Source organism: Adiantum capillus-veneris, chromosome 10 (genome assembly GCF_014529385.1).
Source record: "Adiantum capillus-veneris isolate H3 chromosome 10, ASM1452938v2, whole genome shotgun sequence".
In the NCBI taxonomy this organism is placed as follows: Eukaryota; Viridiplantae; Streptophyta; class Polypodiopsida; order Polypodiales; family Pteridaceae; genus Adiantum; species Adiantum capillus-veneris.
This window is the reverse complement of record NC_140940.1, coordinates 118,597,166-118,669,254: the sequence shown is the minus strand read 5'-3', so window position 1 is coordinate 118,669,254 and position 72,089 is coordinate 118,597,166. Positions and strand designations below refer to the sequence as shown.

Here is a 72,089-nt window from a genome sequence, read left to right as displayed (position 1 = left end):
TCCCCATTTGAGATGCCAATGTTAGGGTTGGTTTTTTGTTAGACATTTGACCCATTTTAAGGCATTTTTCTTGTTTCGTGTGGGAAAAAATGTTAGCTACTCTTTTAAAAGTACATGATAATATTAAGAGAATAACAATTTCTTGGAAATTTGAAAGGCAAGGGTGTCTTTGGTGAGTAGGAGTCCCCATGAGCTCAATCGTAAAATATATATATCTCTCTCTCTCTCCCTCTCTCTCTCTCTCTCTCTCTCTCATGGCCAATGACATGTAAAACAACCTATCATTTGCATGCATGTCCCCAAAGCGATACAAAATGAAGTCGACTCACAAATAGTCAAACCTTCTCCTTTTTTTCTAGAGATAGATGTTTGACATTAGTTAGTGTGTGTGTGTGTGTCCATCATAATATAGAAATTTTATAGATTTTTTAGGGTGGCACATGTTTAACTCTAAAAGATAAAAAAGATTTAATAACTCTGACTTGATAAAAGGCCCGCCAATTGGGAAATATCTCTCCCCATTTGAGATGCCAATGTTAGGGTTGTTTTTTTTCAAACATTTTACCCATTTCAAGACATTTTTCTTGTTTTATATGAAAAAATATTAGCTACTCTTTTGAAAATACATGATAATATTAAGAAAATAACAATGTCTTAAGGGCAAGGGTGTCCCTAGTGAGTAGGAGTCCCCATGAGCTCAATCGTAAAATTTCTCTCTCTCTCTCTCTCTCTCAATAATGTAGATAACAACCCCTACCTTTGAATGCATGCCCTCAAAGCGAGACGGACCTAAATTGATTCGCGGACATGCGAACCTTCTCCTTTTTCTCAACCGCTTTTAAAAATAAAAACTTACACAAATTTATAAAAGGTATCAATATTGGTATTGAAAAAATCCCCTTGATAAAACAAAGCCAAATACATCATTAAAAATCAAATTTCTATTAAATAACAAAATCTCCACCAAAATTATGTTTACTTGCCTGGGTGGAGTGAAACTAAATTTATACATTTATTCTATGTATAGTTGAAAGTCTTTGGTCTTTACATTGTACATTTTGAAAGGCCCTATGCAAGTCAAATCTGACCCTTCACTTTTGCATTTTACATTAGATGTTTGGTCTAAACTTTTGTGAAGTGAACCAATGCATGACACGTGGATGTCTTCTTCTTGCTTAAAATTTTTAAGCTGCATAAGTATAGTACTAGTATGTGACCCGCGTGTTGCCGCGGCTACATGTGCAACTTGAAGCAACCATTGTTCTCCTTCCCTTCATAGGGAGGGCAAATGCCCATGATTCTCATGTGAGCTTTTATAGCTCTTTAATACACTTATGCATCAACCACCACTATAACTACTTTCTAGATGACAGTGTATCACAACACACAAGGTCTAAGTGCCCTCTACATTCACACCAACCAAGCACAAATCTATCTTTTGGATCAACACTATGTCTACCTTTTCGAGTGTAAGATCGAACAACCAATAAAGTGTAGTTACTCTCCACATTGTTGTGGATTTTGACCAAGGGCAAATCTCTTCTAGTTGGTCATGCCAAGCTCCAACATACTCCTCCTAATCATGGCAAGTTTGTCCCTCCCCCCCTACTTCCCCTTCTCTCTATCCGTGTGTGTGTGTGTGTGTGATGTCTTGTCTTAATATCCTATGTTTCTATCTAAGGAGGCAATGAATTTGCGATTAGGCTAGAGACGTCCCCCTCACACAATTGATATGGGACCCTGGTGAGTGGTAGTGGCCCTCTAAATAGACTAATAAAGAGCTGGTATCCTTCTTTGGATATAGTGTTTGCATTGAACAACGAATGATTTAAATGCGTTAGCATCCCCTCTCACCATCTTTACCAATCAAGGCATTGGTCATGATAGCAACTCTCCCATGCTTCTCTCGTGTAGTTTCGGTCTTGCATTTGGGGCATCAGAGTCAACTAAGTCATCAACTGCTATTTGTTGGCACTTAGGATGCATGTACCAGCCATGACCCAACATGCCAACATTACACCACATAGTAGTAGAAGAAACTTTGCCATTGGTATGCACAATTGATTTGGTGAGTAGTGTGTCGTTTGCTTCTCAAAGGCAGTATTCATGATGGGTGTGTAACCTGGGGGTGATTGCATAGCTATAGCAACTTTGTCTCTATATGTGGGTAAATTTCAAAATTTACAGGTTGGATTTCACTCAATCTAGCAAGCATGTACACACTTGCATCTACCAAGACTCGTCACATGGATGTTGAGGTCTCTTGCAATTGACCATAAGCATGTTAGTAATATAAGTCGCATATTGTTTTTTATGTACATTTGGGCACCATTGGCACCTTAAAATGTGAGTGCAATGAAAGTAAAAAAAGTTCACTCAATCATTTCTCTTTGCAAGAGTTTTGGGCATCATGCTAAAAGAAAGGGCGTGCTGCAAAATACACACACACACACACACACACACACACACACACACACACACAAACAAACATACACACATGCATGTTCTTCTTTGAGAGAGCAGACTGTATTCAACCATTCACATGGTTGCCCTTACCCATATTTTATACCATAGCAGCCAATTGGCTTAGCTCCCACTCCCTTAAATGTGAGACAGAGCATTGAGGCACTACATGGAGGAGACTATCTTTCTGTACACGAATTATATCCCTTAACAATTTGAGAGTGCAATCATCATACCCTACATGAGTGCTCAGCTTTTGATCACATCAAACTTGCTTTACCCACATTTTAGCCCATACCATGGCCTACATACCTTTCTCTCCTAGCCACCTCATGGATTCAACTTGTCAGTGGCCACCCTTATATCCATAGTCTTCAAGCATGTTCCATGTTGTACTCGGTCCCATAGGTCAATCTCACCTTTAAGGATGATCTCTCTCTCTCTCTCTCTCTCTCTCTCTCTCTCTCTCTCTCTCTCTCTCTCTCTCTCTCTCTCTCTCTCTCTCTCGCGTTACCCTTTGAGGTCACTGTGTCCCCCTCTCCTTGTGTAAGTAGGTGAGCATGCAAGCCCTTGAGTTCAAAAATCAACGTTCATCGGCTAATATTTTTAGGTCTATTGTGATCTTCTTCTTCTCCTCTCTCTCTCTCTCTCTCTCTCTTCTAACTTGCTATGCAACATACGACTTGTTGCTAACAATGTTTGGATTGGATAAGGTTTGCCTAAACTTAATAGCTGAGAGTCGAGATTAATTGGTCTCAAGATTAGCGGGTCTCAAACCAGGTTAGTAGGAAGAAAAACGTCGGTGTGTGTGTGTGTGTGTGTGTCTAGTTTGTAGTATTAAAACGAAGCATGTGAGAGGCGAAGAGCCTGGTCGTGTGTACCAACGAGCCTACTTTCTGCTCGGTTACGAGCCAGCTCTTTTCTCTCTACCTATCTAATTGTGGTGGTTAAGAGCCTCGAAACGGGCATAGACTTTCACATGGTTGACTTTTGAGGCCCTCTCGATTAGCAAGAACCTGCTCAAGATCTGTCTCATCACTCAATCAAATCAAGCATTTATCTTCGAAAAGCCACCAATTTTCTTGACTTGCAAACAAAGATGGAAGGCTATTTAGCCATTCCAAAGTGACCAGGCTCTAAATGTAAGCAAAATGACATGGAGGCAGTCCTATAATGGAGGCACCTGCACGGAGGTAGCCCTACAATAAGAGACCGGAGTCATCATTTCTAGAGGGAGGCCACATTAGGTATGTAACACCAAGGAGGATCCAAATGAGCAAACGTTTGCTAACTCCAAGACCAAGGCCAATACCCTTGACTGGCAATGATCATCCTCTAATGCAATCACGTCAGTGTTCTGGAAAAATCAATTTTTTTAAACGTACAAAATTGCTTTCCTTTAATTTTCCAAGAGAAAATTTAGAAAATTACGTTTATTTTGCAGGTTTTTACACTATTTTTCTCTATTTTGTCCTTTTCCCCTTGCCCTCAATCGGCATTTTTGAAATTGAAAACAACATGATATTAAACTGAGACACATTTTTCCCAAACATTGAATGGAAGGCCCGCCTTGCACGACCATTGCCGTGAGCACTGTTGCGGTAAGCAATGCCACTTGTCCCCTTTGCAGAACCCCTTTTTTCTGCTATGTCAGGAGTTTGAGATGTGAAAACTTGGGAAAGCTAAAAAGCCTAGATGGTCACGTTGGAGCTCTCAACATTGTAGCATCCGTTGACTGGCCGAAAAAAGACAAAGAAAGTGTGGAGACGAATGTGGGAATCTCTCTCTCTCTCTCTCTCTCTCTCTCTCTCTCTCTCTCGGTGTGGAGGGTCGCAGCTAGGCAAAAATGGAGCTCGTCGGGATCAAGGGTGGCGGACAGGCAACGTTTTTGGAGTAGGTGGCTCAGCAAGCGCTTGTGGCGAGTGGGACATGTATTGGATCCAGAGTCTTGGCGTCCCGGCCAGCAGAGGATTGAGGTTGTATAAGGGTGTGCGGCTCGTGGCAGATCAGTTGTTGGTAACTAGGGTGTTGATAGAGGAGACTATATGAGACCTATTGCAACAACATTTGAGAAGTTATACATGAAGTAAATAGCGGTTTGTGTTCATGATCAAGTTTAGGGGGGGGAGACGGGGGGGAGCATTCTCTGTCAAGCACCAAGGCCAATTAATGGCACTCTCTCTCTCTCTCTCTCTCTTTCGAACGGAAATAGATATACACACTCCTTAGCAGGACTAAATGGGATTGGCTCTCTCTCTCTCTCTCTCTCTCTCTCTCTCTCTCTCTCTCTCTCACACACACACACACACACACACACACACACACACACACAGAGCTACAACAAATAATGAAGACATCTCTCTCTCTCTCTCTCTCTCTCTCTCTCTCTCTCTCAGACCTGCGACACACACGATAGTGCCGTAAAAAATGAAACCTAATCTCTCTCTTTCAGACGTGCGATGTGCTGCATCTCTTTCTCTCTCTCTCTCTCTCTCTCTCTCTCTCTCTCTCTCTCTCTCTCTCTCTCTCTCTCTCACACACACACACACACACACACACACATGCATATTCGAAGCGAACCAACTTATCGATGTGTGACACATATCGTTGCTCGTTATTTTCCCAAGCTACGAAGTAGAGCTACCCTTTACAAAAACAAAAGTAATCACCCTTCAAAATTGAAGGCTTGAAGTGAAACTCCATGGCCTTGCTAAAGACTTTAAAAAATATAAAAATATATATGATACTAAGTACCGTGACTTTTTGACAGAAGAAATCAAAACTAAGTCTTTTCATTTTCTACCATTACTGTACTACTTACCCTTCAGTTTTACATTTCAAACCAAATGTTTCTTAAAGTAAGTTCTTGAAATGAAGGAGAGAGTGACACATGGATGCCTCTCTTTCCTTGAAAATTTTAAGCTCAATTATATATAGTATAGATAGTACTAAGTATTGTGACTTTTTGCCGGAACTAAGAAATCAAAACTAAGTCTTTTTATTTTTTACTATCACATTCTCAAAAGTATGTCTTTTGATTTTCTACCATCACATGACTTACATGATTTGCTACTTGCCCTTCACTTTTACATTTCAAACCAAAATGAATTTTGACTTGCCCATTCACTTTTACATTTCAAACCAAATGTTTCTTAAGGTTTTTGAAATAAAAGAGAGAATGACACATGGATGCCCTCTCCTTCCTTGAAAATTTTAGACTTAATTATATATAATATAGATGTATTTGAAAAGCTTTTCATTTCCCTATGTATGTCAAATCTGACCCTTCACTTTTGCATTTTACATTAGATGTTTGGTCTAAACTTTTGTGAATTGAAGCAATGCAGTGGATGTCTTCTTCTTGTTTGGAATTTTTAAGCTGCATAAGTATAGTATGTAGTTGAAAGGCTTTTCATTTCCCTATGCATGTCAAATCTGACCCTTCACTTTTGAATTTTACATTAGATGTTTGGTCTAAACTTTTGTGAAGTGAAGCAATGCATGACACGTGGATGTCTTCTTCTTGTTTGAAATTTTTAAGCTGCATAAGTATAGTATAGATAGATGATTTCTGACTTACCCTTCACTTTTACATTTCAAACCAAATGTTTCTTAACTTCTTGAAATGAAACGAAGGAGAGAGTGACACCTGGATGCCCTCTCCTTCCTTGAAAATTTTAAGTTCAATTATATATCGTATAGAAGTTATCATTTTTGTTAATTCAAATTTTACAAAAAGGATCTATCTTTTGGAGCTTTAATCTCTAGAGATTTCTTATTTTTATTCCTAATGAAAAAGCTACACAATTTTTGATTGGATGTAAGATATTCATTACATGGCCACTAAATTATTTTATATTTTATATTTACTCAATGGTCGGTAGGTAGCCTTCATTCTACGAATCTCTCTCTCTCTCTCTCTGTGCCTCCTCCAGTGGATTTCTCTTGACATTGTTATTTCTACCATGCAAAAGTTTCTCCTCTCTCTCTCTCTCTCTCTCTCTCTCTCTCTCTCTCTCTCTCTCTCTCTCTTACCATTCCTAGGTTGTCTTCAAGAGAGAGACGATAAAGGGGGCCAAAAGCCGCATGCTAAATACAGGGGGGTATTGTCGTGTTGGAATCAACCAGTTGTATGGTATTGGTTGCTCTTGCAACTAAACACAAAGCAAATATGTGCTCTTGCTTTTACTCCTACGCAGCCAAAGATGAAGTGGGCAGAGTGGGAGTAGAGACAAGCAAGCAAAGAGGGCCGAGCTGGCAAGTAGGGAACAGAGAAGAGGGAGCACACATGGTGGATCGAGCAATGACAAGGGCCGAGCCTCCGAGACGCTGAGCCCACAGAGAGAAACCCCCCGGCCTCTCTCTCTCTCTCTCTCTCTCTCTCTCTCTCTCTCTCTCTCTCTCTCTCTCTCTCTCTCTCTCTTTCTGTGTGTGTGTGTCACTCGTGCTTCTCCCTGCTTTCGTGCAGGGACAAGAGCAGAGCCTCCAAGATGCTGAGCCCACAGAGAGAACCCCCCACCCCGGCCTCTCTCTCTCTCTCTCTCTCTCTCTCTCTCTCTCTCTTTGTGTGTGTGTGTGTGTGTGTGTGTGTGTCACTTGCGCTTCTCCCCTGCTTTCCTACACGCCATAGTTCTAGCCTCCTCCGTGAGCCACCTACTCGCCCTGTTGGACTTTCCCTCGTTCAAAGCTATTCATCCATCCAATTCAAGCCTACCCAATGGTAGTCTAGGCAAGGTGCATCTAGAAGGGGATCGCGATGATGAAGCAGACTATCGGTTATTGTACCAGGTTGTTGCTTCTGCTGATTGAGCATTGCAAATTTCTTGGATGCTTTTAACTTTTAAGTCATGTGTTATGGCTAAGGTGGCTCACGCAAGCACTTTTGCATCACTTGCATATGAGTGCGCACACTCATTGTCCATGCAAGGTGCAACTTGCCTTGTGAGCTTTGTTCAATGCAAGAGCTTCTTATGTGATGCAGTGTACCTCATGGCCACCAACATCATCCCTACAAAACTGATCAAGAAGGTAAGGATCCAAATGAGTATTTGCTCTCAACAAATGCCAACAAATGATCAACATGCACTTTTTCCTGGATTATTGGCATTCTGTGTCTGTGAAATGCTCAGAGAATGCTAAAAAAGAAGATCATGTTCTTGTCAATACTATGTATGAGCTAAAGACCCATGTGATAGATTCCCTGTGTACCGCATCCACATAAACCTTGTCAGTTGTTTGCACCGATGAGTATGGCATCCAACTCGTCTGTAAGCCTCATTGAACAAGGATAACTGTTTCTCGTGGCTTGACTAGTAGCAGCAGTCCTCATTTTTTTTTTCTTGCATCGTGTTTGACAGTCTTTTATCTATAGACAAGAATGTGGTAGCAGAGCTAGCCCATGGTCTATAGGTTAGTAGAGAGAGTTTTATGTGGGTCATCGACCGTGATTCATATAAAAACAAGGCAAGATTTGAGGAGATCCTGCTAGTGGGTGTGGGTGCCTTTCTCACTCTTTGTGGTTGGAATTCTATCTTGAAGAGCTTGAGCAACGGGGTGCCTATATATGCGTTGGGCTTTCTCAAATTGTTGATCAGAACACCATCCTCAAGCTCGTTGTCCATGACTGGAAGGTGGGTTTGCCTCTTCTGCAACAAGTGAATACGCAGAGAGCTGAGTGCATGCATGTTATCACAGAGGGCTTACAAATTGAAATGCAGACACATGAATGGAAAGAGATCCCTGGACTTGGAGGACCTTCATTGGGCATGCAATGAGTTATTACCACACATTTTCTCGTCTATAAAAATGGACTGTTTCTCGAGAGTTTTCATGTAGTGCATGCATTATATGTCACAAGAAGCTTCCACCATTTTCCCATGTGGAGTAGTGTTAGACAAGGGGAACTAGAACCTAGGAGTCCACCACCCAACCACCCACTATATAGCATAGCCCCTGGCCCTTTGCCCTAGTTGGACTCCCTTTCCACACTGCTTAGCCCGGCCTTGCCCTTGTCTAGTTCGGCCTTGCCGATGTCCTGACATTACTCCCCCCTTAAGAAGAGTTTTCGTCCTCGAAAACAAAAGTGGGGAACTTCTTCTTAAGAACACTAATGTTTTCCCAAGTGGCACCTTCCTCAGGTCAGTCTTTCCACTTGATTAAAGCTTGTTGACGTACATGATGACGTGTACGCAACTCATGATAATCGAGAACACGTTCAGGTTCATGCGGTAAGGTAGGAGGTTCAATGAAATCAACCAAAATCTGTTGGTCAATGACATTGTTCTCCCCATGTAACCACTTACGTAAACGGCTTACATGAAACACCGGATGAATACGAGAATGTGCAGGTAGCAATAATTTATAGGCACAATCACCTACTCGCTTGAGTATTTTGAAAGGCCCACAATATCGGGGAGATAATTTAGGTGTTGGCCCAGTTTTCAGACTTTCTGAATGTTCTGACACACGTAAAAATAGTTCCTCCCCTTCCTGAAGGTAACTTGCCGATGTTTCTCATCAAGATACTTCTTATACCGATCCTGTGCTTGTCGACATTCTGACGAGCGAGTTTCAGCATATCCATGTGGTCTTGGAGAAAATCCGTCACCTGTTGGAGTTTTCGATTGCCAACCCCACCGTAATTGGTGACCTAGGTTGAAACCCATACATGAGCATGAAAGGACTAAATCCAGTTGCGACATGCTTAGCACTGTTGTAAGCAAACTCGAGAATAGGTAAGTATTCTTCCCAGTATGACTGTTTTTTGCTAACGTATGCTCTTAGCATATCCTCTAGCACCTGTTAACTCGTTCAGTCTGACCATCTGTTTCTGGATGATCGGTTGTACCGAGGTTCAGTTGTATACCCAATCGTCTAAACACAGCTCTCCAAAAGTGACTGTTAAACTTGGGATCACGATCGCTGAAAATGTTACTTGGCAAACCATACAATTTATATAGATTGTCCACAAATAACTTGGCTAGTTCTGGTGTTTTATTCGTTGATTTGGTTGGAATAAACTTACAGAGTTTAGTCAACCGGTCTACGACCACCCATACCGAGTCATGACCTCGTACAGTGGTTGGTAAACCCACAATAAAGTCCATAGAGATGCTTTCCCATTTTTCATTGGGAATCTCCAAAGGATGTTAGAGTCCTCCTGCTTTCAGGCGCTTTGCTTTGTTAACTTGACATTTTTGGCAATGCAAGACATAAGCTTGAACAAAGCCATGTATACCTGGCCAGTAAAACTATCGTCATATGAGAGCATAAGTTTTTCTAATACCCGGGTGCCCTGCACTTGGACTATCATGACATTCATAAAGAATTTGGCGCCGAATGCCTGTGTCCGTCGGTACACAAACTCTCCCCTTATGGAGTAGGTACCCATTGTCGATGGTGAAATGCTTCCATCATTGTAGTTCATCATTCGATAGAGGAGAACTAGGTGTGGAGGTTAACGTTACACTACCATTATTGGAGTGAGAAGGATCCCTCATTTGAACATGGCTCCACACTTTGGAATATGCTTCATCATGCTCATATTTGCCTTTGAGAGAATCCAAAAATTCACTACGAAGTTCCATGAACAAGAGAGAATTGATCTCCGACATACGACTTAGAGCGTCAGCCACCACATTGTATCGACCTTTCCGATACCTTAGCTTGGCGTCATATTTCTGAAGAATCTCGGCCCACCTGGCTTTCCGACCCTTCAAATTTGTTTTTTGTGTAAACCATTTGATGCTTTCATGGTCAAACACAATCTCAAATTGAGCACCATACAGATAATGCCTCCATGTTTTTAAGGTAAACACTATTGCATAGAGTTCCCCTCATAAGTAGAGTAGTTCTGGTGAGCTGCACCAAGCTTCTTGCTTTCAAATGCAATTGGCCGTCCGTTTTGTAACAGGCTACTCCAATAGCATGATCACTGGCATCCATTTCCAAAACGAATGGTTTCAAAGGATCTACATTAGCAAGTATGGGAGCTGTAGCTAATGCATCCTTGAGCGTATCGAAACTGCGTTGTTGAGCGGATCCCCACTGAAAAGCTTTGCCTTTGTCTTTTACTTGATCCGTCATGGGAACAACAATATTAGCATAGTTTTTAACGAACCTTCGGTAAAAACCTGCAAATTCCAAAAAAAACTGTAACTCTTCCAAATTTTTAGGAGAAGGCCATTTCCGGATGGTATCCACTTTGGATTGATCCATATATAACCCATTAGCTAAAATAACATGCCCTAAATAGTGAATTTCTTCTTTCAGAAAATCACGCTTAGATTCCTTGGCATATAATTTGTTTGTTCGTAACAACTCGAACACTTGCCTGAGATGTTGTAAGTGTTCTTCTTCAGAAGCACTGTAGACTAAAATGTCATCGAGGAAAATAATGACAAGTTTGCCCAAGTACGACTTCAAGACACTATCCATAAGTGTCATGAATGTTGCAGGCACATTGGTGAACCCAAAAGCCATCACCAAGAACTCATAGTATCCAAACCGTGTTCGGAATGCACTTTTGGGTATATCAGCAAGTCGAATACGGACTTGGTGATATCCTGACCGCACGTCTATTTTCGTAAAAATGCGAGCATGAGTGAGTTTATCAAACAACTCATCTACTCGGGGCAATGGGTATTTGTTCTTAACCATAACCGCATTTAAGCCACGGTAGTCTACGCACATGCGCATACTACCGTCCTTTTTCTTCACTAATAGGATAGGAGAGGCCCATGGTGAAGAATTGGGTTGTATATACCCTCTGCTAAGGTAGTCAGCAAGCTGATGTTCCACCTCAGCAGCTTCAGAATAACTCATACGGTAAGGCGGTTTACTGACAGGTTTACAGCCTATAGCCACATTGATGCTATGTTGCACCGATCGTGTCGGCGGTAATCCTGGTGGCAAATCATTAGGAAAAACATCTTGAAATTCCTTTAATAATTTTTGTAACTCACTAGCAACGTTTGCTTGTTTAGAATTAGCCATTGATGGAAGAGATGAGAGAGAAGCATGTGGTGTTGAGAAATGTTCAACAGATTCAATGTTAGAAAGAAAATGAGACAGTGAGTAACACAAGAAAACTTGATGTATTTCATTATCAGAAACGATTTGCATAAGCTCAGTGGTACAAATCAATGGTGATGAAGGTCTCTCCTAACAACAACACATGTGCGCCATGGGATTCAAACACCAAGCTGTTGTTATCATAGCTACACTTCAGTGATGGTCCTAGGCTATGCAACCACTCCCTACCAAGAACCACGTCTGTCCTTTCCATGTTCATAACCTGAAAATCCAAGCATGTGGAGTAACCTTGTACTTCCAACGGAACAGCTCGGCATTGAGTATCCCAGATTTCGGTATCATGTCCATTCATCATTGCTACCTTGTAGCGGTGGGTACTCGGAGTTTGAGGCAATTTGAGTTTTTTCACCAATCCATAGTTGATGAAATTGTGAGTAGCACCGTCATCTACCAAGATGCGCACCTTGTGGCCTTGCAGAGATCCGTGCATACGTACTAACTCATGTGGTCCAAAGGTTTGTTGCCACATGGAAGCTGTGAGACAGCATTCATGTATCACCTCTGTGTGTTACTTCCACTGTAGAGAAGCTTGAGGAAGACTCAAGAGGCAGCAGTTGCACCGTGTGCACTGCTTTCTCCTTGCCATGAGAAGCAAATTTCCCCTTGGGACAATCCTTTTTTCCATGAACGCTTCCTAAACATTGAAAACATAATTTTTCTTTCTTAGCTTTATCAAAGTCCTCAGGAGAGAGAGGACCCGTGGGATTTTTTAGATGCATCTGAATTGGCAACTATAAGTTTCCTTTTATTGTGCCCATATTGAGTGTGTGTATTACCATGTGTATTAGCAGTCACGTGAATATTATGTGCTTTCTTTTCATCTGGATCATCATGAATATGTGCTTTCACTATGGCTTCCTCAAGTGTTTTAGGGTCTTGGGTCTCGACGTACTTCTTAAGCTCTGGTGTCAGACCTCGTATAAACCCCCGTACTTGTTGAAAGTTATCTAAGCCTTCCAACTTGAGGATAAAATCCCGATAGTGAGAGATATATTCAAGCAATGATGGGTATTGACACATGGACATGTGTCCCAAGCCGTCCAATTCCGATCTGCCTCATTTGAGGCAAAAGTTCTTTGCTAAACATAGCTTCAAAAGCTGCCCAACTCTGTGGTATGATATTCTTCTCCTTGAGAGACATCCACCATTTGTAGGCCTTGCCTTCCAGAGTTAAGCTCGTTTGCAGAGCTCTGACTGCGTCTGGAGTACGCCGTAAGGCGTGAATTCCATCCCACTTACTGAGAAAGATATTCACTGCATCCTTCTTGCGGTCCCGGTCTTCTCCCTTAAAAATCGGTGGTTTGGTGTTTTTCAACAATTCATCCACCTCTTTTGCAGTGAGAGTATGCAACGTATCAACATTTGGGCCTTGCCCTAGATTAGAAGGGCCTTTTCCTTGTGTAGCAACGTGCTCATGCATGTGCGTGTCAATAGGACCCTTGGACTGTTGTTGCATTAATTGAATCACTAATGTGGATAGTTTAGTAACATTTGCATTTAAAGCTTTAAATTTTTTATCCATGACTGACATACATGTTTGAAGTGCACGAAATTCTTGAATATCGAGCAATTTGTAAATGTCATCACCTGTCGTAGCGTCGCGGGTACGCTCCTTGAGAGGATTCGGCTGCGGGCCATCATGGGCAGGATCATGCGTACTTTGCTCAAAATCAAATGTCTTATTGATATCTGAATCCATGCTGACACAGTGCGGTGCAAGGAATAGTAAGAAAAATACGTGATATTGAGAGCACTTGCAAAGCGTAATTAGCCTTGCTAATTTCGTCAAAATCGATAGTATCCCGATGGAAATCGATCCGAATTGTCCGCCGTATAGGGAATTCCGCAATTCCTTGGTAACCGAATCAATTATGCTTGCAATCGTTAATTGATTTTGAAAGGTAATGGTACTTTGAACTCCCGTCGGAATGCTTTTCTTAAATCTCCGAGTTTCTGTCGGCAATACTCAAAGAATTGGGTACTCGAAGTTTGTGCCGACCGTGTCGAGATGCTGCACCTTGTCGGGCCTTGCCGAATCTGCACACGAGGGAGGGGGGGTACCCCACTGTGGGTACCGCCCCTTGTTCTTGAAAAAAGGGTGTGGCCACTAACCCCCAAGGGGTTGGGCGCCCTTGCAATGTGAAATAACATGAGCTCAGCGGCTATGTCCGCTTATAGTAGCGCGCGAGCAAGGAAGGAAGTCCTAGGGATGTGGAGCTCTCTCTCCTCTCTCTCTCTCTCTCTCTCATTATGGAAAATTATTTGAGAACTTATGGACAAGCCTAGTGATTTTATCACTTCTTGGATGGTTTCACCACAACTCTCTTTCTCTCTCTCTCTCTCTCTCTCTCTCTCTCTCTCTCTCCATCCACCAACCCAAAACCCCCCAAAAAACAAAACCCTTGCCCAAAAAAAAGAATTGAGTTGGGTCTATAGCCATGGACACAAACACTAATTGTGTTAATCTCTCTATCTCTCTTTCAAGGGTTGTCAAGTATACCTTTGAGTTATGTTGGGATTCTTCCTACGATATAAAGTTTCCTTCTCTCGTGCACGTGTATGTGTGTGTGTGTGTGTGTGTGTGTGAGAGAGAGAGAGAGAGAGAGAGAGAGAGAGAGAGAGAGCTAATAATCTTTCCTTCACACATGTGGTAGATTGGTTATCCCATATAGAATAACAAGTTTAGAGTTCCAAAATTGCTAGATAGATCTTTGAATTACCTAGGAACATCTCTCTCTCTCTCTCTCTCTCTCTCTCTCTCTCTCTCTCTTAACACTAGTTTGGTACCAAAACATGAACACTCAATGTCCTTTTTTTACAAATCTAGATTAAATCCTACTTGGATAAGATGTTGCATTTTAGAAGATATCATGATCAAGAACTATACTCATCAAGTGGAACCCCATAAAACTGCGATTGATGCTTTGAATAAATCGACTTTATAAGCTCGAGAAAAAAATGAAGAGACCTTGTAGAAAATTGTACGTGAATTTTTCACAATTGTGCTATAGATAATTGCAAGTTTCATGCATATTTTTTTTTACTTGAGAGTATATAAAATAATATGAAGCTCTATGTGTTTGATATGGCCATTTCAAGCATATCATTGTATACAAAGAAAAATATGTTTTTGATGTATTTGTGCGGTTTAGAAAGTGATATATTGCTTACCCTCTCCATTGAGGACTCAAGGTGGCAAGTATAAGTGCTGTGGTAAACAAAAATTATTGGATTATTTCAAATAGTCCTAACTATGCATGAGAAAACTTTGCTATTTTAATTCTTGAGACATAAACATTCAAAACCTCAAACAACTTCAAATTTTCCACATAGATAAACTAAATGTGTGAAAGTATGTGGTATAGACACAATTGGGATACCTAAAACCTTGATTTCAATGTTATTGTGGAAGATTCAAAATTTTCAAGAGACTTTGCAGAATTAAAAATTAAAGATAGGGTTCAAGCAATGAGATTTAACTGACTTAGGGAGCCAAAAAAATATGTAGTTTTTGGTTTCAACATATAACTTCATTTGTAGTTGTCAAACTGCACTAGAAGAGCCCCAATTCGATGAGAGGGCCTTTGGAAGGCCAAAATTATGCTCTTAATCAGTACGTGCTCAAGTATGCAATTATGTCTATAACTTGCAAACTAGTCCTTGAAGGGAATCCCATTGTTTTGTAGCACTAAGTACTAACACTTGGTTTTTACAAACATTAAAAAAGTCATCTCTACAAAGAGATATAAGCATTTTATTAATTTTTTAAGCAAAATAACTTGAAATTTTTCTAAAATTTACGGCTAAAAACTTACCATAATTCTCTCCATAGGGCTTGTATTTTGACATGGAGAAAAATCCTTTCCCTCATAACCCACCTATGGAAGAAGCAATGTGTAAAAAACTTGTTTCTAACTTGACAAATAAATTGCCATAACATGGTAGGAAAATATGACACTTTAGTGTCTCAGGACACTTGAATGTCAAGAATGAGTACGTCTCAAAAGAGATGATTGCACTGCCTTTTGAAAGAGATCTTGACTTGCGATTGCCTCAGCAAGGAGTACCTGTCGACGGACCGATGAGAGAGAGAGAGAGAGAGAGAGAGAGAGAGAGAGAGAGAGTGTTATCGGATATGACCCATGGGACCGGAGACAAAACATTACAATGATTGCTTTCAGGTGAAGCATATATACATATCAGTTAAGGACTGAGGGTCCATGGAGAGGGCAATGGAAGGGAAAAGGGACAAAACTTAAGGGGGGTCGGGTGAGGGGGATGCCGGTTTGGGAGTTCGAAACTCTTGGATGACGACTTTTTCCCCTCGATAGACTGCCCATTTACCTTGTTTGTGAGCTTCGTGCATCTTTTGGAGCTCTCTTGCTTTGATCTTGAGTTGATTCGGGGTCGATTCTTCAAGGATCCAAAACTTTTTTCCCTTGAGGAGATGAGACTGGTGTAGTAGCTTCCATCGCTCTGTCTTGTCCTTGAGAGTGAGGATACAATGCTCGGGTGGTACCTTTTTATGTTTATGTATATCATTGATCCAAGTGATGGTTTCTGGCTTGATGTTTACTAGTTGAAGAATATCGTTGAGCTTGGAAATTGCCTTAAGAGAGAGAGAGAGAGACAATCCTCTTGCTATTTTGGTATTGAGTCCAGGAAACAAATTCCCTCTATTCCTGTGGTCTCTTTAAATTCTTGCATCCTGTGGTCTCTTTATTCTTCCCTCTATTCCTGTGGTCTCTTTATTCTTGCCGGATGCAATAGCACGACAGTGTGAAACCAGTTAGTCGCTTAGTGCAAAATAATAGGGTGAAAACATTACTTAGTACTAGCCTTAGTCCAAACAACAGGCTGATTATTGGACACTTTGCCTTGCTATCCGCACGCACGCAAGGGTATTTACAGATCGCCATAGCTGCTGTTTTTTCAGACGCATCTGCGCCGGTGATAAGTACGTTATTCGCCAGACGGAAATTTGTACTCTTAACTTAATTCTGTCTTTCCCTGCGCAGACATGGAATCTCTAATGGGCCTCCTCAAGGGAAAGCCAGACCAAGATTACCTCGTCGACTTTTGGGTCAACCCGGAACGCACAGGCTGGCTCATGAAGCAGGGAGCCTATATCAAGACGTGGCGCCGCCGATGGTTTGTTCTGAAGGCAGGAAAGCTCTTTTGGTTCAAGGACAGCTATGTTTCTCGAGACTCAAAACCCAGAGGGGTCATACCGGTGACCTCTTGCCTCACTGTAAAGGGGGCTGAGGATGTTTTGAACAAGCAGTATGCATTTGAGTTGACTACTAGCCAGGAGACCATGTATTTCATTGCCGATTCAGATAAGGAGAAAGAGGAGTGGATCAATTCTGTTGGGCGATCTATTGTTCAACATTCACGCTCTGTAACCGAGTCTGAAGTAGTGGACTATGATAACAATCTTCCTGGCAGGTAGGATTTCAATTACCTTCTTCTCGTGTTGTACCATGTCATGCATGCTGCAGAAATTGTTTTGTTCGACACAAAAGATAGTCAAGGGATGTCTGCATACGAAGTTTTTTCTGTGTTACAGAGGCTTGTAAATAAATATAGCTTCTGCTAGTGAGCAAGAAGCCCTCGCTACATTGTGATGGCAAAACATGTCTATTCATTTCCTTGGACTGTTAGAGTCAAATTTTCCCAGAAACTCTTTTGTTATGTATTTCTATGGGTTCTTTTATAGAAGGCTAACTCGGAGAAGCGTTATAAATGGTGTATCCGGATGGATTACAGCATGTGATAAATTTGCTTTTACTGAAGTAATTTTCAGTACTGTATCAACTATTGATAAGTTTGATTTCTCTGAAGTATTTTTCGATACTCTTTCACTTAGGTCTTATTTATCTCATCTTGTGCGATCCCTTATAAGCTGACAATGCTGCCAGTAGGATTTTTCTTCGTCTTTATTGATATGGATTGTTGGTACTGTTGCATGTTTTTGCAGCTTCAAATTCTACTATGGATCTAGATTTTCAAACGTTTTAATTGTTTTTTGGAGACAATGTTTTCATTCAGTTCGTTGGTGCGACTCTCCTCAAGCTTCAAAATGTCTCTACAACCTTTATGTGTATCAGAGGTGTGCATGCATTTCACATGCAAACACCCTCGTTTTTTGTATGGTTGTAAGTTCTCTACCATAGTTGGTTTGAAGACTTTTTTTTTCCCGGTATTTGTATTGTGAACTTGCATTGTGTCGCCCTTTGGTTTCTGTTCAAATAACGGGTTTGTTGAAGTGTGGCATTTTAACTGAGTTTTTTAGTTTGATAAATATATGAGCCATACACAAGCTTCCAATGCAAGTCGGTTGGCTACGAGCCTAAGGCGGAATGTTTGAACATACCTTGTGTTTGCTCGTCGGTGATTAAGACAGTGGACTGTACGAAGGATGACTATGGACTAAAATTTTACTTGCATCTAGTCATCGATGATTGTTTACCTTATTTGGATCATGCTCGGTGAGCAATTGCCGCTTCTTCATAAGACCCACTTACACTTTAATTGTACCGATCAAGGCGATGGCCGTGTAAACATTCTATACACATGTAAGTCAGCGCTGCTCAAGTGTGAGCAAAGAGTTCACTTTCTGAGCCTTGCTCAGTGCTGAATCCTGCATTTGATGTTTCTTAAGAACATGTGATAGAAAAAAACGGCAAAAAACGCTTGCGTATGTAGGCCAGGGGTGTGGGGGGAGGCTTTTAAGGAATTTCTTTCGGTTCTAGCCTTTTGGGGTAGAGCCTTGAGGAGAATTCTTGGAGGAGGCACTTCACAGAGAGAATCAGAGGGGCACAGTTTGGAAGCTAGAGCACTTGGACTCGGATCAACATATTTTAAATAAATACCAAACCGGTAGCGCTGATAGTAATAGTTAGGATCGTTGTGTTAGAGTTTTGGCATCTCAAGTGAATTGCCCAATGTGAGCCCATTATTTATCTTGGCTTTTGGGCATATTTTACTTATTTGCCTGGGTAGGGCAATTTACTGAGGTTGCTATATAAACAACCCCTTGCCTCCATTGTATACACATTCAGTTATTCATTGCCAAGGTTGGTTCAAGAGTCTCTCTCTCTCTCTCTCTCTCTCTCTCTCTCTCTCTCTCTCTCTCTCTCTCTCTCTCTCTCTCGTGCTCACTCTCCTTGGTCTCTACGCTTCCGCATCGTCAACTTTGACATGGTATCAGAGCCGTGTCGTCAAAGGACCTTGGTGGGGGCCGAGTTGCATCTTGAGAGGAGAGCACCCGTGAAGCTTGAGAAGAACTCCTTTGTCACCGGCGCCTAACCTCCAAACCTCTACTGATAGCATTTTAAAACACTAAGCCTTTACTCTCTCCCGACGCCGCTTGGCTCCCCCTCCCTCTACTGTTTCCGCCGTCCTTGCTACCCCTTGCCGCTAGCGTTCTAAAAGGCTAGTCGGCAACCTTGAATTGAGACGACAACCTCGCCTGTGTCTTGAGACGGCCACTCTGCAACGTCTAGCGGCTCCGTTGCTTTTTCCTACGATTGCGTCTTGAAACGTCGGTGCCGGTGCCCCTCTATCTCTAGCGCATTGAAACACTGCCCGATAGTAGTTCCCTCCTTGGGCATTTGTGTAGCGCTCATTGGCAATGGCGCCACTTGTACTCGGTGGCCAACTTTGGTGACGATAGTGGTTGTGCCCATTCTCCCCTTGTTTGAGCCAGCGTTTTAAAATACTGTGGGCACGCGTGGGCAGCAAGGTGGGATTTGTTGGTATTGTTGTAGATTGTCTTGGAGCGGATTCTTGCGAAGGGCATTCTAATTTCTATTTCGAGAGTGGCTTCGTGTCAACCCTCCGGCCATTATTAAAGAGCTTTGACGTGCAGCTTGGGAGACGAAGAGGTGGAGGTTGGAGCGCAACAGGGGGGTAGCAGAGTTTGCGGAGCTCACTTTGTGTGGAGCTCTCCGTGCTGAGGAGTGGATCGGCTTGGGAATTGGTATGGCTTGGAGATTTTGCGGCTTGGTTCGTGCGGACACCCTTGGAGTGCGAGAAGGCCTCCCAGATTACCAGACCTTGCAACTTCAACATGGCCTGTCACAAACTGTTGACGTGTCAAGTCACTAAAGAGCAGAGCCAACCTTCAGATCACGGCCGAGGGGCCTAAACCCTAAGAAGAACAAGCAATAGCAGAAGAAGAAGTCCTACCAACTTATGGGACCCTGCCCGATGAGGCCCGTGACAAAAAGGAATTAAAATAAAGCTGGACCCTCACACACACACACACGCACAAAAGACAACGTAGAAACTGAGGATGTGGCAACATGTTAGCTGTACAGACAACCCAAAAAATTGCGCTGACATGTTGACGTGGCAGCTTGCACGTATTTCCGCGATTTACGTTGCTGATGTGGTAGTTGTACGGATTTTCGTAAATCACGTTGGCAGCTTTTGGGCATTGCTTTTAGACCAGATGCTTTTGAGTTTGAAGGCTTTTGATGTAAACTGCTTTTGGGCCTGGGACCTTTAAATATGAGGCCATGGGCTCATTCTCTGGCATGCTTCCTGGAGAAGGTGTAGAGCGTGGAGTATCGGCTTGTATTGTGTTGATGCAATACAAAGAAATACCAAAAGGGGCGCCAAGGTTTGGGGCCAATACTCTCTGGGGTGGAATTCTGCCACTCCGTGCTCATGTCGTCTCTCGCTTTCAGTTCACTTGTTATTGAAGTGCTAAAATTCGTTCAGTCTGTTCTTTTCTATTGGCACGTGGTGCCCGTCTTGTGACAGTGGTATCAAAGCATCAGGCGTGTGCTTTTCTGAAAGCATACCGGTCCTACAAAAGAGCAGACAGAGCAAACGAGAGGCTATTGGAATTTTATTTGAGTTTTATTTGAAGTATCTTCGGGTTTCGACCCCGGACTCATTAGCCACTCCCACCCTTACTTCATCGTGCATCGCCGTCTTCACCACTCATGTCTTACAGGGCATAAGCCAAAAAGATCACTTGCAAGAGAAGGATCCAAGATTTGTTTCAAGTCATTGTTTTTCTCAAAAGCAGTGCCATGCAGATGTTGATTTTCTATAGCTACCAAGCCGCACACTCCAAGGACTTGGCAAGCTTTCAAGAATTTTTTTGCCCGAAGTTATATGGTTTCTGACATCTTCCTTCGGAGTGCAACTTCGGGCAGAGTGGGGTATCTTGAAATGCTTGCCATGGAAACCCTAGCAGATTATAACTTAAAATTTCTTGACATCTCTCAATAGGTGTCTCTTTTCAAGCTAAAAACCTTGGAGGTCCAGCGTGATTGCCAGGTCTTGGGACTACCATCATTGCCACGCTTGTGGAGGCTTGTTTCGACTATTCAAGAGTTTGTGGATCATGCTGCGGTCGGCTACGACCTTATGGAAGGAACCTAACCATAATTTTTGGTGCAGGTTTGAGGATGGAACAGTCAGTTGACTTTTCGAGCTCGGTTGAGGTCGAGATTGATTTCTAAGTTTGAATTTTGTTTCAGAATCTGTTTGAGAACTTGTTTGGTGATCTTTTTTGGAATTTGTTTGAAATGGATGGTAATGTGTTGAATCTGTCTTGGTACTGATTTGAATTGTTTGACTCTGCTTTTAATACTGGTTTCATTGTTTGGTGATTTTACTCCCGGGTGGAGAAGTGAGAAATACTATTTTGTATTGTTTGAACCTCGGAACGACGCAACCTTCGTCAAGAATCTCCGAGTAGGAAAATTCTTGAAACAATTTTCGACACAAAATCATAATCATACCCATTCCATGTAGAGTAACTGGAAAAATACTATTCTTCCTAAATGACTGTGCATACAATGCAGAAGAACAAGTGACGGAGTGCCAAACCGTTCACCAAACACATGCAAAAAGTAGGATCGAAACTTGACTTTTTGACCTAAACCTATCAACTGTGGAAAATCACAACGGAAATGCCGATGCTTGATGGACAATCTTGCTCGTGCTCTTTCTGAGATTGTGTCATGACAAGGAAGAAACATGTAAAAGCGATCTTTCTTTTCAAGAGTGAGTCGTTACATTAGGGCATGCCTGTGAAAAGGGAACACATAAAGACGGTGACAAAAATACAAGAAACCGTCACGAATGAGAAACTCGAACAATGCGTGCTGATCAATCATGCGAACCCACAATACTTTCTGAATGGGTTCCTTGGACCTCGGCTCGAGAGCCAAGATCGGTCCTGCGTGCCTGATCGAAGCTGCAATGAGGTTAGTTGCACTAGAAAAATCATCATTCAAACCATCATCCTTTCGAACAATCACATCTTTATCATGCAAGAAATGCGCGTCGTGCTTCAGAGAAGAAAGGACTGAGAGAGTCTCCTTCTCATGTTTCTTTTCAAGCTTCGCGTGCACATGAGAAATGAGAGGTAAAGAATGAAGATCCTCCTCACCACGAATGATTATGGGAGAGTTACTTTTGGCATTTAGAGTGAGCGTATTGTCTCTCCAATCAATGAGAAGGTTATGTTCACGAAACCATCGAATGCCTAAAATCATATCACATCCTGAGAAAGGAGACACGACAAATTTTCTACGGAAGGAAGCTTGCTGAACAGTGAATAACACGGGAGCGAAGCCTGACACCTCAAGAGTTGTCGTCTGGCTAACCTCCAAGCGGGCTCTTCCTATAAGAGGCACCAATCACATCATGTTGCCTGCCTGAATCAAACAAGATCACCATGTGTTGACCATTCACATGACCATAACACTTCATGAGAGACTCATCAGCTAGATGATCATTAGAAACTTGGGACACACTAGTGTTCTCATTTATGGCATTAACGGAGGATGTGGGTTCTCTGGGTTCTTGAGGTTCGTTGGATGCGTTCTTAGGACATGTCTTCTTTATATGACCCTTGACATGACATTGATAACATCGATCTTCCTTAGCATAAATGACCTGTTCTTTTGGCATTTTGTATCCTCCTATTATTCCTTGTGCAACTTTTTCATGTGGGGTTGGCTTAGGTTTAGCATGTGTTTTAGCTTTACCTGTAGATTCATTTTGAATCTACAACGAGGTTAGCTTCGCTAGAAAAAGCATCAACTAACACATCATCCTTGTGAACAATCACATCTTCTTCATGCAACTCATCATGCTTGTGAGAAATCACATCTTATCATGCAAATCATCATGCTTGTCATTGTCATCCAAATCATCATGCAAATCATTATCCTTCAAATCATCATGCTTCCCATAATCATGCAAATCCTGTGTGTCATGCTGTGGAGAAAAAGAGATTGAGAGAATCTCCTTATTCCGAATCCTTTCAACCTTGTCCTGCATATTAGCAATGAGAGATGGAGAAGGAGCAATGTCCACTCCATGAAAGACAATAGGAGAATCACTTTTGGCATTGAGAGTTAAAGCGTTAGCCTCAAAATCAATGAGAGCGTTAGTCTCACGAAACCATCGAATGCCCAAAATCATATCACATCCTGAGAGAGAAGAAACAACAAATCTTCTAGTGAAGGCAGTCTGTTGAATTGCAAACAACACATCAAGGCACTACTCTGCGATGAGAGCGTTCATACCAGGACGAAAGCCAGAGACCTCGATAGGAGATCTCGGACTAACTTCGAGGCGGGCTCTCTCAACAAGAGAGGAACTGATGACATCATGCATACTACCTGGGTCAAACAATATGACAACGGTGCTCCGACGTACGACCATAACATTTAATGAGAGAATCATCAATGGGAGGGTCCCGAGAAACTTTGGGCACAATCGTGTTATCATTCATTGCATTGACAGAGGAAGTGGGTGCTATGGGTTCTTTAGATTCATTCGACTCAAGCTCAGGGCATGTTCGTTTTATGTGACCCTTAATGTGACAATGAAAACAACGACCTTCCTTAGAATAAGTGCTTTGTTCTTCCGACGTGATGTATCCTCCTACAATTCCTTGTGCTACCTTTTCATATGGAGTAAGCTTAGGTTTAGCAGCTGTGTTAGCCTTACCCTTAGATTCATTGGAAGAATTCTTTGTGGAGATACTGTTGGAAGATTGGTTAGAAGAGTTATCATTCTTACCATTTTTACCGTTCTGAGGGTTCTGAGAAGTCTGCGAGGTACTTGTGGAAGTCTTGTTCTCCTTAGGCTTTCCCTTGTTGTGCTTCGTCTCCTGTGCGAGAGCAATCGCTACTGCGTTGTTGAGATCGATTGGATCGAATACCTCGACATCGTACTTGATATACTCGTCCAATCCAAAGAGAAAAGCCTCTTTGCGCTCATCATCCGACATGCGTAATTGGGTACCTAGCTGCAAAACACGATTAGAAAAAGACATAACCGGCATACCATTTTGCTTGAGAGCGCGCCAATCGTCCTTCAATCGTGCGAGGTACTGAGGTGGCATAAACCGTGCCTTGAGCTTGTCTTGGAAATCAGCCCAACTAAAAGAGAGGGACGTGAAATCGTCGGCTGACTCTAGGTGCGCGGCTAGCTGTGCCTCTTGCCATGCGTGGTACCAATTAATGACATCACCGGCAAGGTACATAGCTGCCGTCAAAACTTTGCTATTTCCTGTTTTCTTGGTTGTCGCAAAATAAGCATTAAATTGATGCAACCAAGAATGAATAACTATAGCATCCATCTTGTCGTCATACTTACTGAAAGTCAACTTTTCTGTGACTGGATGGTTGGAATCCGCGTCGTGGCTTGCGTCACTTGACGAACTCCCACGATCTTTGGGTGGTTCGGTCTTCGAAGCTAGGATGTGAAAAATAAATTCTTGATGACGAATCTCCCTTTGAGATTCTCGCTCGGCGTCCCTTTCTGCTTTGCGTTCATTTCGTTCATCGTGCTCGTGTTCGAGAGCAAGTCGATTTTCTTTTTGTTTTGCGGTAAGTTTTGCGTTTCTTTCATCGCGCTCACGTTCCTGAGCAAGGCGCTTTGCTTCTTGTCTATCCATCATGGCCATCATCTGCTTGACCATTTCCTCCATAGGGTTTGGTGCACTTGGTGGCGTAGATGGCGAAGGGGGAGGGTTGAAGAAATCATCTCCGGGTGGGGATGAGTCTTCGTCGCCTCTCTCATGCTCATCACCTGTATGCGAAGTATCCATTCCGCTTCGGGTGACGACCATGCACTATAATCTTGGGTTCTTAAGCTCGCGAGGAACTTGGGTTCTTGAGGGTCTTGAGGTTCTTGAGGTTCTTGAGGTCCTTGATTCGTGAGAATCTTGGGTTCTTGAGGTCCTTGAGGTTCTTGAGTCTTGAGAGTCTTGGGTTCTTGGGGTTCTTGAAGTTTTCTTTCGCTTGCAAATCGCGTTGGAGAAGGATCTTCTCTTTACCCGAGTTCTACCCTTTTCTGCAGGCGCACCCCTTGGCGGCCTTGCGCTCATACCAAGGTTGCTTTTTCCCACCTCACGTCGATTGGCCGGCCGCTAAGTGCACGGTCCGCTCTCAATGAGTGAAAAGAGACATAAGGGGAGGTTGGACAAGCCCTTCTTTCTTGGGATTCCTGTCACTCTTCAACAAAACACGATTAGGAATCGCCACGCCCAAGTAAACTTGGGTTTGCAACAAGCAAAAAAATTCTTGTGGTTCTTTCCTTGAGTAATGCAGAACACTTTCAAAGCTCTGATACCAATGTAAGGTGCAATGGAATGAATGCTGTATTTTCTCAAGATTAGTGATCTTTATTGCTCAAGGTTCCTTTTAGTTCTTAGGGCAGGAGAGAGCCTTCCGTCTTATGGAGAGTGCTATGATCACGAACAAAGTGAGTGGATATTGTGCGTGCAAGTGAATGAGACTGAGAGAAGGAGAGAGAAGAGATACGACACCCGAGAGGTTGTAAAACCCTCCTCCGAAGGCCCCACTCTCGCCGACGAGAGTGGTCTACTTTGATTGCACAAAGGTGTACAATGCGAATGCAATGGACTGATGCAATGGGACTATGCCGATGACGACGACGGTGGTGACGACGACGACTTGATGGCTGAAATCTCAGATCTTCTAATCGCTGAATTTCGGGAATGTTTCAGTGGCTGAAAATGACTGTTTTGGCTGCGTTTTTATGGCTGAAAATGGGGGAACATCTGCAACCATCTTGGGGCTGATCTGCTACTGTCCATAGGGCGGAAATCGCTATGTATCTGCTGCTGGTTTGGGCTGAGAATCAAAAATGCTGGCTGGATCTGTCTCTTGCCAAAAACGCTAATGGGCTGATGTCACAAAGTGATGACGTGGCGGACAGCAGAAACCCTAAATTCTGCCAAAAACCCTAAAATTCCTGCAAACCCTAATTTTTGCCAAAAACCCTAAATTCCGGAAATCACGGAGGCGGATTATTAAATTTTTTTTTTTTTTTTTTTTTTGGAAAATGATGAGCGACGCGAATTTTGCTTTTGCTTTTTTTTATAAAAAAAAAAAGAGAAAAGACTCTCTAAGAGAGAGAGAGAACTGATGCTTTTGATTTTAAAAGCTTTTGGGGCTCTGCTTTTGGGCATCCCTTGTAACCTTTAAATTAGTGGTGAGGGCCTCACTTCTCAGAGCATCTGGACGCAGAGTCTGAGAGTGAAACCCTAACCGCTCTCTTGTACTTTGATGATTGATTAATACAAAAAGAAATACCGAAAGGGGCGCCAGTCTTTGGGGCCAATATCTCTAGGCACGGAACTCCGCCGGGCCAGTGCAAATCTATTGTGATCTGTGAATTGTTTTGAAGTGGTTATTTGGTGCTGTCGCGGTTGATTCTTGACTTGGAGTGTCCAAGTTTGTTACAGTGGTATTAGAGCACGGCCGATTTCTCTTCTACGGGAAATCCGATCCCCGAATTTTTTTTCCGCGGCACCTATGGCTTCAGGCAATGATCAGTCGACTCCCTTTGCATCTGGAGATGCGGGCTGGGATCACAACGAAGATTCAGACAGAGAGTATGGCCCGCCTCGGCCTACTCAGGCGGAGCAAACAGAGATGGAGCGTCGTCAATTGATTGGCGATGCAACAAAGATGATGCTCAATTTTGCCAAGGACCCGAAGATGGTAAAATATATGAACCAGACCTCTTTGAAAGAGGTACAGATGGAGTGGCAGAGAACCACAACACCACTCCCGAAACCCGCTCTCAAGAAACCTTCTACCTCCAAGAAATATACGGAGAAGGAACTGGAGAACGTGGTTGATGCACGGATTGCTCAGCTTTTCGACGTGCAAAAGAAAGGCAAAAAGCACGGCAAAAAGCAGAACAAAGGTACTGACTTCCCGGGATATTTGGGTCGTCAGTCGACATTCGACAAAGCAAAGAAACGGAAGAAGCGTGTTCGATTTGAAGGAGTACCCAGTTCTTCTTCTTCTTCTTCTGACAGTTCTTCTAGCTCCTCGGATTAGAGCGAAGAAGACAGAAAAAAAAGCAAAAAGCGAAGCAAGACACAAAGCTTCGGAACGGGCAAGAAAAAGGCAAAGAAGGCTACATCTCGCCCAGAGACTGACAGTTCTACTGAGGACTCGTCTACAGACAGCTCAGATTCCGATGACGGAAAGTTTTATGCGAACAAGAAGAATTTTTACAAAGCCAACCAGTATGACTTTCTCGAAGATAACAGCAAGAAAGTCCGAGAGTTTAAGGAAGGTGGCCACTCGATCAAGTTTGATACTTTTCAGGATACTCAGATGCTTCGAAGGCTTTGTCTCTTATACAGCAGTTTGACATCGCTTTCGCGGGAGGACGCTATTCAGAGCACTCCAAGATTCGGAGAGCTGCCTCTTACTCTGAGGGGAATGCTCGTACTTGGTGGTCCACGCTTCTATTAAGCAAGACTGTGCCAGTTACATGGCTGAAATTCAAGAGGCTTTTTATTTCTTCTTGGTTGACTCAAGAGTTTGAGCGAGATATACGAGCTGCTTGGAACCATCTCCGGATGACCAAGAGCGATACAGTGAATTCTTATTGTGAAAGATTCTGGAGCTCTTTTCTACCCGCCTCTTCATTCAAGAAGATCTCGTTCAGAGAACAAATTGAGCGGTTTACCTTGGGTCTACCTACAGAGATCCGAGATCACTGCTTGGAACAGAAGTCAGCTTCTATTCAGGAGTTGATGAGTCATGTGAAGCGGGGCTTTGCCATTCACTCTGGCAGTGTGACCTACCCCACAGATGAGGCCATGACACAACGAGCCAAACAGACTTCTGGGAATGAAAGTAGAATGAAAAAGAGCAACCCAGAGAAAAAAAAAGGATGCACGACCCAAGCTTACTCCTGAGGAGAGAGCTCGCTTCATCAGAGAGGGGAAGTGCTTTGGATGCGGGGAACATGGACATATTTCCGCGAAGTGCCCTGATAAGGCACAGAAAGAACAGAATGATAAAGACGACGACAGGTCTGAGAGTTCGAGAGCAGCTGAGGAATGTGGCAGAAAAGGCAGATAGAAAAGTAGAACTGGTACCACATGGCGTGGGACCTGCACCGAATCTAATGAATGAAAGTACAAACTTTGCCGCTTTCGGGGCAAAGTGAAGGATCAGGAAGCTCTTTTGAAGGAGCCAAGGCCAAGTTCTTTTCACTTGGAATTGGCGGCTCGATTTGGAACTACGCCCGACAGACTGACGCCACAGGCGGAGGTAGTTCGACTGGCACCCGGATGGGATGTTGCCATTACACCGAGCATTGGCAAACTTCGTTTGCAATGACAGGGGTGTTCAGGGCACGTGAGTGACGTTCTACTCGGGATCCCTTGGTACCACAAGAACTACGCCGTGGTTGACTACCGGGCCGAGAAAGCGACTTTGATAAATGAAGGGCTTAGAGATTGTACTTGATGAACTTCAGTTTTCTTACTCATTCTTTTGGGAGAACTGAACGATGGATAAAGGTTGAATATGTTTTGACCTGAAGAAAAGAACGCCAAGATTTTTTTTTCTCCACGCTCATGCCGATTGCTTTTGAGAGGGCCTGAAGATCATACCTTTGATCTGATATCTGGAAGCACACCACCGAATCGGCCACCTTATTGTGTGAGCCGAGTACAGAATGAAAAGATTATGAACTCAGTGAAAGACCTCTTGGAAAAGGGTCTTGTCCAGCTTAGTACTTCACCGTATTGCTCTCCAGTGTTGTTGATTTTGAAGAAAGACAGATCTTGGAGAATGTGCATCGATTATAGCACTCTCAACGAAATCACCATCAAGAACAGATTTCCGATTCCTAGGATCGATGATATACTCGACAGGCTACAGGGATCCTCGTGCTTTAGCAGGATTGACTTGAAGAGTGGATATCATTAGATCAGGATAGCGCCAGGAGATGTCTACAAGACAGCTTTTCGGACGACTTTTGGCTTAACCAATGCTCCTGCGACATTTAACCGGATGATGGACAGGATTTTTCGAGAGTACAGGCTATTTGTTGGCACTTTCTTTGACGACATCATTGTTTTCTCGAAGAATGAGGCAGAACACAGAGATCATCTGCTTCAAGTCTTTTAGGCATTACGAGATCACACGCTAGTGATTAATGCAAAGAAAAGTGAATTTTTTCCTACCATGGATACACTTTTTGGGACACATTGTGTCAGCAACACAACAGGAGTGCAAATGGACCCGGCCAAGATAGAGACTATCCGTGATTGGCCCGATTTGAGGAATGTCCATGAAGTTAGAAGCTTCTTGGGACTATGTTCATACTACAGGCGGTTCATACGAAAGTTTGCAGAGGTTGCTTCCCCTTTGCATATCTTGACACAGAAAGGAGTACCTTTTTCGTGGGGACCCACAGAGGTGACTGCCTTTCAGACATTGAAAGAGAAATTGACTACGGGACCTATTTTGACTTTGCCGGACTTGCAGAAGTCATTCGAAGTATATTGTGATGCTTGTGGTCGTAGTCTGGGTGCGGTCTTGATGCAAGAAGGCCATGTCATAGCTTACGAGAGCCGTTTGTTCTCTAGGCCGGAGATGACAGCACAGATTTATGAGAAAGAGCTTTTGGCGGTTATCCATGCTCTTACTCAGTGGCGGCATTACCTACTCGAAGCGGATTTTATTGTCTTTACAGACCATCAGAGTTTGCGCTACTTCTTGTCACAGAAGCAGCTTTCGGAAAAGCAGATGCGGTGGGCGAACATCTTGTCATAGTTTCACTTCCAGATTGTCCATGTGCAGGGACAGAAGAATGTGGTGGCAGATGCTTTGTCTCGGAAACCGTTGGTTCTGGCTATTTCCGCGATACATCATAGGAGCTTCGAGGATATGGTCGATGAGTGTGCCACAGATACAGGTTTTGCAGATATTTTCACACGGATACGGGATGGGGAGACAGTAGCTGGATACTCCCTTCGGGAAGGCTACTTGATGAAAAAGTCTATGTTGTGCGTTACACAACCGTTGAGGGAAAAGGTTATGACTGATTGCCACTGTCCACCTTTTACGGGTCACCGCAGCATTGCTACCACCATGAAAGGGGTAGAGAGAGATTTCTTTTGGCGGAGACTGAAGAAGGATGTGGAAGAGTTTGTGCGCAGTTGCCTGGTATGCTAGAAGGTCAAGTTTGACAGGCATAAAGCACAGGGATTGTTACAGCCTTTACCCATACCCACCCGCCCCTGGGAAAGTATAGCGATGGATTTCATTTTTGATCTCCTGAGAACACAGAGTGGTCACGATGGTATCTGGACTGTTATTGACAGATTTAGCAAACAGGCTCATTTCATTCCAGTGAAGAAAACAGTCAAGCCGAATCACTTAGCGAGACTGTTTGTGGCCCAGATTTTCAGATTACATGGCACGTCTGAGACGATTGTCTCCGACAGAGACCCCAGATTTATGAGTTTGTTTGGAAGGCAATTTGGGAGAACATTGGGACGCGGTTGCAGTTCTCGTCATCGTTCCACTTGCAGACTGACGGGCAATTTGAGATTGCCAATTCAGTGATTTTAGATTTATTGAAGTCTTGTATCTCGCATCAGAAGACTCAATGGGAAAAGAACTTACCTTTGGTGGAATTTGCCTACAATAACACGATACACTCTTCGACGGGGAAGACGCCATGAGAGATTGTTGAAACTGCTGCGAAGGTTCCATCCTTCCTGAGCACGAAAGATTAGAAATTTGAAGCGGATGAATATTCGCGAGATTTGGATATGGCTTTTGCCAAGGTTCGTGAGACTTTACAGAAGTCTCAAGAACGACAGAAAAAGGCAGCGGATCGCCATCGTCGCGACTGGAAACTGAAGGAGGATGATTGGTTGCTCTTACTTTTGAGAAGGCACGCCTAAGAAAAAAAAAAGGGAAAGGAGAGGCTTTTTCCAAAGCTTAGTATGTGATACTACGGACCTTTCCAGATTACTGACAAGATAAATGATGTCTCCTTCCGATTGGACCTGCCAGATACTTGGAGGATTCACAATGCATTTCATGTGAATCTCTTGAAACCTTTTAAAGGTGATGTGCCTGATGATGGGGAGCCTGATGAGCAACCCTAAGTGGAAGAAAACGAGGAGATCCTTGTTCCTGAACAGATTTTGGCACATAAGGATACGAAGAATAAGGGTAAAGTTCGAAGGCGGTTCTTGGTTAAGTTCAAGAATTATCCTGCACTTGATGCGAAGTGGATGGAGGAGGAGGACCTAGCAGATACTCCTCAGATTGTGAAACTTTACCTCGATGCTTTTGGTTTAGCATAGTCTACTCCAAATGGAACCCAGAATTCAGCTTGGCCGAAGATCTGGTGCAGTGGGATGCACAAGAGGGGAGTTACTCCACTCCTTTGTCAACAGATGCCTCGATTTTGATACTAAAGTCACTGATGTCTCTTTGAGCTTCAGGGATACTGAGAGCTGACAGTATTCTGCTGGATGACTTTATGAAATGGAATTCCTGATTATGATACTGATTTGTTCTTGACTTCTTGTGAGTACAGGAACTGATAGACGAAATGACTGCAGCATTTTGGTCTGATTGATCTCGAATAGACATGGTTGCAATAGGGGTTAGTCAATCGGACATCGATGAGGTCCTGATTGGACCTAGATGTGATTGCTAGCTACATTGCCGATAAATTATGGTCTAAGATCCGAATGAATGTTGAATGTCATGTGATGTCCTGTGATGTCTGGTGATGTCCTGTGATGTCGTGTGATGTGACTGTCGATTTTGTACATGTGCTAGATGTGTGTTCCTAGTACGTAGGTACTAACAGTCAGTGTCTGCTAAGACGGTTTATGGCTTTTGTCGGTTTTGCAGGCGTAATCGCGGTCGATTACAATGCTTTCAAGAGGGGGGTATGTCACAAAGTGATGACGTGGCGGACAGCAAAAACCCTAATTTCTGCCAAAAACCCTAAAATTCCTGCAAACCCTAATTTTTGCCAAAAACCCTAAATTCCGGAAATCGCGGAGGCGGATTATTAAAAAAAAAAAATTTTTTTTTTTTTTGGAAAATGATGAGCGACGCGAATTTTACTTTTGCTTTTTTTTATAAAAAAAAAAAGAGAAAAGACTCTCTAAGAGAGAGAGAGAACTGATGCTTTTGATTTTAAAAGCTTTTGGGGCTCTGCTTTTGGGCATCCCTTGTAACCTTTAAATTAGTGGTGAGGGCCTCACTTCTCAGAGCATCTGGACGTAGAGTCTGAGAGTGAAACCCTAACCGCTCTCTTGTACTTTGATGATTGATTAATACAAAAAGAAATACCGAAAGGGGCGCCAGTCTTTGGGGCCAATATCTCTAGGCACGGAACTCCGCCGGGCCAGTGCAAATCTATTGTGATCTGTGAATTGTTTTGAAGTGGTTATTTGGTGCTGTCGCGGTTGATTCTTGACTTGGAGTGTCCAAGTTTGTTACAGCTGAAATAGCAAAACGCTAATGCCGATGAATCTCTGGCGATGGCAACAATCTGCTAACGCTATGGTCCTGAGGGTGATGGCGATGACTGCCAATGAGGAAAAACGCCAAGAAAAGGTGCTTGATGGCGAGGGACTGCTGTGGAAGGAAAACGCCAAGGAGTGGGGTGATGATGGCGAGGCTAAATGCTGAGGATGGGAACTTGCCCGGCGAGGATGGGATCCAAAAACTCTGGGGGTGCTTGGGGGTACTGCTGAGAAGTTGCTTGTTGAGCGGGAAGCTCCTGCTGCCTCTTCTGCCAGAAAGTTCTAACTTGGGTTTGCTTATATATTAACTTACCCAATTTGCCCTACTGACTACCCAACAAAAGTCACTTAATAAATAAGTGAAAAATGTCAAAAATAGGGAAAATGGGATAAAGTCACTTGAAAAATCCCCAAACTGACTCTGATGGAATCTGATGGAAATGCTTATGCTTATGTGGTGTGCAACTGGAGGATATGCATCTACACTCAGTGACTGGGCATGCAGGGTCTATGAATAGACTCACAAAAGTCCCATATCACTTCTAATCTAGACTGACTGGACTGACTGAACCCTGTTGTGGTGTAGCTTGTTCACGGACACATAGGGTTGGGATGTGTCACGTGACAAGAAAAGTGAAAGGTAAAGTGAATCGGCGGTTCTTAGGAAGAACTATCCGGCATTGGATGCGAAGTGGATGGAGGAGGAGGACCTAGCAGGTACTCCTCAGATTTTGGAACTTTACCTTGAGGCATTTGGTTTAGCTGCGTCTACTTCGAGAGATTCTGCAGATGAGCAGGGTTGAATCTGGTGCAGAGGGATTGCACAAGAGGGGAGTCACTCCGCTCCTTTGTCACAGATTACCTACTTGGATTGAATAGAATCACTGATATCCCTTTGGGTTTTATGGATACTGTTGTGTTGACAGTATTCTGCTGTATGACTTGATGAAATGGAATTCCCAAAATTGAACATCAATGATTTGTACTCTGTCATGTGACTTGTTTGAGTGCAGGAACTGAAGATGAAATGACTGTAGCATTTCTGTCTTGACAATGATTACAATAAGGATTAGTTAAAGTTGACATCAGTGAGGTTCAGGATGGATCTAGATGTGATTACTAAATATTGCTGGCAGTCATGGTCTGAGATTGAGAATGAACTTTTTTGTGATTGATTTGAGTTCATGTGACGTGACTGTTGTCTATGTGCAACCACTAGATTTGTGTGGGTCTAGTGCGTCGGTACGTAGGGTCAGTGTCTACTGAATTGGTTAATGGCCTCTGGTTGTTTTGCTGGCGTAATCGAGGGCGATTACCATTCTTTCAAGAGGGGGTATGTCACAAACTGATGATGTGTCTAAATAAGTTGTTTCAACTTATGGACCACTACCGACGGGCCTAAGTGATGGCGATTACCATTCTTTCAAGAGGGGGTATGTCACAAACTGATGATGTGGCATGCCATAATGTGAACATGGTCTAAATAAGTTATGGACCAGTGCCAATGGGGCCTAAGTGACACTAGGCCATTAAAAATTGCGTAAGGAGGTGTTGACATGGCTACTATACGGACGCCCGCGATTCACACTGCTGACGTTGTAGGTTGTACGGAATTCCATGAATTGCGTTGACTGCTGTGGACAGCAGCTTTTGGCACCGAATGCTTTTGAAACTGAAGCTTTCATGTAAACTGCTTTTCCAAGGCCAAGGGCCTTTAAATAAGTCCCTAGGGCCTCACTCTGGCTCATTCAAAGCTGACGAGCCGGTGAGCAGAGGAGAGCCCAGGGCACATGTACTTGCTCAATTATTTTAATACAAAAAAAATACCGAAAGGGGCGCCAGTCTTTGGGGCCAATCTCTCTTGGCACGGAACTATGCCGGGCCGTGTCGTTTCGAATTGAACAATAACTTTAAGGTCTTGAAGTGTTTAAAGTTTATCTATCTCTTGTGTCGCGACAGATTCTAGACTTGGGGTGTCCAAGTTTGTTACAGATGCATGACACGAGACGAGTGGCAGAATTCCACCCCAAGAGAGCATTGGCTTTAAACCTTGGCGCCCCTTTCGGTATTTCTTTATATTGCTTGAACTCAATACAATGTGGGTACTCCACCCTCTGCATCATCTTGCTGAAGCGTGCCAGAGACTGAGCCCTTTGCACATAATTAAAGGCCCTTGGCCTATGAAAAGCAGTTACATGAAAAGCATCAAACTCAAAAACATCTGGTCTTCAAAAACTGGCGTAAAAAGCTGCCAGCGCAAATTGCGGGAATCTGTACAGGTGCCACGTCAGCATAGTCAGCACAAATTACGTAATTCCATACTGTCTGCCATGTCGGGAGTCCAACGCAAATTTCGGCATGTTCGTACAGCTGCCACATCATCAACTTTTACGATATCGGTGTGTGTATGTACTTTATTTATTCTTTGTTTCTGTCGTACCTTCGAGGTTATCAGCTCGAGAAGAGACACCTATTCAGAAATGTCAAGAAATTTCAAGTTTTAATCTGCTAGGGTTTCTGTGGCAAGCCTTTTAGGATACCCCACTTTGCCAAAAGTTGCAATCCGAAGGAAGATCACTGCCTCTGAGAAAAACAACGGCTTGAAAAAAAATCCTCGATCCTTCTTTGCAAGCAATCTTTATGGCTTATGCCCTGTAATACAGAGCGATGAAGGCGGGAGCGCGCCCGATGCGCGATGAAGCAAGTGTGGGAGTGGCTAACAAGTCCAAGATCGGGACACGAAGATACTTCAAATAACATTCCAGTAGACTTTACATAACATTCCAATAGACTTTGGAAACGTCTGTCTGCTCTTTGGTGGGATTGGTATGCTTTCAGAAAAGCACACGCTTGAAGCTCTGATACCACTGTCACGGGACGAGCTCCACGTGCCAACGGAAAAGAACAGACTGAACAGACTTTAATCACTTCAATAACAACTTAACTGAAAGAGAGAGAGCACACGCGAGACGGAGTGGCGGAAATCCACCCTAGAGAGTACTGGCCCCAAACTTGGCGCCCCTTTTGGTATTTCTCTATATTACTTGAACTCGGTACAATGCCGGTACTCACACTTTGCACCTTCACCTAGAAGAGTGCTAGAGAATGAGTCCATGGCGCAAATTTAAAGGCCCTTGGCCTATGAAAAACAGTTACATGAAAAGCTCCGAACTCAAAAGCATCTGGCCCAAAAAGCTGGCATAAAAAGCTGCCAGCGCAAATCGTGGAAATCCGTACAGGTGCCACGTCAGCACAGTCAGCGCAAATTGTGGAATTCCGTACTGTCTGCCACGTCAACAGCAGCATTTCGGCCTGTCCATACAGTTTCCACATCATCAGCTTTTACGCTATCTTTGTGTGTGTGTGGGTCCAACTTTATTTATTCTTTTGTGTCACTTGGGCCCCATTGGATGGGGTCCCATAAGTTGGCGGGTTTAAAAATAGGCCAAGTTGGTAAAACTTTTTCTGCTGCTTTTGCTTCTTCACTTAGGGTTTAGCCCCCTCAGCCGGGATCCGAAGGTTGGCTCCGTTCTTTAGTGACTTGACACGTCAGTAGTTTGTGACAATCATGCTCTTTGTGAGTCCTTTGATCACCTTCCCTGTGGCTATGTCCATCCTCTCTATCATAGTCTCTTGCGTCACATGTGCAATCCCTTCCATTCGATCACGAAAGCTCGCAAGCTGCACAAAGCAGCCATGAACCATGTCACATGAAACGCTACCTCTGTAAACATTGAACAACTCAAGTTCCTGCGGTTGATGGTCCCTTTGAAGAGCTAGGGTTTCTATCATCTGGATCCCTCCTGCTTTGGACTCTGCATCCATCATTGCCGTCACTACCAACATATTCATTGTATCTATGCTTGCGATCATACTCTTTACGAGTCCTTGGATCACCGCATCCCTGTGGCTAGTTGCCTTTTATATTCATCCACTGCTTCTACGTTGTTCCTCTTCTTTCAACTCAACCTCATGCTTCAGATCTTTGATTCTCACTGTCATCAAGGACAGAAAACCCAGGCAAGGCTGAATCAATGCTACTTTTGTGTTTCTCCTTGTCTGCAGTCTTGCTTTTAGGGGCATGAATGCTTGTATGCAAACTTTTGACGAAGGACTTGGGAAGTTTAGCGTGCCATCTCTTTGAGGTTTTCCGGCATAGCATGCAATACTGTAACCTATGATACAACCTGCATGCTGCGTTTCTTTTCATAAGTAGTCAAAGATAAACTCTGCTGACACTTTGTCAGAACAGCCAAAGTTGGCTTCAAGCTCTGTGCAGACCTTCGAACCAAGGGACAAGTTGGCTATGTTAGGAGTGGGTGACTCAAGAAGTAACATCAGTCACTGAATGAAGTTTGAAGGCAGTCAATTCCGACTACCATGCCAACAGCTGTCCAGTGTACCAACACGGACTGCCCGTAGACCTGCGGAACGACGCCTGCTCTCAAAAGTGTTTTGAGCGGCAGTGAACAGCGTGCGCAGTACCACAGTCAATGTAGCCGATTGAAAAAGCCGAGTCTGCTGCTCTTGTTACTGCATCGCTCGCGATTCAAAAAGCACGGTGCAGTCTACAATGCTTGTAGGATTAGAACGTGCAGCGTGTGACGCTGATTTTTTATCCACGGCTGCTAAAATGCTACATGGAGCATCCTCTAGCCTCATTTCAGAAAAAAACTACTCAGGCCAACCAAGTAAAATGTTTTCCTTTTTTAATGTAGGAGTGAATTCTTACGATAGTCTTAATTTCTGTCAACAATTCTCATCGCCTTTTCTTGCATTTTGTTAGGATTTACTGAAATTGATGTGCTACATATTCAGAAAGGTTTGGTAAAAGGTTTAATATTATTTTTCTTAATCTGTTGCAACTTCCTTTTTTGATGTCATGATTTAAGAACCACTTTTTCTGTGGCGTCGGGGGATGGCTAAGACTAACAGATACTGTCTTGATATGTAACTGTCGAACGTAGTTACCACACATGTATGATTTCACTCTCTTATGCTGATCGCGCAACAACATACTTGCCGTCGATCTTGTACTAGAAGAGCCTATAACTATTCTGTGTTAAAATTTATGCTTGTGATGTGCATGCTGTCAATGATGCATCACAAGAAACTCATCAAGAAATTTTGTGGTCGATTTCTTACATTTTTAGATTGCAAAGCCTTTGTTTGCTTTGTGCTCCTATGAACAATTCTTCCAATGTATGTTGAAATGTTCCTATGTGACACTTGCAAGAGGGATTTTAGAGATTAATTTTGAAGCAAAATGTGAAGCGTATGAAGGAAAAGGTGATGTACATCGAGCATGTGTAAGACGGAAGGTGTTTCTAAATGCATGTTGTATTGACCCTTGCAATGCAGACTCTAGGATAGAAGCTTCATTTACATATGATGTTGAAAGATGAATCAAAGGCAAGTAGAACATCATGTCTTGTTTTTGGAACCGACACAAAGCTTGAAAACAGTGATGGCCAAGTCTCTCATGTAAAGGCTTTGACAGGTCTAAACCCACTTAGTGGGAATGTCGTGGTATTTAGTAAATACTATGCATGATGGAGCTGATGGTTATATTGTCTTGTGGGTTACTACCATGGGTCTACATATACCTTGGACTTTCTTTAAGGGTGAATCTAGGATTCATCTAGGTACACAAAGCAGATTTGAAGGGAGGCTTCATTTGCTTAACTTAGATTATGTGTAGAAGTATTGCACACATATGTTGGTTTACTGATTGATTTACTGATTGATCGATGTTTTGTCCAATTTATGAAAACAATGAAATTTCCCTTTGCTCTTTTTTGCAGCTCAACTTCTTAGATGATGACCAGCCGACTTTCACCTTATGTTAGCATCATATCTAGTATTACATTCTTGTTGTTAGATTGCCCAACGAAGGCATTGCCAGATACAGATTTGCCCTTTCATTAATGGTCGTCATTAAGCAACAGAGAAATTAAATATTGCAACTTTGGTGGAAATTTCTACCTCTAAGAAGGGATAATATTTGAGACATCTAAAATGTCAAATGCTTGGGAAGATGCAAGTCTCTTTGAACCAAAAATTTCATCAATGTTCAAGGCCTGTCTTCTAAGCATTGTATCTCAGTTCGATCGTCCTCATGTCTTTGAATCTTGTCTAGTTATTTTTTTAGAAATGAGAATTTAGTCTCATTTTCTCTTGCGCAGAAGATACTATTCACAATGTTTTTGCTTGTTCTATGTCTTGATTTAAGGTAAATGTCTCACATGTCAAATGATTCAAATTGATCCCATCATCTCTCCTTGTGTCATTAATAAAGGTTGTGTCCTAGGGGAACTTGCACTAATTGTCATTGTAATTCCAAGGTTTTTATCGTGTTGGAAGGCGAAATCCACCTCTTGAGAGACAAATGGCTAACTAGAACCTGTAGAATTTTCGCTGATAATCAGAGAGATTGTGAAGGATTCTTTTATAATACCATTGAATTTGTGCTATTTCTCTCCTCTTCATTATGCACCAAAATTCTTGGACAGCACATTAGATAGAGGTGTCCTAAAGTTGTGTCAAAGCACCTTTTTGATAGCATCATCGATTCTATCACGTAAAAATGAGCTTTAATTGTTCTTATTAAAATTTCGTTCGATGTCAAAAAGCAACATTGAAGCTAATACAAAGATTTTTGGTCTTGAAAATGCCTCTATTTGAGCTAAAAATAGCAAAATTCCTCTCTCTCTCTCTCTCTCTAGAGGAGTGGTAACCAAGGTAAGCCTCAAGAAGAATGCATGAGAAGTTTTATTTGTTCCAAGAGAAATTCCTCTAGCTGCTGTTGTGAGAGTGAGGTAAAATAGCACAACTGAGCAACCAATGTTCATTAAAATTCATGCCAATTGCTAGTTGACCCCATAAGTGAGAAGAAGAAACAAAGTTGAGGTAAAAAAGGCACACGGCCCACTTTCCTTCTTTTGTCTTTGCATGTGATACAAACCACAAAATGCATGGGGGGATTTCGTGGGCTAAGGTAATCTCTTGGAGCATGTTAGGGTCATATAGCAATTCACAACTCAATTCTTATAGTAATTATGCGTTACGTCTGTTAAAGTGTAATCACATAATTAGCATTCAACCTCAGCCTTTGACACAATGCTTATGGTTGGCAAGCAAAGGCATCGACACAATGTTTGCTAGATGTGAGCCACTTCTAATGAGAAACAACACAATTGTGCTAGGAGAGCCCTACACATGTAATAGTGAAATAATGCTATTGGAATCCTTTTTGTTGACAATATTAATTGTGTTAACACAAAAAGCTCTATGAATCAAAAGAAAAGAGGCACATTCAGTGCCTGATTTCCAATCGCACCCAACCTTATGGATGTGTCCACTAACAAAGTCTTACGCTAGTGCTTACTAGCTTGTGGTACTGCTACTAGCAAAGGATCAATGTCTAGCTCTCTATTGTAAGGGTGGCATTCATGGAGAAATGGTGTGTGTGTGTGTGTGTGTGTGTGTGTGTGTGTGTGTGTGTGTGTGGAGCACTCTTTTGTCACGTGAGTACATGAGAAACCTTTTTCTCTCTCCACAAGATTATTTTTTTTAAAGGTTTCAAAATCCTTCATAACTATAAAAAAGCCACTAAAAAAATAGAACAAATTAAAAAATTAAAGAAACACACTATTGAAGAAGAGACTTTTGCCATTACTTTCTTCTTCTAGTTCACAATCCATCCATCCGGGGATATCCTTCGGGGATATCCATGTAGATTATAATTATGAGATGAGATATTATGAAGAGAGACCATTAACTATATCACCTTAAATTCCACGTTGTATGGCCATGAAACCAACATCCTCAAGGATGCTTTGGCTACTTTCAAATGTTGTGTCACTCCCTCAATGAGGAATCCAACTAGATTGAAGATGCTAGAGAAATCAACCATCTCGTTGATAGAAGGATGACAAAGGGATTAACATGTTGTGATTCTTAGCCAACCTCCACCCAAGTCATTCTCTATCCCTCTTCTTTGCGTGGGTTTACGATTGAAGTTACATGATGTCTCCAACTAATGTTGCATATTGACGACCCCACAGTCTCCTCCTTTTTCTACTGTATGTAAATCGTAGGAGCAAAGTTTTTGCCAAATAACAAGAATAAAATAAAATGGGGAGAGACCTTGGTAGTTTAGACATCTATCTTTGATACATAAAGTAGGGGAGAATTCAATATTGAAATTTGCAGAAGGCAGTAGGAGGTGTGATTATATAGGACCCACAAGGTATGATGATGTTCTCTAAGGCCTATGACTTAAGAGGGTGTTCACACCAACAATGAAGACAAATATATGACTCTCCATTTGGGGCTAAAGCAGTGTGTGGAGTTTGGGATTTCCTGGCTTGTGATTAAGGGTGATGCACTCTTAGTCATTAAGCAACTTTTGCGTCAATGGCAGGTAAAGAGCGATTCTCTAAAAAAATTCTTATTTCTATAAAAAGTTGAAGTTTTTTGAAGTAGTGCAATTCAAGCAGGTTAGAAGGGAGCAAAATCAGAAAGAAGATCAGTTGGCTAACAGTCGTGTGCATGCTCAAGTAACAGGTTTATATGTGGCACCCAACACAGAGAGATTATTAAAGAGATTGATGATTTTTTGATCACATGTCAATGTTCGGAAGGCCTGTCCAAGTTGCGAAAGAAAAGGATTGTTCAAAAGGCTCACATGTTCATATTAGTTGGTGAGGATTTGATGACATATGGTTGAGATGGAGTGCTATAGAGAGTCCTCTACAAAGAGAAAATTGGCATGGTTTTGGAGCAGTTTCATGAGTGATGGGAATAAGATCGTGCTAGCTAGGGTGGATGAAAGATAAACATCGTGCACACTAGTGAGTGTGTGTTGGCTAGATTATCACTCAAGCAAATTAGGTTCCAAGATCCATTAACTTGGACTCATAAACACGATCTTGAGTATTTGTTAAGCCATCACAAGATTACCATAAACAAGAGAGATGCAATGCAAAATAGACTTGGTTTATTCATTATGAAATGAGCTTTAAGTAGCTCTACAACCTTGCACCAGTGCATGTGGGATAATTCCTTCTCTTCTCTCCTAACTCATATTCGAGGACACTAGGACAAAGCTCACAGTTTACAATCCTCCCTTGAAGTTTGGACTAGGAAGAATACATGGAAGATTCTTTATCCACTAAGGATGACACATGGTATCCACTAAGGATGTCAATACAAGAGGGATCCTCCCCTTGAACTTTGGGCTACAGCTTGATGAAGAAAGACAACACTATAATCCAGGAGTACATACAACATACATCCCCAATAGAGGAGATAAACAACATAACACTCCAATCCGGGAGCCACACGCCAATCCAGGAACAAAAACAATAGGAGCAAAAACAACGCTCTAATCCAAGAGAAAAATCTTAAAAAATGTCTGCTTTGCTCTAATCCAAGAGCACCTTCGTCTTCTTCAATGCTTTGTCTTCAATTGCTTCATGGTCTTTGTCTTCTACTTTGCTTGATTCTTCTTCCTATGGTGCTTTGTTTTTATGTTGATGGTCTTCATGGTCATCATATTTCATGTTTATGGGCTCAATGTATGTGCTCGAGGCAAGTGAGTGAGAGGCAGGTCTTACCATATACATAATGTATAGGCAATGTCTAAACCTGTGCATGATTCAACAAGAAAATCATATCCATAAATGTAGAACACGGTATACATTGCAAGGAGAAATTTTTTGTGCTTGGTTGCAAAATTTATGGAGTTTAATTTTTCAAAAGAGAGAGAATTTCCTTTTGTGAATCTCCTCTTCACCGACAGTGAAGCCCCTCTTCACAAATGATGGGAAGGTTTGGTCTTTGAATGTCTTTGTTGAATACTTGATTCTCGAAGCTTGTTGAGAAGCTCGGCTTTTAGTTGAAGTGCTTGAGTCTTTCATTTTTGTTGCAGAACGGTGGCAGCAAGCTCTTAAAGGGGTGTTATGGGCTGCTTGGAGAAGTTAAGGCAGTTGTGCCCTTTGGTGTGATAGCCGCGAGTGTAGGCTCGTGGGAATCGGGGCTATGAAAAATGGGGCTCTTAATAAGAGGATGAGTTGAGCTGCATAAGCTTCTAACTATCGTGTGAAGGCATGCTTGTACAATGTTGGTGAGCGACTGTGAGAGCAGAAACAGTCCGACAAGAGGAGCATGGTAAAGGGGCCACCCAAGGCCGTTTTTTTGCAGCAAGCACGAGATGCACAAGAAAATAGCTGGCTGAGACCACTTGGTTGCTCGACTGGTTGATGATAGTTTTAGGCTTTTGTTGTCCTTTGGGGGGCTGCTAAGAAGCGTCGCTGAGCAAGCAAATAGTAGAACTAAATGCAAACTTTGTGAAATTGCAAAGAGCTATTGAAATGTGTTGACACAGTTTGACGATGGGCAAGTGTTGTTAGGAAGTGACCAAGAGATGGCAGCTCTTGCATGGCTTCAATCCGAGAGGGTGGACTTTGGTTTCAATTGAGCACATAACTTATTTGATTGAGTGAGTGGAGGAGTGGGCAAGAAGATTTCGATGTTCAAATGATGGCAATAAGGATCGACCAGGTGCTACTGAAACGTGGTCGGGGCAGAGTAGTATGCGGATTGGCGTAGGAGATAGTAAGGCCTCAACCAATCGAGACTCATTGGTGAGCCTGAGATTACAGGGTATGGCCAACCAGATTCTTGTGGTTGTGCATGCAGTTGAGAAAGGGCGCCCTCCCCTTTGACCCTCTTAAATTAAGGAGGATCCCACACGGCTATTAAAGCTTGTGAGATGAGGAGAACAGACGTCAAGGCAAAGATCAGGTACTTTTTTGTGTGCTTAGAGCTGGTTTTTGGTGGCCATCTATTGTGTTAGATGTGCACTATTGGTGCAAGACGTGACACGAGTATTAGACCATGGGTGAAAGACGACTGATATCTGAGTCGCAAGGGGATTTCGTGGCTCAAAATGCATTTGAGAAGTGGGGTTTGGATGCTATTGGTCCATTACCTAGGTTGGCTACTGGCAAGAAATACGTAGTAGTGGATATCGACTATCTCACCAGGGGGGTTGAAGCAAAGGCAATCAAAGAAGTAAATGCTCACACGGTGCCTCAATTTGTTTTTGATTGCATTTGTTGCCGGTTTGGAGTACCTTGGGTGCTCATGTCTGATCGTAGTCAAGGTTTTTAGAGTAAGTTGGTGCATGCACTAGTGGAGAAGTTGAGTATCCAACATAGTTTTTCTTCTCCTTACCATCCACATTGCAACGGTTTGGTTGAGAGTGCAAACGGTCAGATGGTCAAACTGTTCACCAAATATGTGTACAAGCAGGTAGAAGAGTGGGAAGCATTTGTTGCCGGTTTGGAGTACCTTGGGTGCTCATGTCTGATCGTAGTCAAGGTTTTTAGAGTAAGTTGGTGCATGCACTAGTGGAGAAGTTGACTATCCAACATAGTTTTTCTTCTCCTTACCATCCACATTGCAACGGTTTGGTTGAGAGTGCAAACGGTCAGATGGTCAAACTGTTCACCAAATATGTGTACAAGCAGGTAGAAGAGTGGGAAGCTAATCTTGAGAAGTGTTTGTGGGCATACAAGACTTTTTACAAAGTTGCTACCAACTTTACCCCTTATGAATTGGTCTATGGAAAAAAGGCAATGTTGCTAATACATGTCAAGTTTGGGTGCATTGGAAGGTATGTGGCGGATTGATAAAGCTCACCAAGATGTTTTGCAGGATAAGATCACTAATCTTGAAGCTTTAAAGATGGATAGGGAAGCAACAATGGATTTTTATGTGAAGCAACGAGAGAAAAGAGTTGCAACATTCAATCAATGCTTGCCAGAGAAGCAGATATAGAAGAATGATTTGGTAATGAAGTATGAGAGCTACCTCGACTTTATGTTCCAGAAGAAGTTGACAAAGAAGTGGACAGGGCCATACAAGGTACATTAGGTTTTTCCTAATGGTACCTACCAGTTGATGAGGATGAACATATGATTTCTCAAACACAGGGTGAATAATGTGCATCTCAAGCTCTAGTTCGAAAGGGAGTTGGTTCCTGCTGTGCATCAATATTAATAGAAGGAGTTGGGAAACTGACCTAAACGGGAGTCATCTACATCAGGAATGATATTTTGTACATACAATAGTTTTTTTTTGCTTAGTTCACAAAATTTTCTAGTTTTGAAGTTTTCGGATTTCAATAAACATGTTTTGGGTGAACATGAATGTTCAACAAGGGGGTTGGGCAATGACGGTGGAGCCAAAGTTGGTCGATGCTATGAACAGTGCAATGCAGGGCTATGTGTGCTCACAAGGGCATGGCAAGGTGATTAGGAAGATCTGAAGGTCAAGAGCCTGCAGGCAAAGGGCAGCGGATGTGTATGCTTTATGTGTTTTTTTTGGGGCCAGAGTGCTATGCTATTGTGCCTATCAAAGATGGTTGGTCAAAGTGTGAAAAGTGAAAAAATGGAAGTGCCAGAGGTGTCCCTCAATGTGGTCTATGAGCCACTCAGACGACTCCTTAATCGGAGCTACAGGGTGAAAGATATTGAAGTTTAAAAATAGAATGCTTTGCAGATCCTTGCCGAACTATGCAGTAGGACATGGTTGGTGGGGTGGATATCACTGTTGCATGGGCTTGAAGTGCTCAACTTACCGTGTATGTCACTCTTTTTGGATCGGCAATCGTAGTTCAAATGGCCAAGTTATGAGCGGTTGAAGTTTTGCCGTGAGCTAGTTATGTGTTGGATTAATTACCTTGGTAGGCGTGCCAACATGGTTTTTTTGGGTTCACTAGGGTTCAAGAGGGAAATATACAGTGTATGAAGTCTATTGGAGTTGACGACATGTCAATCGGAGTCGTGAATGTGAAGTTATGTGCATTTGAAGCTAGCAAGCAACTGCTGCGGGGGTGTAGCAAATGGGTTTTTGCCGATCTTTGGCTTTGTCATTTGAGTGCATAGGCAATAAGAAAGAGGGAGTCAAGGATGGTGGTCGAATCCAAGAAGGTGTACTTTCAATGGATTTTTGCAGAGTGCCAATCCAATGGGTGAGCACGAAAAAGGGGTCAGTCAAAGTTGGTACCAAGTATGGTTTCCTTGAAAATTTTATAAGGTGTTTTTTTTTTTGTGCACTCAAGGGGGGGATCTCCTGTGGGATACCATGTGGCATCGCCACTAAACCCAAGTGGGGACGGGCACTGCAAGCTCATGATATATATACTAAGCGTGGTCATAGTTACATGGGGCAAGTGGCGCTTGACACTACTATGGGGTCCTTGCTAGGTTCGTAGCTATAGTGGGTGATCTCGACAATGAGCCACGGTGAGGTGATGGCGTGCAGAGAAGAGTGGGGAGAGAGAGAGAGAGAGAGAGAGAGAGAGAGAGAGAGAGAGAGAGAGAGAGAGAGAGAGAGAGAGAGAGAGAGAGAGAGAGAGAAGATCTTCTACATAGAAAACAAAAACACACGCTATTGATATTGATTAATTTGTGAAGCCTTTCATATAAAAGAGGCCTTTCCATGCAGACTTCTAAAAGAAATGGAGTTTCATCTGCATGCTCTAAGAGCTAATTCCCACGGGTAGTTGGGCTTGAAACCCAACAATCACCCCCTCAAGCCCGAGCTAGAAACATCACTCTCATGATATCTAGAGTTTTCGGTGTACTCGTCAACCGTCAACCGTCAGTTTTAGGTTCTCTGACAACCAAGGGTTTTGGTATACCCATAACTTGGTGCTAGGTCAGTAAAACCCCCCCTTAAACAAATAGGGTGTAGGTCAAAATTTTAGCTATCAACAAATGGAGTTTTTTGGTTCAGTGCCAAACCTTGGGTTTAAGGTGTACCCTAATAACCTCATGAGAAGTAGGACAAAAAATAGGACTTGAACAAAAATGGTATTTTGGGGAGGTCTTACCACTTTGTATGTGTGGCAGTGTCTAACCCGTACATGCTTATTTGACTAGGAAAAACATAAAAAGAGTTGATTTAAAGAACATCACTGTCAACATAAAGTATTTGGGATTCAATATCTCCATCAATGGTATTTTGGGGAGGTCTTACCGCTTTGTATGTGTGGCAGTGTCTAACCCGTACATGTTTATTTGACTAGGAAAAACATAAAAAGAGTTGATTTAAAGAACATCACTGTCAACATAAAGTATTTGGGATTCAATATCTCCATCAATCACATGAATCTAATTTTTACTCTTTTGAAAGCACTCATTTGAAGGATGATTTGTCTTACCGTAGTGAACACAAGGAATCTTCTTGAAACAACCCTTTGTCTAGTGTTTTTTGCGTCCACAAATGGCACAAGACCTGGTACCAAATGAATGGTCAAGATGAAGCTGAGGTAGAAGCACAATTATTGACTACATAGGCACTGGGAGTATCAGAAGAACTGGTGGGGAATACTGCAGGGGATACCGTATATGCACTAGGAATAATGAGAGAATTGGCACGGGATACCCTTTTTTCTTCTTCCTGCAATGAATTGATGATACCATCCAAGGAGGGCAACGAATATTTCTCTTTTAAAACAATGACAATCTGATGGAATCCATCAGACAAACTTTTTAACGAAACAACTGTGAGATATCCTTCTGGCACTAGGGCTTCGACATAAACAAGTTGAGTTTTAATACTTTTCAATCTGTTAGCTAAAGATGTAATGTTGTCATTGACACACATAGCAAGAGAGTACAACTCCATCTTTAGACTCATCATTGAATACTCAGCTTTAGCTTCCCTAGCTGTATCCGGGCAACACTAGAAGATTGCACGTCATCCAAATAATGAATAAAGTCATCTTCGAGAGATGTCAGAATAATACCTAATGCTTGCTCGTCCTTGCATTGTTGCTCGGTACATAGCGCTCTCGTAACTACAACGGATGTGCCAGCTTTGTCGGTTCATAGGGGCTTGATCACGCTCCAGAGATTCTTACACATCAAATATCCTTTTGCTGTAATTTGCGAGGTATGAAAGCCCCTTCCATTGAATTTATCCACCTTTGATTCCATGCTTGATATGCTTTGTACATTGAAGAGGGGTGTTTTAATTGTTGCATACAAAAGCTTCTCATAGTTTCCTTGTAGTATGCCCATAGCTCGTAGTCGCTCGTAGTCAAGCCTTGCCCGCTACAACAATTGTTGTCTCTGCTGCAACCACCCTTTTGATATGCTTGCCCTGCAAAGCGTATTGAAACACTAACTGCAAAAAGATGCTGTTGAAAAAATTGTCTGCCGCCAAGGAGGGCATTTTGAAACATCTTGTGCAGATGCGCTGTTTTCACTACCCACCACTTAGGTTTGTTGCGCCACCTGCCAACCCCTAGGGCCACCACCCACAAAATACCATAGCGTTTTGATATGCCCATTGTGTTTGGGCTCTGATACCACTTGTTAGGTGCACAACTATGTTGGGTGATATCGGCAAGGAGCCATGCCAAGGTGATCACGTGCAGAGCAGAGTAGAGAGAGGGTAGAGAGAGAGAGAGAGAGAGAGAGAGAGAGAGAGAGAGAGAGAGAGAGAGAGAGAGAGAGAGAGAGAGAGAGAGAGAGAGAGGATCTTTGACACAGTAAAACAAAAACACACGCTATTGAAATGATTAATTTGTGAAGCCTTTCATATAAAAGAGGCCTTTCCATGCAGACTTCTAAAAGAAGTGGAGTTTCATCTGCATGCTCTAAGAGCTAATTCCCACGGGTAGTTGGGCTTGAAACCCAATAGTCCTTCCCACACGGTGGTGAGCTTAAAAAGTTGGCTAAGGACTAGATTCTCATGCCAGCTAGCTAAAACGAGCGGACACTTGTTGGGTGGGGAGTAAACGTTACTAAAAAAAATGACCCCTATAAAAGGGGCACCCTTTTGCAATTTGAAGGGAGAGGGTTTTAGAGAAGGAACATAGCTCTTTTGGAGAATTGCAAGAAGCTTAGAGAAGCATTGTATTCCATTTTTTTGGAAGAATTGAGCATACACTTCCCCTCCTTGTTGTCAATCCCCGATCCCTCTTCTTCTCTATGCTATTTTCTCTTTTGTTGTCAGTGCCAACACGTGTGCATTGCCCCTAGACCTTTCTTTTGTGTGGTGTAAACAGAGAGTGAGAGAGAAGTGTTGTGAGGTGTGGGTGCTGCGTGGGTTTGGATTCTCTAAAGTGTGTGCAAATTGTTGGTAAGAAGTGTAAAGGAGATGTTGTACAAAGTGTGTTGTTTTGAAGGTGTTCTAAGAGGAGTGGGGTGCTGTGAGTACCCTGGGCTATAGAGAGGCACCCTGGTCATGTTTTTGGGTGTGTTCTCATCCCCCCTCTCGAATGCTATATCTCTCAATCCAAAATATTTATGCATATAGACGGTGAGAGAACATGCATGTACAATCAACACAACAATTGATGAAGAATAATGTGAGCAACAAATATTGAAGCCTATTATTGTGTGTGTGTGTGTGTGTGTGTGTGTGCGTGTGAGAGAGAGAGAGAGAGAGAGAGAGAGAGAGAGAGAGAGAGAGAGAGAGAGAGAGAGAGAGAGAGAGAGAGAGAGAGAGAGAGAGAGAGAGAGAGGTGGCCATGTTGCGCTCCAACTCCTACATTGATAACATTAGAAGTGCCCTTGTGTGTGTGCCCATCAATAATTCTTATAAAGAGCAATGATAGGAAAAATAATACTAAGATTTCAATAACCAAACGAGTAGAAAAACAAAAGAGGGGTTCAAAATGTGTACCATGAGCCAAGGGTGTAATACCAAATGAGAGTTTCAAATCGCGTCTCAAGTCGGACAGCTTCATTCACCATGGACATCACTTGTTGAGGCTTTGGAAGCTTGATGCAGAATGTGCCATGGCCTGCGATAGAAGGTAGTTTGTTAGAGCAACAATAATTTGTCAAAACGTGGAGCATAACTAATAAGCCCAAAACATATTGGTTACATCACCTAATGATTGAAATCACAGAAAGCTTCTTGTGCTATAGATCAACATCCATGAGGACGACACTTTTTGTGTGCAGCTTGTGCATGAGAAGACTTATCGTGAGCAACCTGGAAGAATTGAGAATATGATCAGACGAAGGAGGGGGATGGAGTGTTCTCTTTTGAAACCAAGCTTCCAAGGCGCTCTGAGTTAGTCAAAGCAAAAAAATTAGGAGAAGCTTAGCAATATATGCAACCTTTCCCTAACGCACTAGCTAAAGTGGGAAACTATCTTCATTTTGTGAAGATTCCCAAGATACACCTCAGTCTCATTTTCAAAATTCCCTAAACACCCCTAATGTTTGACAATATATTTCACGGAAAACCAAACTTCCCTTTATTATTATCAAAATCCCCAAAACACTCCTTACGGCATTACAATTGGTGGCCAAAATAATATGTAACGCTATGAAATATCAACATCGCTTGATCCCATCGATTAAATGGACATTTGTCGCTCATGAATCCAAATTGCAATTAGGATCAATGCATAATTTATCAATCTATGATGAGAACGTGGAAATCCATATCCAATTCATGGTTGGTGTATATACATAATTCCTTGTGTCGCTTCTTGGGGATACCATGCTAATACAAAATTAGAAATGGGTTTGAGACGGACATTACAATTTTGGGGTTCCTTGTAATAACATTTATTGAGATGCCAAGCTCAATATGTATGACTCTTGGATGACTATCGGTGACAATTATCATCATGAGTGCCTTGGTGGATATGCATACCTTTGCTAGTGATACTATAACTATACTACACCGAGTTGGTCTACCTATCGGAGTGATGGCACACTTATCCACTCACCTCACTCGCTAGCGGTTTACACTAGACTGTTGTACTAGTTTCTTTTTATGTTGTTATTTCTTCCTTATGTATTGTAGATCTCTTACCTTGAGTCAGTGAGCAAGAAGAAGAATAGTCTTTTGCCTCCATCTTTGTGTGTGTGCATGCTTGCAAGAGCTCTTTCTCTGTGTGTGTGTGTGTGTGTGTGTCTCCCCCCAACCCTTCTCAATCTCTTAACAGGGTATCAAAGCTTGGTTGTGTCTGCAGAGGAGCTTGGAGCAGCAAGCAGGAGCAGTAGAGAAAGCAGGAGCAGTAGAGAAAGCAGTCTCATTATTCTCGGGAAACATTGTCAAACAACCTCCAATTGGGGTGCTTCTTTTTGGAGATTGTGCATCTTAGGGTTCTATGTAGTCCTTTGGACTACGGTTGTGTATAGCTAGATTTCCATTTCAGGCGTGGAGTCAAAGTTAGTTTGCATGCAAACACGCTAAGGTTCGGGATTCTGTAGGTGTGCATATTGGTGGTGCAAAAAGCTTTGATTTGGACGTAGTGTTTATAGATAGCATTTGGCAATGTGAAACAGGTGTATGTACGCATACTATGGTTACACATGGTAACTGACTATTTTTAGCAGATTGCTCAAAGACTCGGTCAAGGGTTGAAAACATGTCATCCAACAATGATGGACTTAACCATATTATTAGTGAGAAGCTAGACAAGAACAAATTTCATGCTTGGAAGTTCTAAATGACCAATTTCCTTATGGGTAAAGGTTATTGCTTGATGGAGAGCATGAGATAGCACCACAGTTACCAGAGGAAGGTGTAGGTTCTACGCATATGAAGATGTTTAAAGATTGGAACCAGGAAGATCAAAAGGTCATGTACACACTTTTTGTGAGTGTGCATGACACTATCATTGGCACATACAAGATGCTCATATCCCTAAGGAATCTTGTGACACCTTGCTGTCATTATATGTGACCAAAGGCAAGGAAGTTGTAGTTGAAGACTGAGATGAATACTGTGTAGAAGAAAAATGTGTCCATCAATGAATATTCATTTAAGATAAAGAAAATATGTGAGTCACTTGCATCAATTGGTGTTATAGTCGATGATGAGACGACAAAGTGGAAGTGTGTGTGCAAGGTTTGGGTCTAGAGTACAAAAAATTTAAGACTGGTATCAATCTTTGAGAGCACATTTCTCCATTTACAAATTTGGTGTCCTCATTGATTGTGGAAGACGAGGAACTTGAGGAAGACTCCTCCACACAGGGTGTAAACAATTATGAACATGTCCTTTTCAACAACAGAGGAAGAGGTAGAGTATGTGGTATAGGTCATGGATGAGGCCGAGGAAGAGGCAACCACTAAGCACAACAACAAAATAACAATAAGGGTTAGAACACAGGTGGTTGAAGAGAATTTTGAGGAAGGGGGAGTCCAAGAGGTCGTGGAAATGTGCAACACAATAATATAGGTCAACACTAAAATGTAGTATATTGGGGTTGTAAAAGACATTGTCACTTTGAATGTGAATGTCCAAACAGGAGGCATCAAAATAATTATGCAACCACTAGCAAAAATTTAGATGAGATTGAGAGGCTATTTGTGGTGTGAAACATGCTAAATACTATGTCTGCAAATGTGACAAAATCTAGTGATAATGTCTGGTATGTGGACTCCAATGATTCAAATCACATGACAAATGGTTGAGCATGGCTTACAGGTCAGGTTTAACTCTGAGGGTCTCTTTGTCGAAGAGCATAAGAAGAAAATAAGACTAGTTGCGTAAGGAAAGCAAGTGGGCATACTATTTACTTTGGATGTAAATGTGCCTGAGGTGAATGCGGCCATGTTTGCACAAGGCGCATGAGTTGTTGCAGAGATTTGACACACACGTATCGGTCATGTAAATTTGCATAGGCTGAAAATGATGCAAAATAAATATATGGTTACATGTTTGCCAACATTTAAAGTTGTTGAAATGCAGAAAGTTTGTGAAGCTTGTCAGATTGGAAAGCAGGTAAAAGCATCCTTTCCTCATGATAAGCATGTAAACAGGAATGTATTGGATTTAATGCATACAAATGTATGGGATCCAACAAAGACTGCATCTATGGATGGATGTAGGTATTATGTGAGCTTCATTGTTGACCATACAAGGATGGTATGGGTCTATTTCATGAAGCTAAACAGTGAGGTGTTTATGCACTCTCAGAATTTCAAAGTTATGGTTGAAAAAGAAACTAGGAAACATGTAAAGTACCTAGGGTCAGATGGAGGGGGATAATATTTCTCCAATGAATTCAATGGCTTTCTTAAAAAGATGAAATTTAGAGGCAATTCTCATTCAGGTATACTCCGCATCAAAATGGTGTTGCTAAGCGGAAGAACATGCACATTGCAAAAGTTGCTAGAGCATTGATGAATGAAATGAACATGCCTCGTTGTTATTGGGTTGAGGCCATTTCTACAAGTGTTTACATTATGAATAGAATCCCTACTGCTGTAGTACATGATATAACACCATAAGAGAAGTTTAATGGATTTTAAAGTGTACAGATGTATTGCTTATGTGCATGTTTTGGATGAGATAAGAAGTAAGCTTGATCCAAAATAAAAAAGATGTGTGTTTATTGGCTATTGTATTGAGCAGAAAGGGTACAATTGTTACAATCCTATCACAATTAGGTGATGGTGAGCAAAGATGTTGTTTTTGACGAAATGGAAAGTTGGTATACTGATGTGAAAGATGGTTTAGGGGTTGATGCAAGAGAGAATGTGGCTTCAAAAAATGCACGTGCACAGTCACAGGTTTTGAGTGGACCACAACGGTCACCTAGTGTAGGTCATGGTGAGAATTCATGGAGTGGCATGTTTTGTGAAAGAGTGAGTCCTGCTAACTCTTCAAATGTGCCAATAAAAGAGAAAGAAAAGGTTGATGATGCCCCTAAGATGCCAAATTTGAGTGCTAGTTATGATGATGGTGCTAGCAGTTCTTTTAAGCAGAGTTTAGATGAGGAGTTTGACATACCCTCTATGAAGACTTCAGGTGCGAGAAGTATGCAAGCAAGTAACAAGGCACCTAGAAGTGATCTTGGACCATGCAAGTCTAAAAGAGTAAGAAACCCTGTGCAGAGATTGACTTATGACCGTTATATGGCTCTCCATTGTGCATATATGGGAAATATTACAAAGGAGGTAGAACCCATGTGTTTGGAGGATGCTATTAAAGGTGAAAAATGGCATCAAGCTATGGATGAAGAGACGACTTCACTTGATGCAAATGGAACATGGGATGGTGCCATTACCAAAGGGAAGGAAGGAAATTGTAAGTGGGTTTAAAAAACAAAGCATAATGTCGATGGAAATGTGAATAGGTATAAGTCCAGGCTTGTGTCCAAAGGTTATGCACAAAATTATGGAATTGATTATGAGGAGACATTCAATCTTGTAGCCAAGATGGCTACTATTCATGTGTTTATTGCAGTGGCTGCAACTTTAAAGTGGGTGTTGAAGCAAATGGATGTAAAGCATGCGTTTTTGAATGAAGACTTGGAGGAAGTCCTGTATATGGAGTAGCCACAAGGTTATGCAAATATGAGGCTACATGACCTTGTATGCAGGTTAAAGAAAGCATTTATGGGGTGAAGCAAGCACCTATTCGTATGAGAGGATTGTGGAATTCCTTATTTCATTTGACTTTCAACCTTCTGTCTTAGAGCAACAAGAACGCATAGCCTACTGTATGCAGCACACAACACGTAGACTTTTCACATTTGCGTCTACAACATCTCTTTTAGCACCTTAACCAACACCAACACTGTCACACTAGTCACGACCTCACTCATATTCTTCATCGCATCGCAATACGGTTCTCTATCTCTATCGCTGCTACAACTACATCGTCCAAAGCAAACCGGCGCTCACACACACACACACACACACACACACACACACACACACACACACACACACACACACACACACACACACACACACACACACACACACACACACACACACACACACACACACACACGTTTTTTTGCATCCTTCACTTCTAACGCCAACACACACACTTTCACACACCCTTGTAGTTGCAGCTTTAGTCAGTGCATACAACTACACACACCCTCACTACCAGAGCTTCAACTGCCTCGGACGCATTAAGTGACTCCCTATGCGGAGGAAACTCCTTATACCACCCTAGTCACCCGACGGGGTAAGCCTACCATGGAGAAGTATGCCTTTGAACACTTTGCAACCAATGCTCAACGCGGCAACTCGCCATCAGCTGCCAGCATGGAAGCCTTCTCACCAACGGAAAGTCAACAAAGCTCCCAGGCCAATATTAATACCCGAAACTCACCTTAGAAATCTCTAAAGCCTTCGACCCCCTCACCTTGGACCCTTACAAAACCATCAGTGAAGAGCTCGAACACCTCCCCGAGGACTCTTTTGATTTCTCACTCAACCCACAACAAACTAGACTCCAAGATGATGAGGAAGAAGAAGAAGATGGCAAAGAAAAATCCCCCATCCGACTTAACCTTAGCCCGAAAGAAAACTTCACCCCACCTGCACCCACCAAACCTTAACAAAAACCGACATCTAGCCTCCAAATTTCCCTCAATACAAGCAAACCTAACCCACCAAGCCCGAAGCCCTCACCATCCACCTAAAAACATAAACCCTCTCCTCCGAACCGCGGTCATGCCTCTCCCCCTCCCTACTTGGATTACACCCAACAACAACCCAAGATACCCCCCTCTCTATCCCTTAAAAAACCGAAGGAGTTTGAAGACATCCTATCATCCTCCCTTTCCAAATTTCAAAAACTACACAAAAAGAAGTGCAAAGCTACAACCTTCATCACTTACTTGGAGGAGCTACATAAGCAACAATTGGCTCCTAATAGCCTCAATATGAAACCACCCCGTTTACAAATTGAATAAACACAAGCTCAAGCTCTTCTTAATTCAAAATTTACCGCTCTCACTATCCAATATCAATTGGATTGCACCCAAGCCCTTATTTTAGCCAACAAACTCCTTCTTGAAAACCTCAACACCAAATTAAACAACTACCACTCTTATGTGGACAATCGTCTCTCTAGCCTCACAATAAAACTCTCACACATCTCCCTACCCTTAATCTCTACCCTAGAGTGGCAACACTACTTGAAAGAATGGAAGGATTCAACTCTTCAACACTTCCTCTCTCTCATGCAAACACACATACTTAACACCCAACTAACCACCGTCAAAGAAGAAGAAGCAAAGAAGGCTAGAAAGCGAGTCGTCACCTCTACCCTTGAGGAAATAACCCATCTCCCCAAAGAGGAATCTATCAAAGAACTTGTGGAGCGTGAAGTAATCAAACAAATGAAACACCTTCCCTCCTCCAAAATTACCCTCAACAAAAACCCTTCAGTCTCTAACCCTCATCCCACCCTACCTAAATCATCCTCTATTCATACATCTTCCAAGGCCCCCTTTTTTCCACCAAGAGCCTCTCTCCCCACTAAGCCAACCAAACTCGGTCCGACCATTAAATCCAGTAAAGCGCATTCTCATCACCCCTTCCTCAATAAAGCACAATCTCATCACCCTTTCCCCCAATCCACAACCAAACCATTCAAGACAAACTCTCCCCCTAGCTCTCCCCTTTCCAAAAAGCACAAATTCCCTCCCTCACACTACTCCAAAGAGCCTACCATGCCACCTAAATATCCTCTCAATCACATCCATAATCTCTTTTCCCAAAGCCTCCACTAACTTCAAATCCCCTCTCTTCTTCACGTAAAAATAATGTGCTTCATCTCAATCGCAACTCTTTGAATTCGGGAAAAGGAAAAGGCAGGAGGGATTAGGACTAACCCACCCAACTTCATGGGTACATTTACTTTTTGATAAGCCCCCCCTCCTCCCTACACTTTGGATGCTCAATAGCTCTCCTTCACCTCCCTCGACTATGACTTCGCCCAACCCGGTGGATCATCACCACCAACATGACCCCACCTCTACATACATTAAAGCAAGGAGAAGGAGAAAATTTTGGCTCCCTCTTACCAACCCACATGCGTACAAGCTCAAAATTTTTGGTAAGCAACCGGCCTACTCTTTTGATAATGCCGTGTCTTTCAATTTTGTGCACAACCTCACCTCACGCCCCCTCACTTTTAATGAAAAGAAATGCTGAAACTTGGGTCTCAAATACATCCCACCCCCTCCCAATCCTACACCCAAAATCCTCATAGAAGCACATAAGACCTTAGAAAGGAAACTATAACTTAAAGAGTTTTTCAAAACCAAAGAAACCCCCTCCTTGTCTCCATATACAATTCCAGACCCCTATTGGAAACCACCTAAAGAGAATCCCACTCTAGAAACTATCTCCAAATTAAACCTTCTTCACCTTCAACAACAATTGGAATCCTACAATACTCCTTCCTCCAAACCCCCTAAATTTGTACATCTAGCCCTCAAATCTCTCTCAATAGACAACTCCATTGTCATTAAACCCTCCGACAAAAACCTTGGACTCACTATTCTCTCAAAAGAATGGTATGAAAATGAGGCACTTAGACAACTCAATGACCCCATCACCTATCAACCAACCACCCCACCTTCTCATAATTACCTAGTCTCTCTCCTCTCTACCATCATCCACAAATATACCCTCCTCCCCATGGAACAACGTGCCTTCATCCTTGCACCCCTCTCTAAACCTTTCAAACTTTGCCAAATCTACTTTCTCCCTAAATTGCATAAACCTTCCTTGGTTGCAAGGCCCATTTGTGCCTACAACGGCTATCTCTTTGAAAATGCATCCAAATGGCTCCACACAAAGTTATACCCTATTCTCTTAGATAAAAAACAACACCTAAAATATTCCCTCTCTCTAATCAAAGACCTACACAATACTCGTTTTTCACCAAGCTCTCTCCTCTTTACCTTTGATGTAAACTCCCTATACCCTAGCATCCCCGTAGACCAAGGACTCCGTGCCCTAAAAACAACCATTTGCAAACACTTTGACCCTCCAAAAACCAACTTCATCATCTCTCTCTCTACCCTCATCCTCACGCAACACTACATCTATTTCAAAGACAAAGTTTTGAAGCAAATCAAGGGCACAGCTATGGGATCAAATTTTGCCGTAGTGTTCGGTTGTCTCTTCCTTTGCCACATAGAATCCCAATCCTCACTCCTTCATAACCCAAACTTGGCATATTTTAGAAGGTTCATTGATGATGCCTTTGGAGTATGGACAATGTCCCATGTCATTAGTTTTTAGGCGCTAAAATTGGTCTTCTTTAGTGGGCATGCCACATCATCACTTTTGTGACAATACCACAGAATGACCTCTGCCTATCATTCATTCCAGGCAAGCATCCAAAGGCCCTTTAGAATCATTAACACTTACCCTCAACACATATGCAGGACCATTGCATGAGCACATCAAAATTACCCCCTACATCTCTACCAATCAAGCCACAATCCTAGACATACACTTCTTTAAGGGGCCCAATTTTCTAGCTCATGGCATCCTAGATTTTCAATGATACCAAAAACCCCTAAATTCTTTCCATGACATACCATGGATCTCTTGGCATCCAACCCACCAAAAAATAGCCTTCATCAAATCAGAACTCAGAAGATACATTGTGAGGGAAAGCTTATTTGAACACTACCTAGCCACAAGGAACCTCTTTTTTATTATGCTTAAGAAAAGAGGCTATCTTAGGGAAGTGCTTCTTAGGATATTCAACTCAATCTCCTTTTTGGAAAGAAACAACCTCTTGAATAAACCCTCTCCAATCAAAAACCATCCCCCAATCATTTTCAAAATACCTTTTACCCCAAAAACTAGAAAACTAAAACCCTCCTTAGTAATTGGGAAACCTATACATCAAGCTTGCCAAAACTCTCTTAACCTCTCCACCTTGGAAAAACCCGTCACATGTTGGACCACTGGATCTAACTTGCACACACTTCTAAAAAATAATCCTAATGCATATAGTAAGGTCAACGTGCCTAAACTTACCCTTGTTTGCTTTGCTTTGGGCTTTGTACAGGCTAATGGTACCACTACTTTGGTTCATTCTTCACCACATGACTCCCTAGAAGATTAAACACCCCCCCCCCCTCTCTCTCTCTCCCTTTTTTACCCTTCTTATGGGTAAAACCATAATTTTTTGCCCATGCTCTATCCCCATACCCTAAAAAGTGGCGCACATCCCACTTGCCTCTTGTAACTAAATTTTATCAAACCGAAGGACTTCTCTACCTACCAATCTCTGAAATTTTTTCCTAAATCTTTTGCATATAATATTGTGTGATATCGTTCCCACTCGCGTAGTTTTTTTTTCTCTGCCTACCAAACTTTGGATTTACCCAAAAATTTATTGCTCTCTCTCGTGCAATTTTTTAGCCCGCCCCTCTCAACAAACTCACACATGATTGCTTCTCTCCCCTTTTTAACCTTAACTAAAAAGACCCTTCTTTTCTAAACCTAACTTACTCATGGAAAGTCTACAACCTTTCAAAATTTCAAAATAAAAAATGGGTTCCCACCTTTTTTTAAAATCTCCCTCCCAAAAAACTTGCACTCAACCTCCCCTACTTAAACAACCCTCACATTCTTCTCCCAAAAATTCTTTTCAATCTCCAAGCTCCCTAGGAATAGTGCTGATGAGCTCTCTAAAGAGCAAAACGCGTTTGGTCCTATATTCCTTATTTCCCCCCCCCCCCCCCCCCCCCCCCCCCCCCCCCCCCCCCCCCCTTCCCCCCCTTTTTGTAACCTCTCTTCCCCCTATCCCATAATCAAATTAGAGTGTCCCGTACGCTTGGTTGTTATTAATATTGTAAGTGACGTGTTTATGCACTTTCAGAATTTCAAAGTTATGGTTGACAAAGAAACTAGGAAACATGTAAAGTACCCAGGGTCAGATGGAGGGGGATAATATTTCTTCAATGACTTCAATGGCTTTCTTAAAAAGATGAAATTTAGAGGCAATTCTCATGCAGGTATACTCTGCATCAAAATGGTGTTGCTGAGCGGAAGAACATGCACATTGCAAAAGTTGCTAGAGCATTGATGAATAAAATGAACATGCCTCATTGTTATTGGGTTGAGGCCATTTCTACAAGTGTTTACATTATGAATAGAACCCCTACTGCTGTAGTACATGATATAATACCATAAGAGAAGTTTAATGGTGAAAAACTAGATGTATCAGATTTTAAAGTGTACGGATGTATTGCTTATGTGCATGTTTTGGATGAGATAAGAAGTAAGGTTGATCCAAAATAAAAAAAATGTGTGTTTATTGGCTATTGTATTGAGCAGAAAGGGTACAATTGTTACAATCCTATCACAAGTAGGTGAGGGTGAGCAAAGATGTTGTTTTTGACGAAATGAAAGTTGGTATACTGATGTGAAAGATGGTTTAGTGGTTGATGCAAGAGAGAATGTGGCTTCAAAAAATGCAGGTGCACAGTCACAGGTTTTGAGTGGACCACAACAGTCACCTAGTGTAGGTCATGGTGAGAATTCATGGAGAGGCAGGTTTTGTGAAAGAGTGAGTCCTGCTAACTCTTCAAATGTGCCAATAAAAGGGAAAGAAAAGATTGATGATGCCCCCAAGATGCCAAATTTGAGTGCTAGTTATGATGATGGTGCTAGCAGTTCTTTTGAGCAGAGTTTAGATGAGGAGTTTGGCATACCCTCTATGAAGACTCCATGTGCAAGGAGGATGCAAGCAAGTAAGAGGGCACCTAGAAGTGATCTTGGACCATGCAAGTCTAAAAGAGTAAAAAACCCTATGCAGAGATTGACTTATGACCATTATGTGGCTCTCCATTGTGCATATATGGCGAAGATTACAGAAGAGGTAGAACCCATGTGTTTGTTGGATGCTATTAAAGATGAAAAATGGCATCAAGCTATGGATGAAGAGACGACTTCCCTTGATGCAAATGGAACATGGGATGGTGCCATTACCAAAGGGAAAGAAGGCAATTGGATGTAAGTGGGTTTACAAAAGAAAGCTTAATGTTGATGGAAATGTGAATAGGTATAAGTCCAGGCTTGTGACCAAAGGTTATGGACAAAATTATGGAATTGATTATGAGGAGACATTCAATCTTGTAGCCAAGATGGCTACTATTCGTGTGTTTATTGCAGTGGCTACAACTTTAAAGTGGGTGTTGAAGCAAATGGATGTAAAGAATGCGTTTTTGAATGGAGACTTGGAGGATGTCCTGTATATGGAGTAGCCACAAGGTTATGAAAATATGAGGCTACATGACCTTGTATGTAGGTTAAAGAAAGAATTTTATGGACTGAAGCAAGCACCTAGAGCTTGGTATGAGAGGATTGTGGAATTCCTCATTTCATTGGACTTTGAGATGTCTGATGTGGATCATTCATTGTATGTGTGGAAGAATGATGGAGGAATTGTAGCGATATGCATCTATGTTGATGACTTGATTGTTGGAGGTGATAATGTGGCGGAAGTAGAGGGCGTACAGGCTCTACTTATGCAAGAGTTTGAGATGAAGGGCTTGGGAGACTTGCGGTATTTCTTAGGCATTGAAATAATTGCACAAAAGAGGGTGTATGGCTATCACAAACACAATATGCTTTGGACATGTTGAGAAAGTATGGTATGGATGATTGTAAGACAATTGAGATGCCCTTATATTCAAAATTTGAAGCTCGGCAATGATGTGGGTCAAGTGCTCAAGAATGCTACCATGTACAAGAAGCTTGTGGGCAGCTTGATCTACTTGACTATCTCGTGTCTTGACTTGAGCTACACAGTTGGGTTGGTGAGTCAGTTTATGCAGTCTCCCAGGAAATCACACTTGGATGCGATGATGCGCACATTTCACTATGTGAGTGCTACTTTGGATTATGCACTCTTTTATAGGGTTCACGTGGAGTTGAAGCTCTATGGTTACACATATGCAGTCTGGTAGCACATACAATCATGTTTTTACTTGGGAGTGCTACTATCACATTGTGCAACCTATGGTTACTCTTTCGAGTATAGAGGCAGAGTACATGGGTGCTGCAGTGGCAGCATGGGAGGAAACATGGCTGGGATTGCTACTTCACGACTTTGGAGTACAAGGAAAATGAAAATGAAAATTTTGCTAGGAAATAATGAGAACATAGCAGAAAATTTAGTTTAATTTGATGAGAAAAAGACTTGATAAGTTATGGGCAGTGCTCATAAATTCTAACTTGAAAGAAACTAATTGAAAAACCTACGAGAAAGTACATCTTAATCAGTGCAAGATATGCTCCATGCAGTATACGTGTGGACTCTGGAGGAATGCACGACTACTTGTAGAGTCAAAAACTAGTCTCTCATGCTCTCTCTCGTAGACTCATTGAGTAGATTATGTGCTCCATTGTCCACATGCAATATAGTAGCCGCTAGAGTCAAGTATAATCATCACCCAAGAGTCAATACATGTAGCTCGAAGCCAATCTTTTGGCACATCTCTATCTCTCTCAAGCAGTGTTCGAGGAAATCATTTTTTTGAACCTTACGCAATTCCTCTCGATGGGTTTTCTAAAAGGAAATTTTTATAAATTGACCTAATGTTTAATATTTTTACACTATTTTTGTCAAAATCTAGGCGACAATTTTCCTTTTCCTCGTGCTCTCAAAGTGCCATTTTTGAATTTCAAAGCGTCACAAATGTAAGTTGAGACACACTTTTCCCAAACATTGCTCTCAAGACAATCGGCATCAACTTATTTAAGGATAGTCTCTCTCTCTCTCTCTCTCTCTCTCTCTCTCTCTCTCTCTCTCTCTCTCTCATCCCACCAACTGGTCTTGCTTGGTTGGCCTTGCTATAGAACATCTATAGAACATAATTGACATACATAGATTGATATCAAGCATCTAGCATTGAAGTAAACAAGTACAAAGTGCATTGGATAAGTTTTAAAAGACAAGTGCATGTGTATTTCTTAAACATATATGATGATTGATTACCTATGTAGTTGTTTGTAAAATGGTCCAATTTTTAGGCTTTTTCTACAATTTTTGAACAATGAGACCAAAGTGCTGCTTTTTGCCATACATGTTCATATAGATTTTAGAGCAGAGTTGGTTACTTGGTTGTGATTGCTATCGCATTGACTTTTGTTGTGGAACACAAGTGGATAAGTAGAGCCAATTGATAGGCAACAACAATAGCTCAGCTTGGGACTTGATGAGCGTTGGGAAGAAGCTAGCAAGTTGGGTCCCATAGCACTCACTATACAACACAAGGATACTAAAGGATATAATTGAATCAAGAAAAGGATTGTAGATTAATCATGTTGCTTAAATGCTACTCCTTAACCTACTTTGGTAGTTGTTTGCAGATTGCTATTTGGCATGGTAATATCAGCCATGTAATCTCTAGATTGGGGACCCATCTTTTGTAGTTTTTTGCAGATTGCCATTCAGCCTAGTAATATTTAGCATGGTAATATCAACCATGTAATCTCTAGAACGGAGACCCATCTTTGAGGCATCCATGTTACTCTAAATCAAGCATAGGAAATTTTCCTTTATATCTTGTAGAATGTGTGTGTGTGTGTGTGTGTGTGTGTGTGTGTGAGAGAGAGAGAGAGAGAGAGAGAGAGAGAGAGAGAGAGAGAGAGAGAGAGAGAGAGAGAGAGAGAGAGAGAGCATTGAGTACTACAATACATAAGTTAAATTGTTGAACTATGAGAAAAGATAAATTGCCCAACTGTGAGAAAAGTGCATGTCTATTTGATATATTAATACAATGATTGAGATGAAGCATGTACTAGTGAGGAAAATAGGTAGCTAAATTTAACTTAGAAAATTTTTGACAAACTCAAAGAATGCCAAAATCATTGATAGACTTTAAAAGTGAAATTGCACTATTGACATGATAATCATGTATGGGTGTTGTCCAATTGTGCAAACCAGAGGACAATTTTTGTGTCATGGTATATAAAAGCAATGTGAATAGTTAAACATTTTGTCTTGCAATGAAATTTCACAGAGTCAAAATGCTAAATATATAGTGCACGTCATGCAGAAGTGCCATACAAAAGTATGGTGGAGAGTTTGCACTGTGGTCTCTTGAGAAATTATAAGAAACAGAAGTTGTGCCCTACACCGTAGGATTTATGTGTTGGATCAAGAAAATGCATAGGCATGGGGAATTGAATGTAAATAATGGACCTTTCATTGTTGTTGAGTTGGAGTCATGATTGTGAAGTCAAAACGTCCACTATTGTAAATATATGTGCCAAGGTTCCAATGCTTCTTGCCTTTTGAAGAGCTAGAGTTTATATAATCTCAATCGCTTCAGCTTCAATCTCTCTGTTCATCATTATTGTCACCAATAGTATATCCATTGTATCTTTCCTTACAACCATCATGCTCTTTGTGAGTCCTTCAATCATTTTACCTAGCTAAAAACCCTTCTATATTCATCCTCTCTATCATGGTCTCTTCATCTTTCATATGTTTTTTCATGTCGATCATGTCTAACGTGATCTCCATCATTGTACCAATAATGTCTATTATGATCTCCATCATCATCTCTTCTGCAACTTGTGTCCTCATGTCAAGTGTCACATTCTTTTCCACTAGATAAATTTCCCTCTTGCCTTACCTTGGCTATTGGAAGCCCCACCCTATTAAAAGCTTAGGAGTCAAGGCCTTACCACAACCTTGCAAAAAATGTATATTTAATGACAAGTTGAGAAACCAGCCCGTAGATAAAGCAACACTCATTGAAAATTGTTATGTCCGCCATCAAACAAATAGCCCACATGTGCTGAAGCTAAGGAGGGTTGCAGAGGAAACTCATTGCAGAGTAGCTTGTCATTAATTTAGAAATTATCATGTAAAAACATGCTTTCTAGTGATGCCATCAGGGCATAGAGCTCTTCCTTACCAGCTTCACCACCACTGTGGGGTGGGAGATGGCATTTGAGATCGTGATGAGAGGGGCACATTTGAAGTGATGAGCCAAGAGCGATGCAGGTAGTTCATTGTTGCTTATTTAACATTGATGTGTTATCGTTGCATGATAATATATATTTTTAAAAGCATGCCAAGGAGGTCATTGGATTTCAATTGAAAACAATGGCCTATATCATGCCAAGCGACTGTTTCTAGGCTCAAGGAATGAAAATAGCCTATCTTTTTTGCAAAATCCCTTTCTTGTACCGTTCATGATTTCTATCTCCACCGGACTGCGAAGTGCGAGATGAGGCGAGTTAGGTAATGCTTGCATATTGGACTATGTTGTTTGGCTCTTTCCATACCTACAACAACTCTAGCTTTACATCAACTTTTGTTGGCAACCAAACACCATCTCTTGCTTTTGTGAGTGATTATCTCATTAGTTCAACGAACAAGGTTGCACTACATGTGAACCATGGGGCCCTTTATGACCTTGTCTCATGTCTTGTGTGGGGGTTTTGTAATAAAAGAGATGGGGTTTCACTGAAGAAGAGGAGCCTTTGACAAAGAGTGGGATAGCAAAGGTGAATATACGTAGCCACCCATAACCTGCATGAGTACAAGGAGTGTGCTCTGACTCAAGAGAGCCCCTCAACGGTAGCAGAATTCTGCAGTAGGGATGTTGCATTGTTTTATCCTAGTTCGAATTATACCATCATTAAATCCATCCCACATGATCTGCTAGCATGCTCTACTCGTGATCTTGCCCTCCGTAACCACGAGGGATGTGGCCAACTATGTCCTCTCTCTCTGTGTGTGTGTGTGTGTGTGTGTGTGTGTGTGTGTGTCCACGCTTGCTTCTGGGAAACTTCTCCTGTGTAGGGATCCCTACATCCTTGCCAACGTTCGATGATTTGTTTGGCTTAGTTTGTTTTAAATGTAGCTGCTTTAAGGTGCATCCACACGGTTGGGGTAGAACCCCCGCCACTCGTCAAAACTTTTGTCGCATACGAGTAACTGCTGCCAGCGTGAAGGAACTCTTTGTGGAGACAAGGCGGGGTAGCCAGATTGTTTTCCAACTCTGCCAAGTTGAGCCTCCCAATCTTCATTTTTTGCTGACAATAGTGGGCTAGGATTCCACCTTCTCTCATGCAAATTCGCCCTTATATTGTTGCAGTGTATGTAATAATATGAAATTTAAAGATTGTATAATGTCAAGGTAAAGGTCCTGGCCGTGCGATTTGGATATAGGGCAATTGCTTAGGCTTACCAAGTAAATATAGCTTATGAGTCAAAAGCTGGATCGCACACCTAGTGGCTACCGCCTATGCTATTTGAAGCACCCCTCTCTTTAGATTTATATACATTAAGCTATCTCACTCACCACTCAAAAATAACTTTTTCCAAAAACTTGGAAAGCATATATGGGAAATTTCAGAGATAAATTGACTACTTTTATAGGTTCTTACACTGAATTCTATAATTTTTGTAGGTTTTCTCAGCTTCAAAATAAAATTTTAGAGGTAAATCTCAAAATCTCCAAGCTACCACCATGGGTTCACCTCTCTCTCTTTCTGTGTGTGTGTGTGTGTGTGTGTGTGTGTGTGTGTGTGTGTGTGAGCTGCTCAGCTAACAAGAGCCGGAGAAAGAGCATCAAAAGAGATGCCACTCATTTTTTTAAAAGCCAATCAGTTATATAAATCCGTTTGTATCACTGAAAAATCCCGCAAAGTCCAAAGCCATTGTAATATTATTGATTTCCAATGAGTCTAAAGGGGTTGAGGGCCTCCAAGTTTGTAATCATATGCAGTTTTTAAGCTTTGTATTGAGCCCAAATAGCTAGGAATCCATTCTTTGAACCTTGGCTAAGGTATAAAAGCCAACTTTTGTAATTAAAAACCTAAGTTTTTGGATAATGGAAGTAAGCATTTGCAGAAAAATCTCAACATACTGTTTCCTTGATTCTTCGTGTCTCTCTCATACGGTGTTGCATTGCTATTTCGAGCATACCAATGCGTTCACAGGTGAAAGCTCTTCCATTTTAAGTAGTTTCTCGCGATGAAAGTGTGATTTTAGTCGTGCTATCTACAAGATGATTTTGCTCTCCATGAACCATACACACACCAAAACTGGTTTTTGATCTTAGGAATTGGTAGAGTACGTGTAGAGGAAGTTGTAGAGTGCTTTGGCTGCCAAAACTGACTAACCTAAAATAGGATGTTTATCTTAGGTGAGATTTTGTTCAAGTGTCAAAAATGACATTTGAGGATACGAGAGTGTTAAAGATACTCTGCTCATGCTAGGCATAAAGTTTCATTGCATTCGGAGACTCGTAGCTATGCCAAATCATCGAATCAAGCTTGCGGTAAGGGAAGTAGCTTTTGATGTCTTGAGACTAAGATAGGTACAAACGGCTTAGACTTGGGTTTTTCAAGAGATTAGCTATCTCTCGTAGCCTCCATGTACTAGTCGGGTCAGTTATGCCTCACGAATTGACAGTCTTATGTCTGTGGCTCTCACTTTGCTATCATCGATATGGTGAGGCTTGGTAGCCAGTCAACATTTTGGTGCTGTTGCCGGGGATGAGGCAACCTAGACTAGATAAAAACCCAAAATTTTGTTATATGGATTTCCTCTAGTTTTGGCTAGAGTAACACACTTTCTGACTTTATCACAACTGATACTCAGTAAGGATCCCGGGAGCTTTAGTTTAGTAGGATTGATTAGGTAGAGAGTCCTTAAAACGAGCTAGTGGTCGGTAAGGGCATCACCTAAGTAGAGTGAAGGATATCAGACTGAAGGTTGAACTTTTTACCTTTTTTACAGTTTTTTCATGTTCAGTAGGAGTAGGGTAAGTAGAAAACCATTAGGATTGCATCTGATTTAAGATGCATTGAAGAAAGCAAAAAAATTGTGAAATCTATCTTAGGCACGCCGAAGATAGACAAAGGGTTTCTGAGACTGACATGGTACAAATGAACTTGCAAGGTGGTAGACCAACTTGATTAGGCTACTCCCTTTGATTTTGGAAACATTTGGATCATTAAAACACTTGGTTGAGCCCAAAATATAAAAAAAACGCAGACTTCAAAAAAAAAATCACATGGAAAACTCAAAGCATGCTAAAACCTGAAATTTGGGTGTGGATAAATCCTAAAACTTGTGGGAAAAGTAATCTGTGAAGAAAAAGATGTAAATCTAGAAGAGTTTTATCTTAGGCACGCCAAAGATAGAAAACTCTCCAGAGAGGGTATTTTAACAAACTTTCAACAAATAGAGTCTAATTAGACCATAAGACAACTCCTGAGAAAGTTTCATCAAATTTGGACTTGTGTAAGGGTACATGATAAAAAACAGTGATAAAACATTGGTGAATTGTCCAAACTTTTTGAAACCTTGGGGAGGTCACTATGTATAGATTGTGTATATCATGTGCGTTCAAGGACTATTCATAAAACTCATTATCTCTGGTTTTCTGACAAATAAAATACACCATTTTCCTATTCAATCTGTAGACTGACCACATGATAAAAAACAGTGATAAAACATTGGTGAATTGTCCAAAGTTTGTGAAACCTTGGGGAGGTCACTATGTATAGATTGTGTATATCACGTGCGTTCAAGGACTATTCATAAAATTCATTTTCTCTGAATTTTTGACAAATAAAATACACCATTTTCCTATTCAATCTGTAAATTTTTTTCCCAATTCCATTTTAGGGTATCCTTCTGTATAAATAAAAATAATGTGAGAAAAAATAAAGTTTAATAACCCCTTTTGCTGCACTCAGGTTATAGTCACATAATTATTAAGTGACCCCCCCCGAGTGTGAAACCCATTGTACAAGCTTGAAACTTCATGAAGAATCCACTCCAAGTCACATTGGCCAAGAATATGTTGAAATAGAGAAGATTTATCTTAGGTGCACCGAAGATAAATCTCCCACCAGAAAAGCAATTTTGTCATTTTGACACCGGGATTGACTTGGCAAGCTGTGGAGACCGCAATTGTGTGATAAAAGTTGAAATAAACCCTACAGATAGGTGTAGCCATCTTAGGCATGCCTAAGATAAAAATGAGCAAAATTTCACATTTTTTGCACATAAGGTCTAGTGGGCACTGGAAAAATGAATTTCTGTATATTTTGCGACTCAGGATTGACAATTTGTGGAATCTTATTTTGCTTTAAGTGTTGTTGTGCAGGGAATTGCGACTTTGTGATGAACAGGAGAGCAAACAACAAAAGCATTGCGTTTGAAAACAAAGACAACCTTCTAGGTTTGAAGTATCCGTTCAATTAAGTTGTGTAAATCCATATATGAATCTAAGATGTGGTAGAGTTTTGGGAAACTCGATTGACTTAGTAGAGAATAGGAGTAGAGCGTCCATAGAAGAGAGAATAAATCAAGGGAGACCATTAGAAACTATTGTGAAAGAAGTGCCAGACACTCCGATTCAAGCTCAGACATGTCTTCTTTTTCAACTCAATCACGAACTGGGCCCTCTCTCAAGTTCAGGCACATCTTGACTTTCTTCAAGACCAACAATTATGAAGCTCAAATTATTCGGACCCAAATGAGGAGTTTACAGTGAGGATAGACGACCATACTATTGATTTTGAAGTGGAGGTTAGGGCAAAAAAACAAGACGACCTATATGCAAAACAAAATGGAGTACATTATTGCAAGATACAAGATCCTGATTAAGTGGATAAATGGAGATTAGAGGTTGATACTCTAATACTAGAGAAGGCTGTAAAGGAGGCACCTCCAATGTTAGAATTAGAAGGGTATGAGTTAATAGATGCTAAACCATTGAAATGCATCCCCACTAATAACCCAAGAATTGGAGTTTATTATTGGAAAGAAAAAAATATTACGGATTTGATATGGACTACCCATGCCAGATTAGGACAACTGGCGTCCTTGAAAATTGTGTACATTTTCAAAACCAAGGAAAAGGGACTAGCAGAACTTCCCACTCATCTCTTTAGGGATTTTTACAACAATAATTTTGTCATGATGACTCCGAAGGAGATTGAACAAACCAAGTACCAGGGATACTCAATCCTTGAAGTGATCATGGAAAATGTACAAGAAACCAATCGGGATGTGGATGCAAATGCTTGAACTTATGATAGCATGGCTAATCAACAAGGAAGCGCAGCAAGGAGTAGCCACCTCAATGATGCCAACAAAGAAAGAAAGGCAAAAGCCACCTATAACAAGGGAGGAATGAGTGACATGAGGACGAGAAGAGGTCCACATGAGTCACACTTACCAAATAGCTGGTTTGAGGGATTAAAGGGAGAAACACCGGCTAGAAGGGAGAGAGTGGGTGCTAAACACAATCGTAGAGTCATACCATCAGATTTCCAAAAGTGGGTTAAAAAATATAGCGAGACAGGGGATCCATATGACCATTTGGCTAGCTTCAGACAGGTTTTCAGAGCTAAGCACATAACCAATTTCCATACATCGTTTGAGGCATTTGGGATGACCTTGGAGGGAAAAGCCTTGACTTGGTTCCAGACCATACCTCCTGGATCAATAATCAACTTGCCAACTTTGGCCATGAGATTTGTCGCTACTTGTTCTAAAATGGGCATAAAGCATAGTACTATGGCACAAATCTATAGTTTCAAACAGAAACAAGGAGAAACTGTCAGAGATAGCGTGAGTCAAATGAGGCAGTACATTGATAGATGCCCAGAGTTGGAGATTCCAATTGAGGAAAGACTAGTCGTACTGCTTCTACAGGGGCTATTAAACAAAGATTTGCATGCTATTTTGTATAGCAAAAAACACATGACTTGGGAAGCGTGCAATCTAGATGCGATTGACTTGAGTGATAATTGTGAGATCTTCAATGAGGAAAGAAAAGCTAAAGATACTCAGAGTGAGCGAAACACATACACTGTGCCAACACAAGCAAGATTAGCAAATGCAGGTACTGCCAATGGGATAGAGGACATGCTTAAATGCATGAACAATATGATGATCAACATGCAAAGAATGCCGATGCAAGGCCCAATGAAGGGACAACCTATGGGACAACAACGACAATCAAAATGGTGCACCATTGAAGGAAAATGGACAAATCATGAGACAAACGAGTGCTACTACAAACTGAAATATGATGAAAATGTCCAATATGTGCCAAGGAGGTCAAAGGGGCAACCCATGTATAGATACCCGCCCAATATGGAACCCATGAAAAGATCACCCATGAATATGGAACGATCACAACCAGTATCAGGTCAAAAACCTCCACTTTTAGGGAAAAGATCTATATCAATCAAGTACATGATGTCTGAGGAACAAACGGAGGAACATGCGCTAGTACCCATTACTCCATATCTTGAGACTAGTTCAATAACAATGGGGAGAGAAGAAGAGTGGTATAACCAACCTACTCCAGTCCCTATCGAGATGATGTGTCAAGCACCCACTGATACATCACCTATTTATTTTATTGCAAACTAGGGGGCTAGACCACCTATGGTCAAGCCAATGACCAAACCAAAAAGTGAAAATTGTCACAACTGTGGAGCAGATGACCATTGGAAAAATGACTGTCCTGAACTGGATAAGAATGTGATACCTATAGAGGCATATTGTGGAGCGTGCAGATGCAAGGGTGGACACTTTTCTAAGGACTATCCTAGGAATCCGACAAACAAAGGGAAAATTGCCTTAAACATAGTTCAAGTGGTGCCTAGTAGTTCATCAAAAGGGGAACCGATAATTCCTGTTCAAGTGATGACTAGAGCACAAACCAAGCAAAACAAATAGAAAAATGCAAATGGATTGGATAAATCCAGCAATTTCTCCACAAACTCTAGGAAAGAAAGATGCAAAAGATACAAACTCAAGAGACGAAAAAAGTGAAAGAAGATCGAAGGGAAGATACAAAAGGAGACAAAAGGAAAAATACAGACTCCTTCAACAGATTTTAAGGAACCCAAACCAAAATCAAATGGATCCGTTCTAGTTGATAAAATTTACGGACCAATCAATGCAACTTTGCAAGCTTTTCAAGCTGGGTTAAAAGCCAAACAAACGTTGAAAAACCAATGGAAAAACTATCCAACATCTGAAATGAAAGCAGCTAAATTAGAAGCTTATAGAAACCTGGTGCAAATCACGTAATCCCTGATGGAAAAACAAAATCCTTAGAAGGAAGTTACTACCCCATCAACACCTCTCTATAGCTGTCATGATGCTTCCCCAATGTGCAATATGCACCTCCCACCAACTCAACCAAGAGTCCATTGCAAGAATGTTTTTGTCCATGCAATTTCCATTGTGCCACCATTGTTGAAGGAGACGAGACTCTGTTGTAGCTGCCTCTTTAGAGGGGGCTAAATGTCACTTTTTGCACATATCTTTGTGAGTTGGTTGAGATGAAGAGACAATGTACTTTGTTGTGTGTCCTACCATGCTTTGTTTCTAGTAAAAAATATGAGATCGCTCTCAATGTTGTAGAACATTGTCTTTCCCACCATTGAACACGGTGCGAACTACATTCTAATTGGCTTGCGCTTCATCAGCCATGAATCTGTGGAAATCCATTCTCTCACATCCATGCCCCTCCATAACTTCATTTATGCACTACCATAAAAGAATTTGTGCTTCCATGTCTTCCTCTTAAAACAACAAACCTTGGATCGTTAACGTGGCATGCCATGGTCACCCAATCCGCCACTCGGTGAGTGTGATCAAACTGCACCCAAGCATGCCAAAGATCTCCCCAGGTCCACTTCCTCCCATTCAATTAACCAAATCCAATCCATATGGAGGACCAATTGTAGACATCCTAAACACAAAGTACCTCTCCCCTTTCGCTCCTTGCCTGGGAAACCTGCTTCTGTGAAAACAATCATATGTGCAATCCCTTTTTAGCCGCAGCAAGGAGTCCACACCGAAGGTCTCCTTTGTTTGCCCACTTCTTATTGTTACCACGGACCTTCGCAACCTGTAT

At 41.8% G+C, this 72,089-nt stretch overlaps 1 protein-coding gene across 3 annotated transcripts; it reads left to right on the top strand.

Moving 5' to 3' along the window:
* The first annotated feature begins 16,305 nt into the window (after window positions 1–16,305).
* LOC147449528 (pleckstrin homology domain-containing protein 1-like) lies at window positions 16,306–38,573 on the top strand. Of its 3 annotated transcripts, XM_086521964.1 has the most exons (3): window positions 16,306–16,457; window positions 16,575–17,004; window positions 17,537–17,747. In XM_086521964.1, exons 2-3 carry the CDS (start codon window positions 16,577–16,579, stop codon window positions 17,730–17,732), a joined length of 624 nt encoding a protein of 207 aa, XP_086378090.1. In that variant the 5' UTR covers window positions 16,306–16,457; window positions 16,575–16,576; the 3' UTR covers window positions 17,733–17,747. The 3 variants fall into 3 exon arrangements, with proteins under 3 accessions (XP_086378090.1, XP_086378091.1, XP_086378089.1); XM_086521965.1 differs by lacking the exons at window positions 16,306–16,457; window positions 17,537–17,747 and adding an exon at window positions 38,191–38,573 and having other exon boundaries at window positions 16,464–17,004; XM_086521963.1 differs by lacking the exon at window positions 16,306–16,457 and having other exon boundaries at window positions 16,464–17,004.
* Window positions 38,574–72,089: the final 33,516 nt, after the last annotated feature.

Bases quoted from the DNA above. Each gene is read 5' to 3' on its own strand.
- LOC147449528 (XM_086521964.1), top strand. From the start codon at position 16,577: ATGGAATCTCTAATGGGCCTCCTCAAGGGAAAGCCAGACCAAGATTAC. The intron at 17,005-17,536 runs GTAGGATTTCAA...ATGTTTTTGCAG, and splicing joins GATAACAATCTTCCTGGCAG to CTTCAAATTCTACTATGGAT.